Genomic DNA, 72,089 nt, shown 5'->3' with positions numbered 1-72,089 from the left:
TGATCTCTTTTCTAATTTTCTGTACAGGTTACTCTCGGAACCAAGGTGATGTAAAACTTTTTTTGATGTGTGTAGAATGAAATTAAGCAAAGTATGCAAGATTTTTATATTTATGTCTCCTACATCTGACATCATTCTCACTGCAAATATAGACTTGTTTAGGCGCTTAAGGAAATCTGTGGTATACCCTTCCCAACTGAATTTACTATCGAGTTGTAATCCTGGAAATTTAACACTGTCAACCTCTTCAATTTTGATGTCTTCATATGTTACACACATGCTTGAAGGAAATCTCTTACAGGTTCTGAACTGCGCAAAGTGGATCTTTTGAAAGTTTAATAAAGGTGAACTAGCTTTAAACCATTTATTAATGTTAGTGAAAATTTGTTTAGCAGCTGTTTAAAAATTTGTACTTGACTTGCTACTTATGGCAATGTTTGTATAATCTGCAAACAAAACAGATTTAGCATCTGGCAATGTAACAGATGAGACATCATTAATGTACACAAGATAAAGCAACGGACCCAGGATGGAAGCTTGAGGAACACCACATGTAATTAATTCCCTATCACATGAAGACTGACTGCTTACTGCACGGGTATTTCGCAACGATACCCTTTCTTTCCTGTTAGTTAAGACACAAACCATTTTACAGCATTGTCAGTGACATCATAATATTCTAATTTACGTAAGATCATGTTGTGTTCGCACAGTCGAAGGCTTTTGACAGGTCACAGAAAATGCCAGAAGCCTCTAATTTATTATCTAATGAATTAAGTACATTCTCACTGTAAGTGTAAATAGCTTTCTCTGTATCAGAACCCTTAAGAAACACATACTGTAGTTTGGACAATATATTATTTGCAATCAGATGCTTGAACACAACCATTTCAAATATTTTTGAGAAAGCCAACAAAAGTGAAATTGGTTGGTACTTTGATGGTATATCTTTTTCCCCCTTCTTGTAAAGAGGCTCAACTTCGGCATATTTTAGCCAGTCTGGAAATGTTCCGCTGATAAGAGATTGATTCACCAAATAACTTAAGATGCAATTCAACTCACATGAGCACTCTTTTATTAACTTCATTGATGTAGTATCATACCCACTATACTACTTACATTTTGAGGAATTAATGATGGATGCTACTTCGCCGGCCGGTGTTGCCGAGCGGTTCTAGGCGCTTCAGTCTGGAACCGCGCGACCGCTACAGTCGCAGGTTCGAATCCTGCCTCGGGAATGGGTGTGTGTGATGTCCTTAGGTTAGTTAGGTTTAAGTAGTTCTAAGTTCTATGGGTTCAAATGGCTCTGAGCACTATGGGACTCAACTGCTGAGGTCATTAGTCCCCTAGAACTTAGAACTAGTTAAACCTAACTAACCTAAGGACATCACAAACATCCATGCCCGAGGCAGGATTCGAACCTGCGACCGTAGCGGTCTTGCGGTTCCAGACTGCAGCGCCTTTAACCGCACGTAAGTTCTATGGGACTGATGACCTCAGATGTTAAGTCCCATAGTGCTCAGAGCCATTTGAACCATTTTTTTATGCTACTTCTTTGGGAGACGTGAGTGTCATTTCCATTTTTCTGAAGTTATTTTTAAAGACTGGTCTTAGATGCTCCATTGCAGTTCCCCGAACCTGATAACCCCAAGTTGTCAGTAATAGAAATGAAGTACTTGTTTAAGAGATTTACAACACTAAATGCACTTGTTACCACAGTCTCATTTATATTTAGAGCTGTTACCAAAGTCTCATTTATTTTTAGAGCTATCTGTTCCTCTTCCATTTTGGCCCCACCTGTCCCTGCCTTCACTATATCCCACACAGTTTTTATTTTGTTGTCTGATGTAATTATCTTTTTCTCATAATAAAGCTGCTTCAATTTCTGAATTAATTGCTTCAGTATTTTGCAGTATTCTTTGTAATGCATTACAATACTAACATTATAGCTGTTCCTCAATAGTAGATACGGTCTCCGTTTTGTCCCACATGAGATCTTCATTCCTTGTGTAATTCATGGTTTATTTTTTGACTTCTGTGTGATCTGAATTACCTTCAGGGGAAAACAATTTTGAAAAGTGGAAATAACTTAATAATGAATTTTTGTATTTTCCCTTTGAGTCAGAAGTATTGTAAACATCTATCCAGTTCACGTCTTTGAGCAGTTTAATGAATTTCTGAATTTTTGACTAATTTATTACCCTCCTGTGAACAGATTTAATAAATTTTCTATCCTGACAAGTTTCAACATTTAACACAAGATGCTGCATGTAATGACCAGATATCCATGTTATGAGGAAGCTACGGGCGAACAACAGGCTGCAGCACGCTGCGGTATGCCGTGGGCCGTGTTCTCGTCTGTTGGCGGAAGCTAGCCTAGCGCCACGCCGTGTCGCTGTACTCCGCCCGCGCCTGAGAAATGGTCGCGGAGTGTCGCGTTACCGCGCCTTCTCCCCGGCTTCGTAATTGGGCGCGTCTCGCGGCCCACGCGCCACCTTGTCCGCTGATATACGGCAGGCAGGCCTCCGCGAGATAAGCGCGACACGTTCTAAACGGCCCGCGCCTCTGTGGAAATATGATGCGCCGCTGACGCACGTTGCGCGACCCATAGGCCGCGTTCCGAACACTGAGGCGTTACTCACTCCCACGCCCACTGCCACTGAGCGACACGCCTCCTACGCGGCATTCTGGCACCTGCGCGCCCAAGAAGCACTCGCAAACAGTTACCCGCGACGCTAATAGTGAAATATTTGGAGCGGGTCTATCGTCCTCAGAAATGTCGAGGGTCGGGCTGGTCTCATCTACTTAACTTTCACAATTTATTTGGTGCAAGATATTTCACTATACCGAACACCTTCCGAACGGCATTTTAATGAAGACATATGCCCTTGTTTTAATCTCTTGAACACATCACTAGATTTCTTAATATCGTTTCTACCGTTGGCTGTTCACTTCCGCGGCGGGAAGGGAAGGCGCTTATGAAGCTAAAGGTCAGTACAGCTGCCGCTTATATTCGGTAGTCTACGCTCCTTATTTGAGACCAAAGTCCACCAGTTGAGAACTATTTGATGTATCACTTGTCACCACGAAATGCACTATTCTAGCAACATACACGGTCCAGTCCCATTAATGTGCCCTCCGCCTACGTTCGACATCAACGTGCAACAACCACTCGCAGACGGGAAGTGGTAGCACTAGCTGTGGAGGGTATAAAAAGCGTGTGGTGCGCGTACTGTAAGACCTTCGGTACACACACCATCAGATTATTTGACTTGTCGCTCTAGCGAAGTAGGCGAGTGTCGGCAATATGTCTCGTGGTCTTATCGTAGCGTGTTTATCTTCTGCCGTTAGGTCAGACGATAGAAATGCCACTTGCACGCTTAGAGTAGCAGATTGACGGTGACCAACTTTAAACAGAACTTGATTAATCTTCACACAGATGTAGTAAAATAATAACAAGCATAAAAATTACTTAACTTGATTCTGGATGCTGTTTACAATTGACAATCTGAAATTCCTTTGGTCTTGGTACGTTAATCTTATTCTCACATATCTCTGATACTTGAGAAAGTGTCTATTCATTTATCTTCATGGCTATGTACAGGAATATGGTAATCTTATTAGGTGCAGACTGAAACTTGACTATAGACTGGTACAGACTGGTGCAGACTGACTGATCGGAGGTCTGTACACTCGTTATAATACCTCGCGCGTTCAGGTATCACTGCGCGAGAGCGATCCACGAGGAGAAAAGGTTCTACGTTAGCAGCGACCTAATTGGCTGCGTTACGTATTAATACGCGGATCGGCGGAATCAGAATTTGGTCCGTCTCTAAGACAGCGTCATCTCGTAGTGCGGAGACGGACGAGCACTTCGCCTGCGCTGTTGTGCTTAGCCGGGCGCGCTCTATTGGGAAAGTTGTGTACGCGCTGACTACGCGGAACTATGTGCACAACAAAGCGTGTAGGGGGAATGTGGGAAACAATGTAGTGGTTTTCGTATTGCGAAGATGAAGCGATTTATCCGACGTACAAAAGGACATGATCATTGGCTTTCTGGCCAAGGGTGGAAGCATTTCCGAAACAGCTAAGTTTGTAAGCGATTCAAAGCCGTCGTGGCTAAAGTTTAGTGTGAGTGCCAAAATGGCACTACCCAAACCTAGCGCCGAGGCAACTGTGACGCACAACGGGCCATAGATGGCAGGGGTGACAACGGCTGCGGGGTTGTGTACGGGAGAATAAACGCGCAACTATCGAGAAACTGAATGCCTAGATGAACCAAGGGATTACCAGTAGTGTTTCCTCAGCGACGATTCCGCAAATGCTGCTCTGCATGGGCCTTACAGTAAGCGCCTGTTTCATGCACCCATGCTGATTGACGTTCATGAGCGACGAGGGCTGCAATCTGCACACAAATACCGCAGCTGGACGTCCACTGAGTGGTGACAGATGGCCTTTTCAGATTCTCCATAGGACAGACGGCCGCTGGCGTGTACAGCGTGAAACGTCTGGAAGCAAACACCTTCCAAGGGTCCAGGTCGAAGGGAGGAGAGTTATGATCTGTGGAATATTCCCTGGGTGATGCCGTCATTCTGGAAGGCACACTGGATCAATGCAAGCATGTATGTGTCCTTGGGGACCATGTCCACCCCTATATTCAGTTTGTTTGTTCTAAGAACAGTGGCCTCTCCAGCAGGACAGTACAACGTTTTACACAGCTTGCAATGTATGTGAGTTGTTCGAAGAGCACTAGGATGGATTTACTGTACTCCCCTGGCCACCAAACTCCCCGAACTTCCGAACTTATACCCAATTGAGAATGTCTGAGACCACTTCGATTGAGCTGTTTGCGCCATGCGTACTCGGCCGAGAAACCTTCCAAAGCTGACCACGTCACTGGAATCGTAATGGCTCCACATACCTGTCGATGCTTTCCAAAACCTCTCTGACTCTTATCCTGTAAGTCTCGCAATGATCCGCACTGCAAAAAGTAGTCATTCACGGTTTTTGACCTGTGGCCTCTTTAATATGACTGGACAGTGTATCATATGCAGGGTGATCCCATGACGACAGCAACAGTAGTGACACCATGTCGCCTTTCCAGTGGAGACCCAGTTATGCATACAGCACCATCATGGACCTATCCACGTGCGTTGGTAGTGAGTAAAACGAAAATTGCCGAAATTCATCCGTCAGCGTTATACGGCGTGATAGTATTCAGTGTCATTGGGTACACAACATCAATGCCAGGGGTTCACGTGGTCAGTAGCCTTTACGTTCCTGAGGAGTTAGGTCCTGTTTCTATCCAATTTTCATGTTGTTTTTTAACTTTGAACAAGACAACACTATTTCGATACAGACGGTGCTCGACTATCACCTTGACTGGGACGTTCTCCAGACCTCCCGCCTGCTACAGACATGTGGACTTAGGCTACCCAGAAACTGCCACGCCACCACCCACCAGCCAAAATGATCGATGAAGTTTAGCGCAGAGTTGAAACAATATGAATCGACGCACTCTATTTTTCAGTCATGCTCACTTTGCCTGGAAGCCCAGCTGGATTAGAACCATATTTGGTGACAAGATGTGGCAGCTCTGTGAACCAAATATTTATTACAACTCTCTCCCTCTGTCTCTGCCCCCCCCCCCCCCACTCTCTCTCGGTTCTCCCTCTCCCTCCATCTGAACAGGTCCCGGAAGGCCTAACGTTACCGACCGATCGTGGTATCGTCCAATAGTCGTCACTGGGTGTGCATATGGAGGGGCCTGCGGTCAGCACGCCTTTCTGTCAGCCACATCAGCTATCGTTCCCACAGCCACTAATTGTCAGTCATGTAGAGTCTCAACTGGCCTCAGAAGGGCTGAGAGCACCTCGCTTGCCAACGGCGCTCGGCGGACCCCGACGCTCACTCATCCAACTGCTATCCAAACCCGAGAGTGCTTAACTTCGGTGGTCGGACGGGAACGGGTGTTACAACTGCGGTAAGATCGCTGCTGAAATTTAGACCCAGCATACGCCTAAATAACCTGTAAATTTAATCACGCATCTTTCCTACTGTACAGGATGTGCCACATAACTAAAATGGTAACTGATTCTTCCATCTATTCTTGATAGAATGACTTACAAGCTGGTATACATAGAGACTGAGGTACAAACATAGAGTAAATGTCATCTTTGTCACTGTAGTGGTAACGTAAATGAAAATGTTAAATAATAAGTAATTGTAAATGGGACAAAACAGAGAAAAATTGACGCTAAACCTCGGAAGAAAAACAGTGTGTCCGTGCACGCGCACATATAGTGGAAGGTAGGAAGAACGTCCTGTCAACAGTGTGGTCATTAGAGACTGAGCACAAGCTCTGGTTACGAGAAAGTAGGGAACGATATCGTCCATGCTCTTTTGAGCCATTCCGGCATTTGCAGGTAGCGATCTAGGGAAATCACGAAATATCTAAATCGGACGGAATAAAATGGAAGGAATGAGGACATTATCAAAGAATTAGGCTCTTCAGAAGAGTGGACGTACATATAGTACAACAACTTAATAGCCGATATAATGATTGCAATAAAATAAAATTAACACAAGAGTGTTGAAGAATAGCTTGTAAAGTTATTACATACGAAAGGCGATGCAGAGTAAAAGAGAGAGCTGTAATTTTTTCTTGGGGTTTAACATAAATTATTTTCTGGTTTGTCCCCTTTATATTTAATTATTGTTAAATTTTAATGTTTTCAGTTATACTACTTCTAGTCTTTGTTTGTACCTCCCTCTCGTTGCGTAACACATTTTTGAATGTTGTTGCCGAATGGTCTGATGATGGCCATGTAAACCGAAAACCGGTTAACTTGAATAAATTAGTACTGAGAAATAGCCACAACACTGTACTTTTCATTTATAACTAAATACAATTTCTTTATTTCGTGTCCTTCTTGAGGCTGTAAGTTTAATGTCAACGCGTAGTTCCATGTCTACTAGACTACCAACTGACGCATGTCATTCACCAACACTCAATGTGCAACAAAAGAAGAAAGCTGGTCGCGGTGATTAGAGATAGAGCACTATCCCAATTGTTCAAGAAAGGATGAGAGAATAGAGCATATCCGAATAGATACTCAGCCTATTTCAGTCGAAATATTGGCAGCAAGCATTGGATAATGGTCATATGGATAGCATTCACTGATAAGAACTACGTCTTAAGCTGATTCAACTAACGTTATATAAAAAGTCATTGGACTCTATCTGAAGTAACAAATTTTTCTAAGGCACAGACCCCATGCCTGACTTCAGCTGTTTTTCTATTAATACACCATTTGATCGAAAGTGTCCGGACCCCCCCCCCCCCCCTCCCGCTCCCCCCATGTAATCGAGTGAGGTAGCTCAGTGGCTGGCACAGTGCACTAGCATTCGGGAGGACGACAATTCAAATCCGGATTTATGTTTACCGCGATTTCCCAAGTGGCTCCAGGCAGTGCCGGAATGGCCCCTTTCAAAAGGGCGCTGCCGATTTCGTTCCCCATGCTTTAGTAATTCGAGCTTTTGCTCCGTCTCTAACGACCCAGCTGTCCGTCGGACGTTAAACTCTAATCTTCATTCCTTCCTTGCCATCACCAAGTAATGCGGTTTTGATCGCTAGACGTCACGGGAGACGGACCCGACAGTGATAAAGAAGGCGGGGGTATGTGCTGCGGACAATAGCGATGCAGAAACAGATAAATGGGCGGTCAGTGTCTTCCAACGCTGACTAGTTGTTCAGTGTCATCTGAGTACCCAATACATCAGCAACATTACAGCCTTTATTGAGCTTTCCAAGTAGACCACTGGTGTTGTGACTGTGAAGTGGAAACACGAAAGAACAACCATAGCTAAACGGGGCAGACCTCATGTAATGAGACAAGGACCGACGAGCATTGCAGGGGTGACTGTAAAAACTCGCATGAAATTCGTAGAAGGAATCACTCGTGAGTTCCAAAGTGCTACCAGCAGTCCAGCTAGCCCAATGACTGTGCGCAGGAAGTTAACAAAAGAATGGGTGCAGCTGTCGAACAGCTCCTCATTAACCATACATTTCTTTATCTCATCTCAAGCTGCGCTCAAGATCGTATAAAGGGCGACGCCACTGGGCAGTGGATGACAGGAAACAAGTGATTTGGAGTGACGAATCACGTTATATCCTGTGACAATCCGAGGAAAGGGTTGTAATAGCACGATTCATCATTCTTAATCAGTCGTTTCCAGTCATCCACTGTGCAGTGGGGTGGCCAAACCCAAACCATTCGTTCTTCACTGATGACACTAGGTGACTGGTAAGAAAGTTACCGCCCATCATACGTAGTGCCATCAAGAAAGTACGGAGGAGGTGGTGTTACGCTACGGGGGCTATTTTTCGTGGTTAGGGTGCGCGCTGCGCACGTTAGTAGAACACTTCGGAGACGACGATTGTTTGTATGAGCATGATTATGCTCCCTCTCATAAGGAAGCATCTGTGATGCAATGACTTCTTGACAGTTGCATTCCTGAAATGGAGTTACCTGCTTAAAGTCTCCACCTGAACGCAGTGGAACGCCTCTGGGATGAGTTAGAAGGTCGACCTCGCTCCTGACACCAGCGTGCTACGTTGCTGCCTTTGGCTCTCGCGGAACCTATCATGACACCACAGACGTTGAGAGACCTGAGTGAAAGTGTCCCAACGAGGGTTCAAGTAGTCACAAAGGCAAAGGATGGGCACACCCCAAATTAGTCTCCACTAATGGAGCTCAGGATACTTCTGAGCAGATAGTACACAGTTTGTCACTGGCACTTCGTTGCAAACCAAAAAATTGACAGAATACGTGTAATTGGTATGAAAAATAGTTAAATTGTTTAATATTACCGCAGTTTTTCTGTAGCATAAACATGAACACATCTCTTTATTAATTAGGAATTACTTTTTATTTGGCTTAGATTACCTGTCCTTCTTCTCCTAAAGCAGGTAATACAGCCTTTACTCCGATGCCCTGCCAATTGTACGTCTTTGTGAAGCGACCAACATTAGTCTCCCATTATAATGGTGTTCAGGGCTCATGGTGCCGTCTCTCCGTCTTTTTGTTGTTCTGATGAAACATCTTATCTCGTTTGTCACTGACATCACCAAAGTTTTCAGGCGAAGAAAATGAGGGTGACTGTTCAAAAAGTGTGTCTCGTGGTCCACCAGGAAATTTAATTTCTTGAAATTTTCTAGTATTCTTGCTACAGCCGAGATATAATGTGGGCCCCTTTTGTTGACAAATAACTTTGTAACAATCTCCTTGATTGCTTCACAAGAGGATCTATCACTGCAACTCATTATTTCTTCAAAGTTGGACTTGAACATCATTTTTCGTATGTCAGATCAAACAATCATGCCGTCTTCCAGTTTATTTTCTGACAGACGTGGTAGCTTCTCGGAGAGACTAGCGCAACATTCACCTTATTTCTGTAAGATTTTCAACGATTTTTTTTCATTGGGTCTAACGTCCCGTGCAGTAATACAGTAATCATTTTTTTCAGATCCAGGAAGCTCTTGCGCAAAAAAGAAGAGCTAAATAACTTGTCGAAGTTGTTATGATATATACTGACAACATCACTGCAGTTCCAACATCATTTTGTCACTGATTGAAATGCTTAAACAATATGCTACGGTTCCAACACATTCTTCTGTCAGAATGGAGCGCCCCTTCACTTCAGAGACGATGGATAGATTTACGAGCCGACGAATCTGCAAATGCCAAAAGCCACATGTACTCATAAAATATTAACAAAATTTGCAAATGTGGACCTTTATTGTGTACAGGCACGAGGAAAATCTGGGCAACTGTTCTTCAACTAGTTCATTGTCATCTATTGATTACTCTTGCCTGGACTTGTTGTAATAATTGGCAGTACATTAAACGCAGTGAATTTCAAGAAATTCTTGTTTCAGAAGGATGGCGTGCCACTCCAGTTGCATGCTGAAGCTGATTCTTGTCTGAAAGCTGGCAGGCGACCGGTATGTGGTGTTAGTTTCAGTTAGAACTCCTAAATACGCTAGATTTGACTTTGGATATGTTTTGCGAATGACGACGTAATAAAGTTGTCACTTGTTTACTGGGTTTCGTAAATGATGCAGCAGAAGGTAAAGACAAAGTGCGAAGAACTGTCTCCTCCCACGGTGATCAGTCACGGCTGTGGTTCTAGAGGGAGGCGTGCGATGGGTTAAGGATCTAAGGGAACTGATGACAACTGATCGGTTTATGGTTTAACTGCATCGATATTTAGCCGGGTGCTGTGACCGAGCGTTTCTACGCACTTCAGTCCGGAACCGCGCTGCTACTACGGTCGCAGGTTCGAATCCTGCCTCAGGCATGGATGTGTGTGATGTCCTTAGGTTAGTTAGGTTTAGGTAGTTCTAAGTCTAGAGGACTGATGACCCCAGATGTTAAGTACCATAGTGCTTAGAGCCATCAGAACCACTTTTTTGCATCGATCTTTGCTTAAGTTCAGATGAAACGAGCGTCTTTAAAACTGAAAGTGGTTGGAAAATTCAGTAACATGTCAGGTATATTCATGACCAAGGTAGTGATGATTATGGAGAAAGCTCAATCTTTCCCACCTGTGAACCAATTTTCAGGAAGAGATAAAAATGGGTGATGCTGCATGTGTTGAAACGACCCACGAATATTTGGACACCATTACTGTTTCTTAAAACGGTGCCAGCACTGTCCTTTCCCCATAAAAGGTCTTCTCCTGCTAGCTACAACATTCAAACCTTGAGGAAGTCATCTCACCTGCATCAGACACAATGTTACATATTTTCTGAAGTTCGTTAGATAGGTTGTAAGTAGGCTGTTTAGGTTTTTTTATTGGTAACGCCACCTCTGTATGAAAATCACTTGCTGTGCTGTGTGCAGCCTGTGGCTGCTTTGCATTGTTGTAATACTCGCCATTGTAGTGTTAGGCAGCTGGCTGTGAACAGCGCATAGCGTGTGGCAGTTGGAGGTGAGCCGCCAGCAGTGGTGGATGTGGGGAGAGAGATGGCGGAGTTTTGAAACTTGTCATGAACTGCTATATTTATATATGATGATATCAAGGTAAATACATTGTTTGTTCTCTATTAATATCTTTCATTTGCTAACTATCCCTATCAGTAGTTAGTGCCTTCCATAGTTTGAATCTTTTATTTAGCTGGCAGTAGTGGTGCTCGCTTTATTGCAGTAGCTTGAGCAGCGAAGATTTTTGTGAGGTAAGTGATTTGTGAAAAGTACAGGTTAATGTTAGTCAGGGCCATTCTCTTGTAGATATTATTTAAAGTCAGATTGCGTTGCGCTAAAAAAATATTGTGTGTCAGTTTAAGCACAGTCGTGTAAAATTGTCAAAAAGGGGAGGTTTCATAAGGTGTTACAGAATTTGTGGGCGAAATGCATACATCTAAAACTTCAGTTTCGTCGATGACTGTATTCTGTACGCCACCTGAGAATGAGTGATAGAGACCACATTAGTACACCAGTACGATTTTCTCCCATTTCTGTTCTTTCTCATAATGGACTTCGGAAAAATTTGAATACGAATTTTTCCAGTATTACATTCGTCATTCATAGTAGTTAACTGAAAGTCTTCGAGTGAAACAGAAGTACTATCTGGCGTTCCGCAAGAAAATGTTACATGTCCTATGCTGCTCCTAATCCATAAAAACGATTTAGGAGACAATCTGAGCAGCCAACTTAAACTGTTTGCAGATGATGCTGTCGTTTACTATCGAAGTCATCAGAAGATCAAAAACAACTGAAAAATGATTTTGAGAAGATATCTGCAAGGTGCGGAAAGGAGCAAATGACATTAAGTAATAAACAGGTGTGAGGTCATCCACGTTAATGCTGAAAAGATTCCGTTAAATTAAATCTATTGGCTCTCAAACCATATAAATACCTAGAGATTACGCAGTATGTCGCAGTTGCTTTAGTATTGTGACAATGTGAAAATGAAAAATAAAAGTAATGAATTATTTTCGCAAAACCACTGTATGCATTCAAAATAATCTCCTCCTGAATCAATATACAGCTAAAACAGTTTAAAATGTTCTGAAACAAACACTATAGTCTTTTTTGGAATTGCATTTAGTACTACAATACAATTTTCTTGGATGTCCTCAGCTGCATTGTAATTTTGTACTCTCGTTTCCAACTTCAGTTTGGGAAACAAGAAGACGGCTGGGGCAAAATCTGGCGAATACGGCGGGTGAACGCCCACAAAATTTTCATTTTGTTGGCTGGGTCATTGTAGTGGAGGAGCGCAAGGAACCTGCCTCTCGGTATTCGGCTCGATTTCGTTGAACTCTTTCCCACATACGATGGAGGACTCAAGAAACTTGATGGTTCCTCGCTACTCCATCGCCTTTTTTCGACAAGTGTCAGACACGTGATGTTGCATTGGCCCTCAGGGCGCCTTCTCCATTACTGTTGTTTAATGTTCAAGGATCGTAACGCCACAACTCGCCACGAGATCGCATTGCAGTTTGGAATTTCACACAAGCAGTCCTAACGGATCTGGGACATACTGTGCATAATCAAGAAAAACTGAAAATGGGACGATCACGTACAAGACGTGGGAACAGTGAACTAAAGACTGCTTTTCGTTGGCTGGACACACAGAAGATACAATAGATCTATTAAAGAGGTTGTCTACACTACGGCTGTTCATCCTGTTCTGGAGTGTTGCTGCGCAGTATGGTACCTGTACCAGATAGGATTGACGGGGGAAATCGAAAAAGTTCAAAGAAGGCCGGCTTGTTTTCCATCATCGTGAAATACAGGAGAGAGTGTCGCGGATACGAAACGTTAGTTGGGGCGACAATTCACTGCGCTGCGGCGAGATCTTTTACCGAAATTTCAACTCCTTCTCTCTCGTCAGAATTCGGAAATGTTATGGTGACGTCCACCTAAATGGGGACAAATGATCATCATAATTAAATAAGAGAAATCACAGCTTTCACGGAAAAATTCAAGTGGTCATTTTTCCCGCGCGCTACTCGAGCGTTGATTCCGTATTTCTAGATTTCCGGAAAGCTTTTGACACCGTTCCTTACAAGCGACTTCTAATCAAGCTGCGGGCCTATGGGGTATCGTCTCAGTTGTGCGACTGGATTCGTGATTTCCTGTCAGGAAGGTCGCAGTTCGCAGTAATAGACGGCAAATCATCGAGTAAAACTGAAGTGATATCAGGTGTTCCCCAGGGAAGCGTCCTGGGACCTCTGCTGTTCCTGGCCTATATAAATGACCTGGGTGACAATCTGAGCAGTTCTCTTAGGTTTTTCGCAGATGATGCTGTAATATACCGTCTAGTAAGGTCATCCGAAGACCAGCATCAGTTGCAAAGCGATTTAGAAAAGATTTCTGTATGGTGTGGCAGGTGGCAGTTGACGCTAAATAACGAAAAGTGTGAGGTGATCCACATGAGTTCCAAAAGAAATCCGTTGGAATTCGATTACTCAATAAATAGTACAATTCTCAAGGCTGTCAATTCAACTAAGTACCTGGGTGTTAAAATTACGAACAACTTCAGTTGGAAGGACCACATAGATAATATTGTGGGGAAGGCGAGCCAAAGGTTGCGTTTCATTGGCAGGACACTTAGATGATGCAACAAGTCCACTAAAGAGACAGCTTACACAACACTCGTTCGTCCTCTGTTAGAATATTGCTGCGCGGTGTGGGATTGACGGAGGACATCGAAAGGGTGCAAAAAAGGGCAGCTCGTTTTGTATTATCACGTAATAGGGGAGAGAGTGTGGCAGATATGATACGCGAATTGGGATGGAAGTCATTAAAGCAAAGACGTCTTTCGTCGCGGCGAGATCTATTTACGAAATTTCAGTCACCAACCTTCTCTTCCGAATGCGAAAATATTTTGTTCAGCCCAACTTACATAGGTAGGAATGATCATCAAAATAAAATAAGAGAAATCAGAGCTCGAACAGAAAAGTTTAGGTGTTCGTTTTTCCCGCGCGCTGTTCGGGAGTGGAATGGTAGAGAGATAGTATGATTGTGGTTCGATGAACCCTCTGCCAAGCACTTAAATGTGAATTGCAGAGTAGTCATGTAGATGTAGATGTAGATGTAGATGTAGATGTAGAGTGGAACGGTAGGGGAATAGTCTGAATATTGTTCGATACATTTTCTGCCACGTACTTAAGTGTGAATTCCAGAGTAGTTCAAATGGCTTTGAGCACTATGGGACTCAACTTCTGAGGTCATTAGTCCCCTAGAACTTAGAACTAGTTAAACCTAACTAACCTAAGGACATCACAAACATCCATGCCCGAGGCAGGATTCGAACCTGCGACCGTAGCGGTCTTGCGGTTCCAGACTGCAGCGCCTTTAACCGCACGGCCACTTCGGCCGGCCCAGAGTAGTCATTAGATCCCAGAATGAGACGAGGTACTGCAAGAAGTAAAGCTGTGAGGACGGGGCGTGAGTCGTGCTTGGGTAGCTCAGTTGGTAGAGCACTTGCCCGCGAAAGGCAAAGGTCCCGAGTTCGAGTCTCGGTCGGGCACTCAGTTTTAATCTGCAATGAAGTTTCTAGTCATTAGATGTAGATGGTCGTTATGCAAGGAGACTCTTTTCGCAACATGGACAGAGGGAATTTCGTGAGCTCTCCGCGATGCACAATGTTTGTTTTGGAGTGCCTCCAACTGCATTTTGTTGAGCATCGCTGTGAGTCTCTCAGGCTGACGAAAGGAATACGTGAAGAATCGCTGGGCTATTTTCAATTTCTTCTCTGAGTTTCAGTTCCAAAGACTTCTAGTGTAGATCGCATCTGAGATAGCAAATTTCTCTAATTTTCTACGAACCACTACGATATCGTAGTTCCTTTGTACAGTGTCATAGTCAGACTGATGCTGAAATGTTCAAATTCGAAACAGTATAATCATTTGGGCGAAATGTACTATAATCTAGAATGTGGTCAAAGATACCGACATAGATTTCCCCATGAACTAAAATGAATACTGCGTCAAACTAAAAATTAAAGTAGACTAGCACAAGCCTCGCATGTTTTTTCAGTCACTACAGCACTGACACGGAACTTTTCTCCCATTGTGCCCAAAACCTTTGGGATAGGTTTACTCCTTAACCTTGCGTTAAGATGTGCTGTCAATAGTATTTGTTGCTTATTGTTGTACTTGTTGAAACCCGATTACAGTTTGTCATAGAACTATGTAGACTGTTCATTTTTCCCATCATCAGGTGTGTAAACTGCAATAATAGTCACCTTTTGTCTGTCTTCTTTGACAATTAAAACTAGAATTCTTTCATTAATGTAACTGTCCCTATAATGCTCTTTTACCATCTCTTATGTCTGTTAATGGCAACCCCTTTGCTTGTGCTCTCCTGTTTTCGTCTTCCGCTATATAACATCAAATATGCTCCTACATACTTGTTACCCTGTAGCTTTTCTCCCCAGACCTTTTTAAAAAATTTTGTCAACTTTTCTTCCTTGTTTGCAAAACCTGTGACATTCCATGTTGCTACCAAAATTGTGTTAGCAATCCATTTATTCTTAGTCTTTCTCTTCACCGGGTTCGTCATCGGTATATTTGACACTGATACGACGCTTTTTTGTGTACTAGAAGTAATTGGGAAAATGCACTTCGTCGCCATGCGAAGGTAGCGCAAATGTAGCAGCAGTGCTACCTTTCGGTTTTCAAACATGCTTGATTTTCTGATAATGGTATACTCCCCTAGGAAGGCTGCCTTCCCTACGCGTAAGAGTTCTCCCTACTCTGTACTCGTAACTGGAGGTGACAGGAAAAGGGATACTGGAAGGACAAGCTTAGTATTGGAGAAAGGGAGCAATAGGCCGTTGTAGGATACACTTGGTCTGGCTCGTCCCCTTCGGTCTGACCAGCTAGGGTGACCGTTTTGGCAGCTAAGCTACCGTCGGCATAGCTCTCCGCATTCAGAGCACATAAACATCCTCACACTCGCTACGTTAAGACATTTTCCCCTGAGGAGTTATGCAGAGAATAAGAGGCTTGCGTAGGAAGGACTAGTGTCAAGAGCATCTGTATTCAGACTGAAGATCTTAACAGTGAAGTGCATTAGCTGTGCTCCTTCCAACGGAGCCATTCGGACGTTCGACGTTAGAAAAATCCCGTTAAAAACTGAATACAGAGGTGGAACATTGATTCCAGACTCACTCTTTCCGAATGTTATACCTTATTCAATATGTCACCTCATTCTGTGCAGGGACCCATGTCTGGCATTTTGCCAAAGAGATTTTCAGCGAGATGTGTGTATCAAGTCTACTGTGGAAACATCAGGGAAAATTGAACCCTGTCCCTACTATGGTGGGGCTAAGAAGATAAAGAACTTAAAGTGATCATAAAACTCCAGAAGATGCTTTGGTAACCTTTGCACATTGTTGTCACTTGTTGCGAACTAGTACATCTCAGAAATTAAAAAAGTGATAATGACGTCGAATTCCAGGGGAGCAGGAGCACAAATCCTTTCACAAATCTCTTCTGATATTACAGAAGAATTTGATTGTAGCTCGGATATGTAGATCAGTGACGGAACAAACAGTCAAGAGACAACAGGACTCTGTTTTCAAGGCAGTGTTGCTGCCAAAATGCATCAAGTTTTAATCTGCCAGGAAGTTTCATATCTGCGCACACTCCGCTACAGAGTGAAAATCTCGTTCTGGAAACATCCCTCAGGCTGTGGCTAAGCCATGTCTCCGTGCTAGTTCTGCAAGGTTCGCAGAAGAGCGTCTGTAAAGTTTGGAGGGTAGGAGACGAGGTACTGGCAGAAGTAAAGCTGTGAGGTCGGAGCCTGAGTCGTGCTTGGGTAGCTCAGATGGTAGAGCACTTGCCTGTGGAAGGCAAAGGTCCCGAATTCGAGTGTCGGTCCAGCTCACAGTTTTAATCTGCCAGGAAGTGTAATATAAAATTTGTCTGAAAAGAGTCTAGATTACGTTATCACATAGAACGTAACCTGAAAGCAATTTAGACAATGCTATAATACAAATTTTGACAACTTTGAAACAAAGCAAACACTTCTGCAAAGTACTAATAATAATAATAAAGAAATTAAAATTTCCCGGTGGTGGACCAGAAAACCTAATTTTATTTCATGGTATTATGTTTATAGTTAGACTTACTTTACTTGGACATAACGTATATCATACAAACCATTTCACAGTATAACTCGTGGTCCCATCTGTGATGCTATTGTCATACAAAAACATACATCACTACGTCATCCAAAATATTGAATTCGAGATTGAAAATCTACTACATAACATAGTATTTAACCCACTTCCATCAAAATTATGCCATAAACCCATTCACTAATTCTTTCAACTAGCGACAACTAAACCTGCACATCTGATACGAGACCGATTCAGAGATTAGGTGAGCTTCATTTTCTTTAAACTTCAGATTTACCAAAATTTACTTACAACAAATCGGACGAGCAGCGTATATGACTATATATATTCTGTCCGTTTAATTCGAGGGCGGTTCAGAAAGTAATCGCCTTTCTAGCGTGGCGTCATTATTTGTGAGCGGAGAGCCGCCATTAACGCATTTGCATATTCTCTGATTCAGTAAGCGTCCAGCTGTGAAAATACGAACCTTTTTCTTTCTCGCATTCGCTTGTTACAACCTCAAAACATGGTTCAAATGGTTCAAATGGCTCTGAGCACTATGGGACTTAACATCTGTGGTCATCAGTCCCCTAGAACTTAGAACTACTTAAACCTAACTAACCTAAGGACATCACACACATCCATGCCCGAGGCAGGATTCGAACCTGCGACCGTAGCAGTCGCGCGGTTCCGGACTGAGCGCCTAGAACCGCTAGATCACCGCGGCCGGCCTCAAAACATGGATCACTAAATTCGAATTGTGAGCAGCAATATTTCTTTCGGCGCAAAACATACCAGCATCGGACATTCATCGTTAGTTGTGTAATTTATACGGTCCAAACTTTATAAGTGTATGTGTTAAGCAGCGATGGTTCCGATTTTTAAAACTGGTGGAACAGACGTTCATGATGAAGAGAGGAGTCTTCCGTTATGAGTAATGATCTTGTCAGGAAAACTGACGAAATTATTCGTAAAATAGAAGATTCACCGTATCTGAACATTACGATTAAATCCCACAAATTTCTCATATGGTTTCGTACGAGGTTGTCACCGATAACTTAGGCTACCGTTAAGTCCTGTCCTCCGTGGGTACCGAAGTAGCTCAGAGAGGTCCACAAAACCAAAAGAATGGGCTCTGTCTTAGACTTTAATCAATTCAAATGGGTCGTTTTTGATCGTCCCCCATATAGCCCAAACTTGACGCCAAGTAAATTACATCTCTTCAATCAAAAGAAGGGTGGCTTGTGACGGAGCATTTCGATGACAACGAAGAAACTTGAAGTGGCGTGAAATGTAGACTACACGCCCAGACGGCAGGATCTTATGAAGAAGGTTTTTGTTAATTAGTCAAACGCTATGACAAATTCCAAAATTTAAATGGTGACTGCGTTGAAAAATAGCAAAAAGCTGTACCTTCAGGATGTCTATAATAATTTTTTATCCCTCGTGTGTTTTTATTTACAGCCAAACGCCTTTCCGGAGCACTCTCGTACATGGTACGCTTTAGCAGCCATGTGGTCATTACTGGAACCATGTTTCAACCGTCCAGTATTTTTTGCGCTTCGAACTCGCAAGCCTTACCACTCAGTAAAACGGAAACTTCGCCAATAGTTTTCATTCTCTTTTACGGCTGGACGCCTAAGAACAGGCAGTCCCGACTCTGTGGACGATATAACTGCAAAATAAAGGCATATTTTGTGACGGTCGCGCTCGGTGATAAGTCTGATAAGTGCAGCTAAACGACAGACTCAAAACCTTTGACAGAGTGCGTTCTAAAAGTCGCTTGTGACATGTGGGGATAATGTTGTTGCCCGGATTATTGTGTATGAGGACAGTCAACGTGTGGAGATATGTAGCTACCAAAACTGTTTCCTCGCTGCGTCTTGAATGAAGAAACAAAAATGATTGCTATCTAATGTCCTATGCAGCGACACAAATATGGTACTATGTCTGGGACGCATGCCCCAGCAGCACAGTTTCCAGTTTTGTGAGGAAATTGGGCAGATGTTCTATAAGACGTATCACCCACTGTGTAGAGATTGTTTTATTTTATTTTCATCATGAAGATGGAGCCATTGTCCATACGCAAAGGAGCCAACGAACAGATGTATAGAGTATATTTTGCGTATGTTGATTTATTTGTTACGGTTTCCTATGTATCTGCAACGAGACAACGAAGAAAAATCACGGTACTGTTCAAGCAATACGTTTTGGACTGTGTGTTTCATACAAAAAATCATTATTGAGATATTCACTCTTTAACTCACTGTAAAGTCGTGTTGATCTCAGATAATAAATAAGAAGGCCAAACAGTCACGAGGATTAAACAGAAGAATGCGGACTCTTTTGGTTTACTTAGATTTTTAATTTTGTTATTTTTATTATTTTGCTAAGCAATATTAGAATTTCAGAAATAATTCACATATGTCTCCCTTACTTTATCTCTGAATCTCAACTGCTTCGCGGGAGTTTTAGGACGTGAGACGAGGTAACTTTAATACTTTTGCAACAGTCAGAGATATACGACAGCGCATGAGGCCGCTGCTATTTGGCTGATGTCATCAAAAGTTTCCCAGGCTACTGCATCTCTGCTAGTTCCGTCATAGCACATTCTTGTCCCCTGAGTCGTGGGCAAAGCAAGTTTCGTTCTTGAACAGAGTATGTGCTTAATTGTGGTGAGCTGTTAACTGATTTTTCAAGAAACTTGTTATGTTCTTTCACGTACGCAGTTGCAAATTCGATGTTCACTCAGAAGTGCTGTGTACCTTTAATTTTCATTTTCTTTTTCAGATTAAAATTTTCACTGTGTACAGTTTCTTCGAGTGTTGTACCTTAAGCGTGGAAGATGTGTCTTTCGATAAACTTCAGTGTTTCACTTATTTTCTCTTTTATAGTTACTAGATCGTGCTGCTGTATTCTGAACAGTTCTGCCACTCAGGAAAAAACGGTATGGTATTGAAGTTAAACCTTGTAACATTTTCTTGGTTCCCACAGCCATTACATTTTGAGGCTTAGCAATGTTAGCTGTAGGCACAAATGCACGAGAATGCTTTTAATTTTTATTGCTTAATAAATATCTGCAATAGACCATCAAAGCAATTACATTATACATCTGTTGTTAAACGCTATTATTTGTACTTATAAGCGATATTACTCGAATTTGTATAAAAATACAAAAAGCAAGCTGCCTTATCCTTGCCTACATATACAAGCGATTACAGTTATCAACTACTTGCGAATCTGGTAACGCCCTGCAACTACTAAATATGTATGGGAATTGGATATACGTCCTGATATCATTCACCCCCCTCTCTCTCTCCTTCTCCTCCTCCTCACCTCTCCCTTTGACTATATCCTCCTCCCCCCCCCCCCTGATCTCTGTCCATCATCTTCCTCCCCGCTCCCTGTACACCTCTTATCCCACACTCTCTGTATATCTCCTCCCTCCTCATCTCTCTGTCCACATCCTCCTTTCCCTTCTTTATATCCATTGCTCTCCCATTCACCGTCCTTGTCCTCCTCCCCCCGCTCTGTCATCTTATTTACACTACTGGCCATTAAAATTGCTACACCACGAAGATGACGTGCTACAGACGCGGAATTTAACCCACGGGAAGAAGATGCTGTGATAAGCAAATGATTAGCTGAAACTTCCTGGCAGATTAAAACTGTGTGCCCGACCGAGACTCGAACTCGGGACCTTTGCCTTTCGCGGGCAAGTGCTCTACCAACTGAGCTACCGAAGCACGACTCACGCCCGGCCCTCACAGTTTTACTTCTGCCAGTATCTCGTCTCCTACCTTCCAAACTTTACAGAAGCTCTCCTGCGAACCTTGCAGAACTAGCACTCCTGAAAGAAAGGATATTGCGGAGACACGGCTTAGCCACAGCCTGGGGGATGTTTCCAGAATCTCATTCTGTAAATGATTAGCTTTTCAGATGATCCACACAAGCCTAGCGCCGGTGGCGACACCTACAATGTGCTGACATGAGGAAAGTTTCCAAGTGATTTCTCATACACAAACAGCAGTTGACCGGAGTTGCCTGGTGAAAAGTTGTTGTGATGCCTCGTGTAAGGAGGGAAAATGCCTACCATCACGTTTCCGACTTTGATAAATGTCGGATTGTAGCCTATCGCGATTGCGGTTTGTCGTATCGCGACTTTGCTGCTCGCGTTGGTCGACATCCAATAACTGTTAGCAGAATATGGAATCGGTGGGTTCAGGAGGGTAATTCGGAACGCCGTGCTGGGTCCCAACGGCCTCGTATCACTAGCAGTCGAGATGACAGGCATCTTATCCGCATGGATGTAACGGATAGTGCAGCCACGTCTCGATCCCTGAGTCAATAGATGGGTACTTTTGTAAGACAACAACCATCTGCACGAACAGTTCGACGACGTTTGCAGCAGCATAGACTATGAGCTCGGAGACCATGGCTGCGGTTACCCTTAACGCTGCATCACAGACAGGAGCGCCTGCGACGGTGTACTCAACGACGAACCTGGGTGCACGAATGGCAAAACGTCATTTTATCAGATGAATCTAGGTTCTGTTTACAGCATCATGATGGTCGCATCCGTGTTTGGCGACACCGCGGTGAACGCACATTGGAAGCGTGTATTCGTCATCGCCATACTGGCGTATCACCCGGCGTGATGGTGTGGGGTGCCACTGGTTACACGTCGGTCACTTCTTGTTCGCATTGACAGCACTTTGAATAGTGGACGTTATATTTCAGATGTGTTACGACCGGTGCCTCTACCTTTCATTCGATCCCTGCGAAACCCTAAATTTCATCAGGATAAAGCACGACCGCATGTTGCACGTCCTGTACGGGCCTTTCTGGGTACAGAAAATGTTCGACTGCTGTCCTGAACAGCACATTCTCCAGATCTCTTACCAACAGAAAACGTCTGGTCATTGGTGGCCGAGCAACTGGCTCGTCACAATACGCCAGTCACTATTCTTGATGAACTGTGGTATCGTGTTGAAGCTGCATGGGCAGGTGTACCTGTACACGCCATTCAAGCTCTGTTTGACTCAATGGCTAGGCATATCAAGGCCGTTATTACGGCCAGAGGTGGTTGTTCTGGGTACTGATTTCTCAGGATCTATGCACCCAAATTGCGTGAAAATGTAATCACATCTCAGTTTTACTATTTGTCCAACGAATACCCGTTTATCATCTGCATTACTTCTTGGTGTAGCAATTTTAATGACCAGTAGTGTATTATAATTGCTAAAGGAACCTTCATTGGTAATAGAAGACAAAATGAGTAAGCACGCAGGAGAGCAGAAGATAATGATGTATCGAAACTATAAGTTGAATAAAGGAAATCATATTACGGTCTCTTGCTGGTCACGCCTTTCATTCCCAATACTTCGAAGCTGTGGTGTGTCACCTGAACAAAATACGTCAGATGACTAACGACTGAAAAATATAGTTTTGAAATTAATTAGTCCCGTAATTGACTTTTCTCTTACATGTTTTTTTTTTAAATTTTCAATTACATTTTATCGTTATATTGATTTTAAATGTCTACTTGCTTTAAAATGATTCGTCTGTGAATGAACAAGGAACTAAGTAAAAAAAAAAGTTTAAAAAAATGGTTTTTCGCTATTAATTAAAAAAGAAGTAAGTCGTTCACTCTAATGTATGTTGTAAAAAATAAAATTTAAACATCTAAATGAATTTTATTTTACGTAACACGGAAAACATGTAAGCTACAGCCTGGCACGTTTTTACTTGTCTTCGATAATTATAGAAACTGAAGGAATGAATTAAAATTTGTTCCACGCCAGGGCCTTAAACCCGAATCTCCTGTCTCCCGTCTCAAGGAAAATTTAAGTTCAAAAAATGGTTCAAATCGCTCTGAGCACTAAGCGACTTAACAGCTGAGGTCATCAGTCCCCTAGAACTTAAAAGTACTTAAACCTAAGTAACCTAAGGACATCACAAACATCCAAACGCGAGGCAGGATTCGAACATGCGACCGTAGCGGTCGCGCGGTTCCAATCGCCTGGATCTGCACGGCCACATCGTCCGGCGAAAATTTAAGTCCATCATTTCCTGGGCTGTCGACTGATCCTCTTTCACGGTATTTCTCCTCACATCGAACGATTTTAAGTTCTGATCCTGTGTGTCAGCTGCATGTGGCAGGACAGAAGTTTCGGTCATTGTAACCACAAACAACCGGAAAGTAAAAACGCAAACAAACATAGTAAACGACACACACACATACACAGAAAGAGACGGGAGACAGAGATATATGTAGCAGAGAGAGACGGAGCAGGAAGGAGGAAGTGAGCGAGAGCTGGTCTGGCAGGGCAGAGCGCAGGCTGCGCCGCAGACGCGCCAGCTGCAGACTTCCGCAGCGGATGTCGGTGGGCGCCAAAGAGCACATCGTGCCACTTGCCTGCTATCTGCCTATGTATGCACGCTGTGGAAATAAATGGCGCCGGCGTTCGCGGCTCAAAAACTGGCTGCAGGCGAGGACTCTGTCTCCCCGACTAGGGACGTTCACGTGGGTCCTGAAATATGAATTATAGTAGTTGCAACAAACCAGAGAGAAGTCATGAACTCAGCGACTACACGAGGTAACAAGGCAATAAAATACGAAAGGTGGGTATGTTATTACCACTACCCGTACTCATTAGTGGTGTTGTGTCAGCAGAATGATAGGTGGGTTGCACAGAAAGTGCCGCCGCTTCTTTTGTAAAGCTGGTCGCAGGTGATACTCCAATAACGAACAGTAATACTGTGCATTGACGGTCTGCCGTGGAGGAACTTAATGCTTTAGGATAACACCATCATAGTTGTTCGCGAGAATCAGCATAACTTTCGACATACTAGGGCTCTGACGCACTTTAGACTTCTGAGGTGACCCATAATGCTTTGCGAAAGATGCGGCGTCACTTTCTGCGCAATCCACTCATCATTTTGCACGACAATACGCGGGTGCATACAGCGCAAGCTGTGGCTGCTCTGTTCTTTCGGTGGCACTGGGAACTATTGTACCATCCACCATACTCCCCCGACTTAAGACCTCGTGACTTTGATTCCGAAGACGAAGGAATCACTCCGTGGCATTCGCTCCAGAACTGTTCCAGGGATTCGACAGGTAGAAGACAGCTCTATTCGCACCATCAACAGAACAGGCTCTGTTCTACGATCCTTTTTAGAAACCAAAATGACTTGTGTGTAAGTCGAATATCTTGAAACTCTTCGTTGCTCCAGCGACATACGATGAACTGCTACTTCACAGGGAGCAACTACTTCGCCAATAATAAACACTTTTAATTCACTTTCTATTCCATAAACGCATATCTCAGTATCTGTTATTTCGGAGTTCGTGCAACTAATGCCACTCCTACCTAAATGCACCTTCAATACTGCTATCTGTATCGTCGATACTCAAGCTATCTTATAGTGAGAGGTGGCATGAGCCCCCTCTCATATTTCTATCTTACGTTTCTCCTCTCTAGTTGCATGCGGTGGAGGGTTGCTTTTCCTTAACACGCGTACTTCCCACGCAGCGTCTCTCGTCACCCGGGTGGGCCGGTGACAGGCGGGCTCTGTGGAACGGGAGAGAGTTAAGCCGACGTGTGTGAGGCAGTCGAGTGAATGCTTTTCAGACGCCGACATTGTCAAGAGACACGCCCGCTGGGGTGTGAAGTAGCGGCTGGGCTAGAGGTTCCGTTACTTCAGAGAAACTTTGCGAAAACACTTTCTGGCGGGCTACCAGCGAGGCGTGGGAATGACTTGTGTACCCACGCAGTTGTGGCGGGAAAATTCCCGCACTTTCTGCAAAATCAGCACAGAAATTGGCGCCAAGAATCTCCATTGGTGGAATGGTAGTGCTCCGGCAATGGAGTGGAATTTCCGCCGGTTTTCGAGTTGCTGATTGGAACGTAACCACGGCCACTGTCGTGGGGGCGGGAATGTTCGGTGTTCGGCCTGTACGGGTGCTCTGGGTAGTCGGCAGTCGCCTTTCGGTCGAAGACGTCGGAGCAACCAGCCCTCGCCTGCGGTACGCCAGATCGTGTTCTGGGAGATAAGAAGACTGTTGGTAATGTACGTCCGCAGCACCGGCAGATAGGGATTTTCCTAGGTGATAATCAGAGCTCAGCAGAGCGCGCCTGTTCATCCTTTTCTAACTTTGTTCAGTTTCGAGTAGCAGCAATTACTATTGGGTTAGCTGTGTGTCTCTCTTGAGATTTGAGTGGAAAGGAATTGGCTCCACATACCACTTCGTCTTAAACCTCACGATCTAAGTTAGGGACAACTTCACCTTTACTGTGTTTGTATGAATCTCCAATTTTAGCCAATTTGATGTTTTATATTTCCTGTGTCTCTTTTACTATTCGGCGTTTAATCTTAATAAATCATATTGTTATTTTGGACAGAACTTTCTTTCTGTTAATCAATAGAGCAACCCTATCATTCCTCACTATGCTAATGAAACCTTTGTTTATTTAACTTATTTATCAAATTAAATTATTGCAGGTGCCAAACTCGCTTCTACTCCACTAGCAGGGTTGATTAGAGTCAGTTCGCGTATTTGTTTTATCCTTGTGCAACAGCAAAAGTCGGAGTTAGAATAGGGGGGGCTTAGAGCATGATTTACACATGTGGATTCTAGTAGAATTTAGTGATAAATACACTACTAGCCCCGGCACCTCGCAATAGCGATAACATTCATGCTTCTTGGAGGTCTATCCAGTTAATTTTCTTAATCATTAACCTCTGAACACGACCGTAATACGTTTTACGTATTTACGTGTTCCTTCTTCAACGTTGCTGAATAGGATCTAGCTACTTACCAGCCTCTGCTATTTGTGTCTGGACAGCATCAAGCCGCGACAACTGCAGCTAGTAAAAAAGATTTCCTGTCGGTCACTGACGGTTGCTTGATGGCTGCCAAAAGTTCAGCTTGAGACTACACGCCGCTTTCTTCTAAGTACTTTCGGAGGACAGACGCTGCTCTGGTACCATCTCCGCTGAGGGAGCGACGCATTCAATTTTTATCTTTGTTAAACAGTACGTCATGAATGCTGCGTTTCCAGAACCTACAGAAAAGTCACTAACGAACGTTACGTGAGGCTGGCTAACGGGTTTACAGATCGTTCTGTATATGGTCGTGGAATAAATGGCAGGAATCAATCTCTGCCACGTACCGTAAACGAGTATCTTAAGCCTTGTCATTGAAACTACCTTAGATGCCCAAATCCTTCTCCCCTTCCTGACACGAACTTCCATTTCTGAGATTTTATATTTATTCGCTGTACACCTTATTAATTTGCGGACAAGACGAGAATGGCATTAATTACGAGCTGCTGCACGGCCGTATCCACTAATGGGTCACGACTTTGATTCTAGGTCCAGTTCATTAAGGCTAATTTGCACGAAAGGGACAATATGTGCAGAATATGGCAGTTAAGGGATAACGTCGTTTTTCATTCCGGCGTTGGTAGTTGTAAGCAGCTATTGTGAAACTCATTCAAGGCTTTCGTAAGTCATATTGTAGATATCTAAGCTAGATAAAGGACCAAAAGTCGGCGTAAAACAGGTTTCTTCTATAAATTGTTTAGCAGATGAACTCAAAGAGATTGAACGCAGATGATCTCGCTGACTGCACAAATAATTATACCCACGAAAGGAAGTTTCGTCATTTATTGAATACTTGGGCTAGGTGGTGGCTCAACGTCTTTCGGAACATACAGAGTTCCATGAATATGCAGTAGCGGCTGATATGGTCTGCTAGTAGATTTTTGTTTTGGTCGCCTGTGCGAAATGATGGAATGATGGACGACATGACTAGAGAACAGTTTGATTCTCAGTAGCATTATACAAGCTACGCTATCGTCATCCACCTAACTGTACCCTTTCGGCAAGAACAACACCAAGGCAAATGTGCTCTTCAACTCGCTAATACCATTTCGCAAGTATGAATTCCAACGTAATCCAGGTAAGGTTTCCCATTCCTTGACCGTCCACGGTTTTCTACACATCCTCTAACGATTCTTCATTTGCTGTTAACAAAGGCCTTTAACGTAGACTCGCACCGTAGGAGTGCATCTAAATTTTTTCTCAATTAATTTTAAACTACCACATAAATGTGCGATGTATTCTGCCTAACATACTACAAGGACTCGTAACCGCCCGAAATGAGTTAATGCTGACACGCGGTTTTTATAGCACAGAATGGAATGCATACCAAAATGTTGTGAGTGTCGCACATGAATATGTCTGTGGAAATTATTTAAAGTTCCAACTCGAGCTAATCGTAGAAAACTAAAAGGTCCAGCATGCATGTGAAAGCTTAGGTTTTCCGACGTAGGTTTCACAACTGAAGTACTCATTGTCCACACAGCATAACTCTCCAAAACAAAGTACGAAATGCAGTGTGTGGTATCACCGCCAGACACCACACTTGCTAGGTGGTAGCCTTTAAATCGGCCGCGGTCCGCTAGTATACGTCGGACCCGCGTGTCGCCACTGTCAGTGATTGCAGACCGAGCGCCGCCACACGGCAGGTCTAGAGAGACGTCCTAGCACTCGCCCCAGTTGTACAACAGACTTTGCCAGAGATGGATCAATGACAAATACGCTCTCATTTGCCGAGACGATAGTTAGCATAGCCTTCAGCTACGTCATTTGCTACGACCTAGCAAGGCGCCATTACCAGTTTATATTGTAATTCATGGATCATCAAGAGCGATGTTCGCCAATTATGGATTAAAGTTAAGTATTCCAGAAGCTATGTACTATTTTTGGCTACTATAACTCCTTTAACTGTTCCAGACCTCACGCCACTCTGCGTGAGCTTAAACGCGTGCATTTCAGCCTCCTCTAGCAACACGGTGTTGGCTCTTCTGCCAACACATCACAGTGCAAGTACTTTTCCTGCAGGCCACTTCTAAGTCTGCAGTTTTGAGCCTTTACACGGATTAGAAATTCGAGCGACGTGGATTTAGTGTAGCTTTAGCCTCTGCCCTGGATCCAGTGGCTTGTACAGGTTATCGCAGGACGAATAATCAATATTAAGTGATACGAAAGGAAGCTTAAACGACCAGTAAAAATGAGCTCTAAAATGCGTACCTCAAGACCAATGAGCACTTTTTCATCTTCAATAATGTGAAACAAATACCGTCTACTGCAAGCTCTTTGCTTTAAATATTTTGAGAGGTAATAGTATGGACCAAAAGAAGAAAATAATGTCCAGTAAATATGGGCTCTAAAACATATACCTTAAGAGCTACGAGCAACTGTTTGTCTCCAGTACTGTGAAACACGTCTTTTTTAATGAAGAAGCGCTCATAGCTCTGATAGGTGTACATTTTAGAGCCCATGTTTACTAAATTTTTGCTTCCAATAATCGCTACTGTTATATCCCTGAATATGGACCATTCCTGATGGGATATCCTCTATACTCACAGCGATTGGACCGCATACAGAAAGCTTCTTGATTATCTCGGCTTGCACAGACCTCGTAATGTTAAACCATTCACATAATGAAGCATTAAATCTCTTCCCACTACCCCCCATTAGGGCAGCTACCGACTCCCTGAATATTTTTTAAAAGGAGATATCTTTCTTTCTCCACAGTACAAACCTCATCTTCATATCTTCAACTTTTTAGTCCTGTCTTCATCAGTTGTGTGTAACGTTACGGTATATTGATAATTTTTACTTGTGGACCATCTGACAGCAACTGAATGAAACACAATTTTAGTGCCATACGCGTTTCGCCTTTATTTTCTGCAAGGCATCATCAGTGGCCTGGAATATGTACATATGTTAGTTATTTAATTTACATTTTTGTCACTGTGCATATAGGCCATAAACAGTTCTGGTGGTTGGTATTTCATATTAAGTAGTAATGTTTTGAACTGTACTTACAGGTTGGGTGGTCAATTTCTTACATATTACGCTCCCGTTGCATTTTTGGTGTTGTTCTTCTTATGAATGCCAAATTGCGGTTTTTTTTCCCACATTCCACAGCACTATGAACTGAACGCTTGTTTCAATGTAGTGTTTTGGTTTCTATTGCCGACTGTCAAATGTTTTTGCCAAAGATCGAATGTTATTGCCAACTTTCGAGTGTAATTATTGAAGTATCTGTGATCTGTTCGTGTGTGCATTTGTGTGTGTGTGTGTGTGTGTGTGTGTGTGTGTGTGTCCAGATGGTGTGGGGAAGAGTGTTTTTGTTTTATGCTATCATTTTCTTTATTAAGTGTAGTGGGGAGCCTGTGCTGATGTGTGTTTGTTCATTTATCACATGTTTGTTTTCTGCTATGGCTTTATGTTTCTTTCAGTTGCTGTCAGACGGTCCACAAGTAAAAATTATGAATATACCGTAATCTTATCTTCATATCTATGAGACTGTGCCCGTAGGAATTTTTTTGGCAAAATTTTGTTTTTACGACTGAAGAGATCCTTAAATAATTCCTATGGTCGACTGAAGGAGCTCAGGCTGGGCACATGTTTCTCGTTATAACTAACTTACACAATCTCATGAATAACATTGACCCCGACGAAACCTTATACTAGACAATCTTCAGTGATACGACCAAAAGCGGAAACAAACAGCAACAGCTCAGAACCTACGACTCCACTGAGAACATGGCGCTAACGTAGAGTAAACTCCAAACACGGATTAGACTATAGGCCTTTTTGCGATTGGTCGACTGCTGCCTACCAGACAGTACGATCTATGAACGTGGGACATGTGATCAGCGACAGAGCTGAACACGGTGGTCTTCCCTCTCGATAGTGAAACGGGGCCGTCCAGAGCCCGATCTTCTTGCGACCATATATTCCCGATACCAAAGCTGTCAGCAATCGTCTACTGTGGCTACTTTCCTGCCAAATCTTTCTGCAATATCGCAGACGCAATATCCATCTTCTCGTAGCTCTATTAGAAGACCTCGATCAAACTCAGTGAGGTGTTGATAACTGCATATTTGTCGCCTTAAAGGCATTATTGACTAACATCAGCTCACCAAGTCCAATCTCAAAGGTAACTAAAACTCATGAGCGTTACAATGTGTACTTAAATGGATTTGCATTCTCATAGTGGTGCAACTAGCACCTTACATATGCGACAGATGTGAAATTTGAATAGAGAATATCTTTCAGATGCCTAACAATCTTTGTTTATGTCGCAAATTCCTTATAGGTGTGGAGACTTTTTTTCCGTCAGTGTACCGGGTGGTTATACACTACTGACCATTAAAATTGCTACATCACGAAGATGAAATGCTACAGACACGAAATTTAACCGACAAGAAGAAGATGCTGTGATATGCAAATGATTAGCTTTTCAGAGCGTTCACATAAGGTTGGCGCCGGTGGCGACACCTACAACGTGCTGACCTGAGGAAAGTTTCCAACCGATTTCTCATACACAAACAGCAGTTGACCGGCGTTGCCTGGTGAAACGTTGTTGTGCTGCCTCCTGTAAGGAGGAGAAATGCTTACCATCACGTTTCCGACTTTGATAAAGGTCGGATTGTAGCCTATCGCGTATCACTATACTACTGCTCGCGTTGGTCGAGATACAGTGACTGTTAGCAGAATATGGAATCAGTGGGTTCAGGAGGGTAATACGGAACGCCGTGCTGGATCCCAACGGCCTCGTATCACTAGCAGTCGCGATGACAGGCATCTTATCGGCATAGCTGTAACGGATCGTGCAGCCACGTCTCGATCCCTGAGTCAACAGATAGGGACGTTTGCAAGACAACAACCATCTGCACCAACAGTTCGACGACGTTTGCTGCAGCACGGACTATCAGCTCGGAGACCATGGCTGCGGTTACCCTTGACGCTGCATCACAGACAGGAGCGCCTGCGATGGTGTACTCAACGACGTACCTGAGTACACGAATGGCAAAACGTCATTTTTTCGGATGAATCCAGGTTCAATTTACAGCACCATGATGGTCACATCCGTGTTTGGCGACATCGCGGTGAACGCACATTGGAAGCATGTTACCGTCATCGCCATACTGGCGTATCACCCGGCGTGATGGTATGGGGTGCCATTGGTTACACGTCTCTGTCACCTCTTGTTCGCATTGACGGCACTTTGAACAGTGGACGTTACATTTCAGATGTGTTACGACCCGTGGCTCTACCCTTCATTCGATCCCTGCGAAACCCTAAATTTCAGCAGGATAATGCATGACCGCATGTACAGGTCCTGTACGCCCTTTGTGGATACAGAAAATGTTCGACTGCTGCCCTGGCCAGAATATTCTCTAGACCTCTCACCAGCTGAAAACGTCTGGTCAATGGTGGCCGAGCAACTGGCTTTTCATACTACTCTTGATGAACTGTGGTATCGTGTTGAAGCTGCATTGGCAGCTGTACCTGTACACGCCATCTAAGCTCTGTTTGACTCATTGCCCAGGCGTATCAACGCCGTTATTACGGCCAAAGGTGGTTGTTCGGGGTACTGATTTCTCATGATCTATGCACCCAAACTGCGTGAAATTGTAATCCCATGTCAGTTCTAGTATAATATATTTGTCCAATTAATACCCGTTTATCGTCTGCCTTTCTTCTTGGTGTAGCAATTTTAATATCCGGTAGTGTAATTAGGTGCGCTGATGATGGCAACGTGGTCGATTGCCGAAGTATTGTGTCCTACGCACACTCATACCAGGCTGTTCACCCGGGATTTATTTCGTCATAAAATACGCCTGGAGAAATTGAAGAATCACAAACTTTCCCTATTCAACACTTTATAACACGGAAACTAATGACCGTTCGAGGACCGACCTTGGTAGCATTAAAGTCAAGGATATTGGGAAGAGAAATAATGGAGAAATACTTTTAATGTGCTGCTGCGGTGCATCATACTATTACATACCGGTACCATTACTGCTACAAAAAGGGCTGAATATGGCGCCCATCAGTGTCCAGAAGAGTCTGAGAGGGCAGGATTGCATTCTGTACAGCAGAATGAAACATGTCAGTAAGTATGCTGGCTACCTCTCTTGATATGCTGCGCTTCGGATCAGCACATGTGTGATTGTTCCTCTGGTAAGCCCTGTCCTTGAGGTAGCCCAACAAGCAGAAGTCACAGTAGTGAGATGAGGTGATCGTGCCGGCCAAGCATTTGGAAACGATCGGCTGATAATTCGAACGTTTCCAAATGTGTTTCGGAGATGCAGGTGAAGCTCACGAGCGATGTGCGGTAGTATCCCATTTTACATGGAAACTGTTGAGTTCAATGCATCTTTCTTCTTTAGGACGGGTATGATATGCTGGCGAAGCAGATCTCATTAACGCTGGCCAGTCACATTACACGGCGTTGGCCCTTGAGCGCCAACCTGTTCAATAAAGAATGGGCCAATAATGAACGTAGCCGTGAAGCCACACCATACGGTGACATGTTCACCATCAAGAGGAACTTCATGCACAGTAACTGGAGGTAAAGATCCCCACGCTCGGCAATTCTGTGCGTTCACCTAACGAGGCAGAGAAAAATGCGCTTCGTCTGTCCATAGGCTGGTCCAGGGCCAGCCTTCATCAACTTCAATCCTTGCGAGAAAGTGGAGAGCGAAGTCAACACGTCGTTGTGAGCCCTGTGGTGCAAGCTGCTGTACGATATGGATCTCGTACGGACACAATTTGAGAATGGTTCGAAGCATCTTCCGTACAGTGGACCACGGGATGATCAACTGTCGTGACACAGCACGCGCAATACCTGACCAACGGGAATTGCGCGCAGCGTTGTCTGCCATAGCAACAGCGATTTTATCAATCACATATGGTGCAACCGGTCGTCGGCCTCTTCCTGGAGCAATGCCCAGTTCTCCAGTTGATTCGAACTTGTTCATCACGCTCCGCACAGCAGGTGGAGAAAGGGCATCCTTCCGTAATCCTTTCAGCCGGCGGTATTCTCGAAGCACAGGTGCAGCATTACTGTTGTTTTGCTAATAGAGCTTTACCATTGATGTACTGCTCCATTTGTTCAAGCTAAAGCTGACACGTCAACGAGTGCATTGTGACTGCTCAGGTGGGTGGGACTATGAATGACGATGACTGATCACGGCACCTGGTGGCCGTACCTAGAACTAGACGGTCGCGCTGTGACGCATGCAAATCATGTACCTTAGCCGGCCGAGGTGGCCGAGCGGTTCTCGGCGCTACAGTCTGGACCGCTACGGTCGCAGGTTCGAATCCTGCCTCGGGCATGGATGTGTGTGATGTCCTTAGGTTAGTTAGTTCTAAGTTCTAGGGGACTGATGACCTCAGGAGTTAAGTCCTATAGTGCTCACAAGGGAACCTCCCCATCGCACCCCCCTCAGATTTAGTTATTAGTTGGCACAGTGGCTAGGCCTTGGAAAACTGAACACAGATCAATCAAGAAAACAGGAAGAAGTTTGTGGAACTATGAAAAAATAAGCAAAATATACAAACTGCGTAGTCCATGCGCGAGATAGACAACATACATGACAATGTGAGCTCAGGGGCGCCGTGCTCCCGTGGTTAGCGTGAGCAGCTGCGGAACGAGAGGTCCTTGGTTCAAGTATTGCCTCGGGTGAAAAGTTTATTTTCTTTATTTTCGCAAAGTTATGATCGGTCCGTTCGTTCATTGACGTCTCTGTTCACTGTATTAAGTTTAATGTCTGTGTTTTGGGATCGCACCGCAAAACCGTGCGATTAGTAGACGAAAGGGCGTGCCTCTCCAATGGGAACCGAAAACATTTGATCGCAAGGTCATAGGTCAACCGATTCCTCCACAGGAAAACACGTCTGATATATTCTATACGACACTGGTGACGGCATGTGCGTCACATCACAGGAATATATTGTCGACCCTCCTAACTTGTGCACTTGGCGAATGGGTAAAACGATTATTCTACCTTGCCCGATTTAGGTTTTCTTGTGGATGTGATAATCACTCCCAAAAAATTGATGAAAACATAAGAGTGTGTCACATAAACTGCAACAAATGAATGCAACAGTTTCACAGTCGCACAGTTTTCCCTGTGCTCCGTCAAAACAAATGCTTTTAACGTTTTCAAATTTTTCTTTGTGTAGACCGTCAAATCCTGCATATGTCCAAGCAAATCTGAACATGTCGTGTAATTTTGCTGAGAGAAATTGATTATATAAAAAGTATAGCCTTTCCCTCGAGGGAACACGTGAACGAAGGACCTCTCGTTCCGCAGCTGCTCACGCTAACCACGGGACCACGGCGCTCCTCAGCTCAGATTCTCATTTATGTTGCCTATCTTGCGCATGGACTACTCAGTTTGTATATTTCGCTTATTTTTTTCATAGTTCCACACAACTTCTTCCTGTTTTCTCGATTGATCTGTGTTCAGTTTTTCAAGGCCTATCCACTGTGCCAACTTATAACTAAATCTGAGGGGGGTGCGATGGGGAGGTTCCCTTGTCAGAGCCATTTGCCAAATCATGTACCTTACACTCTGGACATAAATGCTACCAAGTTTGGTAGTTTCCTTGTTGTAACGTGTTAAATAGCTTAATTATAACCACCCGGTATATGAGCGTTTACGTTGCCGTTGATATTTTGTGGCGCGATGGCAGGTAGAGGGCCCGGCAGACGGATACGGAGAAGCAAGCCGGGGCAGGGCAGCCGGCGCCCGGCCTGGGCCACGGCGGCGCGCGGTGCCCGCGGTCCGGGTCGCGATTGGCGCGCGTCCAGCCGCGCCGCGCAGCCATTGGCCGCTCGGGTCGCGCCCCCGCCTGCCCTCACGTCACACCGCCACAGCCCAATATTACCCACACGCAAGCGGCCGCTCGCCTGCAAGAAACCGTGAGGCACAAGCCCTTCCGCGATATCTTCTCTGTCCGACACGCACCTTGTCGCTATCATTAACCATACTTCCCTGCTTCGCACAATTACCGTTCTGTATCTTTAACATCCATTACTTGTAGAGTCTTCGAATGTTATCCCAGGTCAAATGTAATACATTTCGAAAATGTGTTAACGTATCTCTGCAATGCCTGTGCGACGTGGTTACCGTCGCCGTTGGCGGCGCAATGTTCCTGTGTACAAGTCATTCAAAGCAATAGACATTAACCTTGGCCAATTCAATAAGCAGCAGCTTATTGGTGGCCCAAATGTCTCTCGTGGACTGAGAATGCAGTTGGCGTGTGATGTGTTACCTGTATTTGGAGGCAGCACATGGTTGACGTTGGCTGTTGTATGGGGGAACGATGCAGTCTATGGTGGCCTTGAAGCCTTCTCCTCCTGCAAGCGGCTTTCATGAAACTAATCAAAATTTGAAACTTATTGTCAATGTATAGTAGAATAAATGGACAATAAGTTTCCGAAGTCAATTGAGTTGGGGGCTCAGCACACCAATTGGAACTCACCACTTTGTTCCTCGAGGCAGTTTCAAAAATGCCACTGCCGTCGGGAAACATGATTGAAGCCTCCGCCAGCTTGTCTCTGTCCCGCAGTACATGTGTCAAGGAGCCGTTCCCCTGGAAGACGACGGATTCGCGCCCTCCCTTCGGCATGATGAAGATACATCAGACCGTGCAACGCTCTGCCACTGTGCCAACGTCCACTGCCGATGGTCACGTACCCATTTCAGTAGTAGTTGCCATCCTCGTAGTGTTAACACTGGAGTGTTCGCTGCACTGTGTGTGTTCAGACACACTTGTGCTCTGCCCAGCATTAAAGTCTGACGTCAGTTCCGCCACAGTTCACCACCTGTCCTGTTTTAACAGTCTGCCCACCCCGCGACGTCCGAAATCTGTAATGAGGGGTGGCCGCAGATTACTACGACGTCTGGATGTCGATTCACCTTCATTTCGCCACGCGTTCAGGACACTCGCCGCAGCACTCCTCAAACTTTCAACATATCATGCAGTTTCCGAAATGCTCGTGCCGAGCCTCCGAGACGTCACAATCGCTCCTCGGTAAAATATAGTCCGCGCGCCTTCCGCATTCCACGCACGGACAGCGGGCTCACCGACACTACAGGCAGCGTGCGTGTCTGACTAGCTACACACCTCACAAGATCTGTGATCATAATGTTCTGGCTGATCAGTGTATTTTGTACAGTCGTTTCTATAAACCCAATAATTGTTGTCTCAAGAACAAATTGAAGATATGGAGCAAAGTACTTGAAATTTTGCAAAAATTCTATATTACACTTACAGAATTATATTTAAAAAGTTATTAAAATTCTCCTATCTGATTTAAACAAAACTCTCATGACAGAAGCTTACTATATGCAAATAGATTAAATACAGAAATTTTTGTAGAAATCTCTTGAAAAGTTTCTGACAAAAAAGCATATGTATTATTTTGTTCTTTATAAACGTCCCCCCACTTGGTGCGACAAAATTGTCGCGCGGGAGGCGTCCAACCGTAACGCAAGCTTGTATCAGTGTTGAGCAGATCGCTATAAAAGAATTGGTCATTTGTGAAAAAAAATTACATTGACGCGTTTCGAGGGCAGCCCATCTGCCAATCAAAAGTACGAAGCCATTAAGTACAAGTGCAGTTCACAAAAGTCATTAAGAGTAAAGATACAGAAGGTAATACAAAAAATATCCAAAAATGGTCATACCAAATTGAACAGCCTTCATGCGATGACTATTTAATTTGGTATGATTATATTTTGGATATTTTTCATACGAAGCTTGGACCCACATGGGTCGTTCCTCACCATAAGTGCTCAACTGTCGACGTTACAAAACTTAACTACCAGTGACGTTACTTGCACCCACAGAAATAAATGAAAAACTCGGTAATAGTATTCAAAATATTACATAAACAGGAACAAAATCTAAACGGAAAATTAAATAAAACTCATATACCACAGTACATAATACATATAAGATTTAATTAGGGCCTGTAGGGAAGCGGAAGAAAGGATAACAATCGAAGGATAGAGGGGAAGGAACGAAAGAAGATTAGGGTGTAATGTCCGATAGACATCGACGTCATTAGAGACGGATCACAAGCTCAAATTGTGTCAAGGATGGGGAAGGAAATCGGCCGTTCCCTTTCAAAGAAACCATCCCGGCATTTGTCTGGAGCGATTTAGGTAAAGTACTGGATACGTAAATCTGGATGGTCAGACACGGATTTGAACCGTCGTCCTCCCGAATGCGAGTCCAGTTTGCTAACCATTGGTGCACTTCGTTCGGTGGGATAGAGTGGGGGAGGGGGAAGAGGGCAGCAGAATATTTGGAGAAATACAAACAGTTTACAGGAAAAGAACGTACTAATAAAAAGAAACACGCAAAACAATAAAATCGCCCAAAACGCTACATAACAACAACACAAGCAGGCCGATACACGAAGGAAAAAACCAGGGATGAGGAGAAGCATGTTTATTACATAAATGGTGCTAGTATCTACGCATCGGCATGCAATGTATATATTTGCAATTAACACTATACATCGTTACGTAAGGGAAGGAACAATACAGAAGTAATCTTGAGAGTAATTACAAATAGATAAACAAAGATCAACTAGTAATGCAAAACACTGTTATACAAATCCTTAATCTAAAATTATCACAGTCTGAGGGTACCTGTACAGACGGTATCTCCTGAGAAACGTCGTGCGAATTTTTTTCTGTAGTGTTTCAGCAGATGTTTGCAGTTTCGTTTTTGCGAAGTGTAGCTGGAGTCAGTCCAAACAAATACTGCTCGTGACGTCTTCATTCAATGGCCAGAGTCGACGGTAAACGTAGGTTTGTTTCGGATTACATAGAAAATGATTTTTAAATCGGAATTTTACGTCCCCATTCCGTAGACCGGTCGTAAATTGATTTAGTGCGATATTCGTTTTGTCGATTTGAATTAGCAGGGGTAGCTTCTTTGACTAGAAATCAAAACCCCTTAGTTCCCGGGATCGAACACCACCACTGCTTAAATCCTGAATAAAAATCATCAGCAATGGTGGCCGAAGACTTCCCCATAGGAGGTGACCAACGTTCTGCTAACAGCGTTGTCAAATAGGGCGGAGGAGCGGACAGGGTTCAGGGAACTCTCTTGCACTTGGGGTGGGGATTTGCTCCTAACTGGCGGAAGTATCAGTAGCGACAAACGGCATGAGGAAGCAGAAGACAAATGGAAACTTTTGTCTTAAAGGCACATAATGTACATCCACTGAATGTGTGGCCTATAACTGAAAAAGTGTCTTGATTGTCTCTCCGTTGGTAAAAGATTCCGTAATAGCCCCCCAATCGGATCTCCGGAAGGGGATTGCCAAGGGGTAGGTGATCATGGGAAAAAGACTGAATAAACAACGGAATCGTAACGTTCTACGAATCGGGGCGTGGAATGTCAGAAGTTTGAACATGGCAGGGAAACAAAAAAATCTGTAAAAGAGAAAGCTAACGCTCAGTATAGATACAGTGAGTGTCAGTGAAGCGAAACAAAAAGAAGACAAGGATTTCTGGACAGGTGAGTATAGGGTAACATCAACAGCAGCATAAAATGGTATAACGGGAATAGGATTCATTATTAGTGGAAAGGTAGGGCAAAGACGGTTTTACAGTGAACAGTCCAGTGATAGGGTTGCTCTCATCAGAATAAAGAAAAAATCAACACCGACGGCAGTTGTTCAGGTACAAATATCGACGTCGCAAGCAGAAGCAAGAAGAAGAAAGTATATGATGATACTGAAAGGGTTATTCAGTATGTAAATGAAAATCTAATAGTTATGGGAGATGAGAATGTTGTTATAGGGGTTGGGGTAGAAGAAAGGGTGATAAGAGAATATGGGTTTGGTAGTAGAATGAGAGAGGAGGAAGACTTTTAGAGTTCTGCAATAGATTTCAATTGGTAAGAGCGAATACTCTGTTCAAGAATCACAAGAGGAGGAGGTACACTTGGAAAAGGCCGGATGATACGAGAAGATTCCAATTAGATTACATTATGGTGAGGCGGAGATTCCGAAATCAGATACTGTATTGAAAGGCGTACCCAGGAGTGAATATAGACTCATATGAAGTTGAGTGATGACGAAGAGCTCGCTGAAGTTAAGGGGCTGGTCAGGGAGAATCAATGCATAAGAAAGTGGGATACAGAAGTATTAAGGAGTGAGGAGATGTATTTGAAGTTCTCTAAGGCTGTTATTAGTGCGTTAAGGAATAGCTCCGTAGGTAGTACAGTTGAAGAGGAATGGATATCTCTAAAAAGTACAATCACAGAAGTTGAAAAGGAAAACTTAGGTACAAGGAAGGTAAATGCGAAGAAACGTTCGCTGACAGAGGAAATTCTTCAGTTCATCGACGAAAGATGCAAGCACAAAAATGTTCCGGAAAATTCAGGAATGCAGAAATACAAATCACGTAGGAATGAAATAAACAGAAGTGCAGGGAAGCCAACGCGGAATGGCTACATGAAAAGGGTTAAGAAATCGAAAAAGAACTGATAGGTGGAAGGACTGACTGAGCATATAGAAATATCAAAACAACATTCGATGAAATTTAAAGTAAGGGCAGTAACAGTTAAGAGTGAAGTGGGAATTACACTGTTAAATGCAAATCAGGGAGCGATTAGGGCGAAAGAGTACATTGAAGGCCTCTATGAAGGGGAGGACTCAAGCGATGACGTGATACAAGAAGAAACAAGAGTCGATAGAGACGAGATGGGAGATTCAGCATTAGAATGAGAATTTAGAAGAGCTTTGGAAGACTTAATATCAAATAAGGGAGAAGGGTTAGATAATATTCCTTCCCAATTTCTATAATCATTGGGGGAAGTGATAACAAAACTATTCGCGTTGGTGAATAGAATTTATGAGATTGTTGATATAGCTTCAGACTTTAGGGAAAACGTCATCCTCACAATTCTCAAGGTTGCAAGAGCCGGCAAGTGCGAGAATTATTGCACAGTCAGCTCAACAGCTCAAGTTACTGACAAGATTAATATACAGAAGAATGGAACAGGAAAGTGAGGGTCTATTAGGTGACGATCAGTTTTGCTTTAAGAAAGGTAAAGGTATCGTTAATAATGCAAGCAAGGCGAATAAGAATCAAGACACGTTCATAGAATTTGTCGAGCTGGCAAAAGAGTTGCCCAATGGTGTGGGATTTTCGAAACCCAGAGACAAATAGGGGTAAGGTACAGGGAAAGAAAGGTAATATACAATATATACAAGAACCAAGAGGCAACAATAAGTGTGGAAGAGCAAGAACGAAGTGCACGGGTTATTAAGGGTGTAAGACAGGAATGTAGTGAGCGGACCCTTCTCCTGGAGGTTCGAGTCCTCCCTCGGCTCTGTGTGTGTGTTGGTCTTAGCATATGTTAGTTTAAGTTACTTTAAGTAGTTTGTAAGTGTAGGAGCCGATGGCCTCAGCAGTTGGTCCCTTAGGAATTCACACACATTTCATTTCAGGGATGTAGTCTTTCCCCCCTCTGCTCAGTATATACATAAACCTAAAACTAAAGTCGGCCCGAACATGCTTCGAAAAGCCCAACTCTACTGACCAACCACCGTGTCATCCTCAGCTTACTGACATCAATCGAGGCGAATATGGAGAGTCATGTGGTCAGCACACCCCTATCCCGTCCGTTGTCGATTTTCGTGACCGCAGCCGTTACTTCTCATTCAAGTAACTCCTCAATTTGCCTCACAAGGACTGGGTACACACCGCTTGCCAAAAGCGCTCTGCAGACCAAGTGCTATCCAATCCTAACAGCTCTTAAGTTCGGCGATCTGACGGGAACCGGTTTTACCACTGCGGTAAAGACGTTAGCTCAATATATACATCGAAAAAGCAACTAATAAAAACGATTGGAATTAAAATTAAATGTGAAAGGATATCAGTGATAAGATTCGTTGATGACATTGCTATTCTCATTGAAAGTGAAGAAGAATTATAACACCTGCTGAATGGAATAAACAGTCAAATGGGTACAGAACGTGGATTAAGTTGAAGAAAGACGAATGTGATGAAAAGTAGCAGAAATGAGAACAGTGAGAAACTTAACATCTTAATTGGTGATCATGAATTAGATGAAGTTAAGAAATTCTGCTACCTAGGCAGCAAAGTAATCTGTGACGATCGGAAGAAGGAGGAGGTAAAAAGCAGCTAGCACTAGCAAAAAAGGGCATTTCTGGCCAAGAGAAGTAAACGAGAGTCAAACATAGTCCTTAGTTTGAGGAAAAAATTTCTGGGAATGTACGTTTGGAGCACAGAATTGTATGTAAGTAAAACATGGACTGTGGGAAAACCAGAAAGGAAGAGAATCGAAGCAATTGTTAAGTGCTGTTACAGAGGAACGTTGAAAATTAGATGGACTGCTAAGGGTAAGGAATGAGGAGGTTCTCCGCATAATCATAGTGATCTGACAGTCCGTTTACAACAGGATGGCGACGCGTTTCTTTAACCCCCGCCTGTTGCCAACTGGATTTGGCTCTGAGCACTATGGGACTTAACATCTGTGGTCATCAGTCCCCTAGAACTTAGAACTAATTAAACCTAACCAACCTAAGGACATCACACACATCCATGCCCGAGGCAGGATTCGAACCTGCGACCGGAGCAGTCACGCGGTTCTGGACTGAGCGCCAAGAACCGCTAGACCACCGCGGCCGGCAACCAACTGGATTTGGGAGAGTCATGATCCGTTGAATTATAAGTGGCTAATAGCACCAATAGATCGCTTTTACTGTCAGATTCCTTCAGGACATTCACATTAGTAAATCACAGACCAATGATCCCTTCTTTATGACTGACAGACAACACATTAAATCATCAGGATTTCATGGTTACACAGTGGATATCTACATACTGTAACAATCACAAGTATTACGTTTCCCACATTAACTCAGAAGCACGTCCATAATCACTACAGAATTTCCTTATTTCTGCATTTTTATATTAAAATCCCTTATTATGAATGTGGCGACTCCTTTATGTATACTGGATCTGCATGAATACGCTGCTAATTTTTAAGCATTTACGTTAGGATTTTCTATCACTGTTGCTTTATGATTTACAGAGAGATAAACGACATTAGTTTCCATTCACTAAAAGCCTTCAAACGAATTAGCAGCTCACTTACTTCATTTTCTAACCGCCCCCCCCACCCCCTAACTAATATTCTGATGAAGCAAACTGATTTACCTTTACTTCTATCATTATAAGATGACCGTTTTTGACAGTCGTATGTAGCATGTATAACGTCTCCTCAGAAATTCTACCGTTAATTTTTTTCGTATATTATTCACCTAAGTAACTCCGCAAACAGGTCAGACCGCAGCACTTGTGTAACTTACTCCACATTCTAACAATTTGCCAAGTATTACAAACGGGCAAACCCCTCATACTTAGTACGTCCCTGATAAGCAAGGGTGCTTCTCGTTCACCAGTCGATGCTTATGGAGCTGCATCCGCTTGCTGCAGTTGTACGTTGTTGTTTTCGTGTTGTGGAACATGTTCATGAACTGTCTTTTCAGACTTCCCCGTGACAATGGTGGATGGCCTTCCCAGTGCTTTATTATTCGAAAAATGAGATGTACAGCAGCACAGTACAACGGACTGTCACTCATATGCTGACGTTATAAGCGTGTTTTCGCTGCAGAGATGGGTAAGATTTAACCTAATTGAATTGATGACTGACCAGAAAATAGCGTTCATTTCTTGTACAAAATGGCCGTGGTTCGGCGTACAATAAGTAGTACAACAAAAATGTTCTATGCAGGGGTTTAACGACTTTAGTACAGGAGACACTTACTGACAGGTCATTGCTGAAACTATGAATTCAGTTATTTTAAAAATTTACTGAGATTTATTTGAAGTTACCTCTATAAGGTACAATACATACGTAGAATTGTGGACAGTTGGGAATGTGAGTCTCACGGGAAGCGTGCAAGCGATAAGTCCTTGCAGTCGTGCTCTTCACTTGTGTCCTCGGTGGCTCAGATGGATAGAGCATCTGCCATGTAAGCAGGAGATCCCGGGTTCGAGTCCCGGTCGGGGCACACATTTTCAGCTGTCCACATCGAGGTATAACAACAACACCTGTCAGCAGCTGAGGTTGTTTGGTTAGTCATCATTTATTCAAAAGAGCAATGGTTGTCGAATACGCGAAGAACCGCCAGGGAACGTACTTTGAGCCTTCATTCTGCTGACACGCCAATAATCTATTGGACGTTAATCATCTGCTAAGCGGCTGCACAGGCATGGCCCAGCCTCTGAAACAACAGAGACTGAGAGCTATTGGGGAACCGGTTTCTGAACGTTCTAACAAAGTGAAATAGTGCTACTTAACGGTACTTAACGAGAGTATGGAGGGAGTCCATAACAATGAGGCGGATTAAGAGAAAGCTGCTTGGATCAAAGATGCTGTCGTTCTTTTACTTATCTCCCCCACCCCCCTCTTCCTGTATTCGTGGTCTATTTAGTGGTTGGATCCATGCATGAAATGTGATTTCTTATGATCTGAAGTCAGAAGTCATAGCTTCTCCATTGGTTGTTTGCAAACAGGAAATTCCCTATATGTGGAAATAGCTGGATATTATAAGGTGCATTTTGTTCATAGAGTGAACATTCCAACTGTTCATACTTCAAGGCCCTCAGTTCCATGTCGCCTTTTTGGAGAGGTGCATTGCTCTAGTGGAAGATGAATTCCATACGTAATTACATCTTCACGCAATATGTCCCAAATATCTGTATGTCATTCGCTAATCGTTTCCTCCGTTCCGTTACAAAATAACAAAGGCATTTGTGTATCCAACTCAGCACTAGCCATAATCACTGATTTTGCATTTGTTGGTGCTGGAGCACGGCTTCCACCCACTGCTGTCACTGGTTCTCTTTTTGGCAGCATGAGCCCGTATTCCCAGCTCAACTACAAATATTGGCAGAAAATCTACTAGGTTGCAAAAATTGCTCAAATATTCAGTATAGTTTTGGCACTTGATTGGTGATTAATTCGCGCGAAATTTGTCTTGCACAAGGACTTCTCACAGTTATTTCTTCATGTAAGATATACGACACTTTTGATATGTCTGAGCTATGATCTGTTTGTCATTTGCGGATCTGTGGTTGAAAGTTTGGAGCGTCCTTCATGTCGTTTCTAGCCAAGAGGCGTACGCTCACCTTGAGTCATCTGTTCACCTATTTCTCTCTCGTTTCGAAAGTAATAGGCTGCTTGAAAACCACCGTCTTTGGATGAAATTTCATTTTTGCTAAATAGTCCACAATAAAGTTCCATTTTCAACGGAAACAAACACATGAATAAATCAAGAAACAATGAAACAGTTCTGCAGATTAAGGTGACTTGGGCCAACGTTCATGCGTAAAATATGCGACTGTAACAAACCAAAGTTTTTCTGATATCGTCGTCACCTTTGAGATAGGCTGACATATTTTCAGCTCCACTTTGTTGCGAGGTATGTTCGAAAAGTAACGGCAGTTTTACAGCGTCAGTTGTTGTATTAGTCCGATTGACGCTTTTTTTCGTTGTTTTTTGTAAACGTGTTTGGAAAGTGTATGTACAGTGTTAACCATATCGAATATTTAGTAAGTTTTCAGCTATCAAAAACATTTCATATGCTATGGTAATACCGATGAGTGGTTGGATCAAAGGATTTGTATTAAATTACTCTATAAGAACGAAATAAAGTCCAACAAAGCTGTTGAAATAAATATTGATTTTGGTGTGACTTTTAAGGGGAAAACAAAAGATAACGAGTGATTTAAGCCTTTCGAATAAGGCAGTGAAGATGACGAGTGCCCCAGACACTCCATCACATAAACAACTGATGAAATATTGAAAAAATGTGCGGTGGCCGAATCACAACCAGAGATGTCGGTGATGATGCTGGCATTTCGAATGGCTCATCCCAAGAAAGGTTTTCGGATGTTTTGGTTGTGAAACTGTGACAGCTGAATTGTTGGATTGCGAACAAAAACAGCGACGAATGCAGTTTCCTCAGGAGTTGCTATGTGAAATCAACAATGATGAACTACTGAAACGCGTCATAACAGGTGAGATATGGGTTCGGAACGAAGCCTCTCTCGTCCTAATGGGAGTATTCTGGATAGCCAAGACCAAAACAACTTGATAAGTGCGATCAAATGTGAAGATTACGCTCATTGTGTTACTCGATTTTAACGGTATTGTGTAACATGAGCTCTTGCGACAAGGTTGAACCATTCATAAGAAGTACTGCTTAAAAGTTCAACGACGTCTGCCTGAAGCAATCCGAAAAATGCGCGGATTTGTGGCAAAATGCTACATGGCCTTTTCCACACGGCAATGATCCTGCTCACAGTTTGTTGCTTGTTCGTGAATTTTTGCCCAAGAACAGTATTGTAATAATGCTCCAATCATCATATTCGGCAGAAATTGGCCCATTTGACTCATTTCTGTTCGAAATAATACATGAACCGTTAAAGGCTGTAGCTTTAGAAGAAGAATTGAGATTAAAAACGCACCGCAGAGAGAGCCGAAAGCTATCCAAAAGACTGAGTTCCAGAGGTACTTCGTAGGTTGCAATAAATTACTGGCATAAATGTGTAATATCTAGTGGGGAGTGAGTCGAAGAAGATACCTGTGACATACACGAATAAATATAATTATTACCAAGATATAAAAGTTCCCTTATTTTTTAATACATCTCATATATCTAGACGGTGAAAACTGCATTTTATTTAAGTTGCATATAGTTTCAGTGTTAAGAGAGCGTATCTTTTAAGTTTGGACTGATATTATGAAAAACACAAATGGCCTGAAAGAGTCCTGTGGTCGTGCCTATAGTGAGGCAGTGTTCAGGCGGCATCAGCAGCCTGTTTTCTGGTTCGTGGTGGCCACGCATACCTTTCTTACATTATAGTCAACAAGCTCCCCAAAGGTCGCTTCAAAATCACCCAAACCTCACACCCACGGTCTTCTGTACTGTCCGCAGCTCGTGGTCTCGCGGTAGCGTTCTCGCTTCCCGAGCACGGGGTCCCGGGTTCGATTCCCGGCGGGGTCAGGGATTTTCTCTGCCTCGTGATGACTGGGTGTTGTGTGCTGTCCTTAGGTTAGTTAGGTTTAAGTAGTTCTAAGTTCTAGGGGACTGATGACCATAGCTGTTAAGTCCCATAGTGCTCAGAGCCATTTGCACCATCTTCTGTACTGTCAAAAATGACTCTGAGCACTATGGGCCTTAACGTCTGAGGTCATCAGTCCCCTAGAAGTTAGAACTACTTAAACCTAACTAACCTAAGGACATCACACACATCCATGCCCGAGGCAGAATTCGAACCTGCGACCGTAGCAGCCACGCGGTTCCAGACTGATGCGCCTAGAACCGCACGGCCACACCGGCCGGCCCCTGAAATAAAATTGACTGCACAACAACAGTCTTTCGACTGATTTCTCCGCGTTTCCGTCTCTCGCTATCGAATGTTAATCTCCGTACCACTCCACAACCACTTAATCCAACACAATCTGCTTCTACATCTACATGACTACAGCCCAGTTCAAACTTACATGCTTCATAGAAGGTTCATCGAACCGGTTACAAACTATTTCTCTACCATTCCATTGTCGAATAGCACGTGAAAAAAGAACATTTAAATCTTACCGTCAAACTCTGATATTCCTTATTGTATTACAATGGCTATTTCTACTTATGTAGGTGAGAGTCAACAAAATATTTTCATATTCGGAGGAGAGCTGTTGAAAGAAATTTAGTGGAGAGATTTCAACTCAACGAAAAACGTCTTTAGTTTAATGGTTGACACCCCAGTTCGCGTATCATATCCGTAACACTCTCATCCCTATTTTGCGATAAAACAAAACGTACTGCCCTTCTTTGAACTTTTCTGTCTGGTAAGAATGCCATACAGCGCACCTATAGTTCAGGAGAGGACAGACAAGCGTTTTGTAGGCAGTCTCTTTAGTACAATTGTGGCATCTTCTAAGTGTTTTGTAAATAAAACGCAGTCTTTGATTCACCTTCCCCTCAACATTTTGTATGTGATGGTCCCATGTTAAGTCATAATTGTAAATTTGTGTGATTTATTATGTGACCTAAATTTAACGGATTACTTTTAGTACTCATGTGGAGGACCACGTACTTTATATTCTTTACAGTCAACTGCCACTTTTTGCACCATACAGATATCTCTTCTAAATGATTTTGCCTTCGGTTTTGATATTCTGATTAATGCACTATTAATCACGTGATTTTGATGAGACGATGATTTACAGCTTGTAAATATTGTTAAAAAATCTTGGTTGCACACAGCTGTATTAGTCAGTTTATTACACAACCAGTTCCAGTCAATAAGAGATCATCTTAAGATGTATTGCCGGCCGATGTGGCCGAGCGGCTCTAGGTGCTTCAGTCTGATACCGCGAGACCGCTACGGTTGCAGGTTCGAATCCTGCCTCGGGCATGGATGTGTATGATGTCCTTAGATTAGTTAGGTTTAACTAGTTCTAAGTTCTAGGGGACTGATGACTTCAGATGTTAAGTCCCATAGTGCTCAGAGTCATTTTTTAATATGTATTGTGAACTTGTAATCGTATGTGTGACAACTCATAACCACTATCGACCATCATGGCATAAGTTAAAATCTCCAATCAATTATAAACAGGAAAAATTGCGTCCACTAATTTTGTAGCGAAGCTCTTGTCCTTACGCATCGTGCTACTCTCCTTTCTGTTTCTTTTCATCATTTTCGTTTTAACTTTGTTTATTTTGAAGCTATATTCTGTGCTTTCTACTCCGCTCATTTCTCAGTTGGTCTTGTGGGAAGAATTAGGTTTTCCTTATATCCGGCCAGGAAGGCTGCGTTAACGGCAAATCTTGCACTGGTAGCTGAAACCCATGAATTTCTATTTAACAACCGAAGTTTTCTTTCACTTCATTCATCGTTTCTTTACAGTAGATGTTTAACAACAGTGATATGCAAATGATCATTTGGCTATATTGGCCTGAGGCTATAAGGCCACGCGAGCGGTGGAATCGAACCTGGGACCACGTGATCAGCGGGCAGTGACGCTAACCACTACACCAAGAGCAGTGAATTAACAATAGTGGTGAAAAGGTACAGTCCTTTCTTCAGCTCTTATTATCATGATTGTTGTTGTTGTTGTTGTGGTCTTCAGTCCTGAGACTGGTTTGATGCAGCTCTCCATGCTACTCTATACTGTGCAAGCCTCTTCATCTCCCAGTACCTACTGCAGCCTGCATCCTTACATGATCCTTACAGCCTTACATGATTGTATCATTCTTAATTTTACACAAGGTGTAATGTACAATGTATAACTAAGTTCCCTCTACAGACTTTGGAGAGTTCTAGTCGGGACAAAGATGGTTAAGTTTAGCATTGAAGCTCGTTCCGGAAAAGTACCGTTTTTCCGTTACAAACAAAATATCACAATACACATTCTCTCTGACTCCTGCTGCTTGTCGTCCGGGTCCACTTACAAGCAGGGCTCGATGTGACTACCACCAGAGTCGCCTGCTGGGGTGGCCGAGCGGTTCTAGGCGCTTCAGTCTGGAACCGCGCGACCGCTACGGTCGCAGGTAGTGTGTGATGTCCTTAGGTTAGTTAGGTTTAAGTCGATCTAAGTCTAGGGAACTGATGACCTAAGATGTTAAGTCCCATAGTGATCAGAGCCATTTGAACCACCAGCGTCAACACAGATACGGTACCTTCTGCCACGTTGTGGTACACAAGATCTTCAGTCCCTGGTCCTCCAGCATCCGCCGCTGCCATAACCCGATCCAGTAGGTCTTCCAAGGGTGCTACAGGGGTCTCCCAAATCAAGGATTTGTTGTGACGCCACAAGGTTATAAGGTTAGCAGGTTCAGGTCGGGAGAAAGTGCAGGCCAAGCAATCTGGCCACTACGACCTATCCATTGTTACCCAGATCGTTGCTGCAGATGGTTCCAGATCGCAAATTAAAAATTAAATGATGCGCCATCACGCTGGAACCATACGTTTTGATGTACGTGCAGTGAGATAGGACACCAGGTGATCGGTGAATGATGTACATAATACGCTAGTCAGTGGCGTCGAAAAAGCGTGTGTTGTGATTTTTGCGTGTGGTGGGAAAACAATCCGTTTCGTGACATGATTTCATATGCTAAGCTTAGCCGTCTAGTTTTCCACAGCAAGTCCTCGGTGTCTCCTGTACGTTGGTGACTATCCTCGCACAACATTACAACACCTACATCAATTGAAGTGTGTCTCTTGTCCTGAAAGCTTCGCTGTGATTCTGAAGATATCTGTGGCAAGTGACTGCTGACTTGAAATGGTTCTCCATAAAAGCAGGTCACAGCTGTTGCACAAGTTGTCACTAGTAAGAAATATCCGTCCAGTGCGCTTTTAATTAGTTTCCATTTCCGTTCGTTACAAACGGACTACTTCAGAAAAGAAGGAAGGAAGATTACGGTTTTAGTCTCCTCAACGACAAGATTCTTAGAGATGGAGGAGATAGTCGGAATGAGGGAGGAAACCAGCAGTGTCCATATAAAAGAAATCCTCATTTGCTTGAAACGAGTTTTGCGGAACTGTAAGGTGTCAGGCAAATCCAACACCTTCCATGAAAACCATGACATGATAAGCAAATCCAGTAGTATGTCACATAGCTCCGAATAAATCATGACCTTAAATTAACCAAAGTAATACGAGTAACGAGTGAGCAAATGGAATACTACAGACTAACACAAGAATGCCTATATGCATGTCATACCTTCCCACCGTGAGACAGACGCAGTTCCGAGGGGAGAAACGAGAAGCCGAGAGCAGAACCGTGTTAAGCTAGAAGGCTCTACGATAAGGGACGGACACCCACGTCGCCACTTAACCGCTAGGACCACCCCCCAGCCCATGTTAAAAGCTAGAGCCCTCCAGAAGAACAGTATAGATCTTACGATAAGACTAAAAGGGCCACCCCAGTCGCAAGTTTTAGCGTGAGACTTTTTCGCGTCTCTATTACGTCAGCACCACCCCCCAGCCCATGATAAAAGATAGAGCCCTCCACAAGAACAGTATAGATCTTACGACAACTCTAAAAGGACCATACCAGCTGCAAGTTTTAGCGTGAGACTTTATCGCGTCTCTGTTACGTTGCAAACTTTAAAAACATTGCCCCACCACGAAAAGTATAACGTTTCTCATTGGATAAACAGAATTTTTGTAGGCGGAGCTTAAGGTTAACATTGAGACCCTGATTGGTCAGATGAAAACACAGCCAGATAGTTTTTTTAAACCAACTTCGGTAAATTGTAGTAAGGAGAAGTTAGGAGAGAGTTGCTTCCGAGACGGCGAGATGTGAGGAGTTGCACCGCCTTGACGCTGCCTAAACACCGACAAGGTAATGAACGCATGCGATGTCGCATTTTTGAGCGCATAAGGCTTCACTCAGAACTGCAGAAGTCTCATCTGTTACATCCCCGATTTGCGTAATACTAGTATCGATCGTCAATTAAAGCTCATGGTATTCACATTTGCTATGCAAGTTAAAATCTGAAACGCGATTATTTTTCTGTTATATAGTTATTGAGAAGCCACATCAGCCACTGTAATTTACAACAAGTTAGATAAGTAATTAAAGATAATTGAGGGTCGCTGTAGACAATTTTGATAGTTTTCTCTTTTGTGAAACTTAATTTAAACCTAGATTATAGATGTGATATGGCATAGGTCATCCTTCGATCCATTGTAGAACTTGGAAACCCATTCAGGGAATATTCGTTCACATTTTTGTTGAACGCAGTTGATTTTTACCATCCTGTATTAAAACATTTCCTTTTATCAATAGTGCAATTTATAAACAATGTTTTGTGAGTAGAATAAAATTTCCAATGGTAAACTTAACTGCTTTTTCGACGTTATTTTACCAGCTAACTAAAACTAGGAAATCCTTGAACCCCTTCCACTAAATTTAGTTAGTATTAAGATTCTTTTACAGGGAGTGCAGTGGAGCTGAAGCTGAAATCATTAAGTATTTGGTTATATCATCGCTAGTCTCACTGAACTCTTCTGAACTCTACATGTCATGTGTGGTCTGACGTCTCCTTACCAGCAACAGGTCCCAGGTTCAAACTAGTCAGTTCCCTAAAAAAACCACGCTCAGAGCGTCGTTGCGTGAAAGTGGTAGGGAGACACGATATAGAACAACAGACACCACGCAGAATGTTAGAGAACTACAGATAACCTGAACTCTATGGCCGCACTGGGATTTTAACAGCCTTCCGTCAATATGCGAGGGTTATTCGGAAAGTAAGAAACGACCGGTCGCGAAATGGAAAATACAGTGAAAATCTGATGTAGCTTTGCACAGATGCGTTGGGCACAGTGGTAAATACACCTGTAGATCGCATCATGTCGCTCTTTTCAGTTCTGAGCTCACAGAACGTAAAGATGGCTAGAAATTAGCGTCTCCCGCCAAGTATGAGGGCCTGGCGAAAGATTTCGCCTGAACCTATGCAATCCACGTAATATAACTGTCCTGCGGTTCGTTCTACAGGACAATTCTCGGCCGCACTCTGCAGGGGCAACGAAGATGCTCCTGCCGCGTTTTCGATGGGATGTGTTTGATCACACACAATGCAGCCCGTAATTGGCTACCCCTGAGGTTCATCTCTGCTCAAATGAACCGCTGGCTATGAAGACAATATTTTGACATAGACAACGAGCTGCAGTCCAGAGTAGAAAACTTTCGAAAAGCACTGGTCTTCTATAACGAGGAAATTGAAAAGTTGGTACGATGCTAAAAAGTTGGTACGATGCTACGACAGATGTCTAAGTGTGAGCGGCGACTGTGCAGAGAAGTAGCTGGAAGGTGTAGTTAACCGTAGCAAATAAAACAATCTTCACTGTGGTTTCCATTTCGTGACCTATCGTTCCTTACTTTCCGAATAGCCCTCGTACGAGTCCTCTGTTGTTACCGCTGTGCCACAACGCTCAGTGGGATACTGCGACTTATCGTGTAGTGCCAGCTGCAAAGAGTGACGGCCGCGTTCCTCATTTCTCGTACCGACGCTCTCATGTATCATTCCAAGAGCAGCCATCCTTTGGCGACGATGAAGGTCCAGTTTCTGCAAAATCCTCGATGTTAGGCCAACTTTTGGAAGGGAGAGCGTCAGGCAGATTTTTCATGAGCGCTAGCCGCCTGGTACGCGACACTACTTGTGTGGCCGCCGTGCAGTGGCTGTTGATTTAGTGGCCAGAGTGAGTGACGGTAGCCGTACGACGCGCGCGGTACTTGAGAGTCGCGACGCGCAGCTCCTGACAGCCCACGTGACCTTGGTCGCTAACGAACTGCGGCTTCTGGACGTACGTTTCCGCAGGCTGGCCGCCTTATACGGGCTGGGGGAGGCGTTCCTGGCATTCTCTCAGCGTCTGCCAGTTGAGTGGTGTCTGCTCGCCAGCAGGCCGGCATTCCCGTACCGAGAGTATCTCAGCGTTCCAGGCCCGTCACATCCATACTTAGAATAATTGGCGCATTGCTGTCGCTTGTAAGATGCGTGTACGTGTTTGTGTGACATCGAGGAAGAAAAACGAGTGCTGATAAGGACGGGTAGAAGCGGAATACAGACATTGCAAACGCGACTTAAGTGTGCCGGGATGAGGTCATACATTCTCAAACTGACTTCGATTTGAGAACGCTTGACCTAAGCATAGTTTTCAATATAGTGTTGCAGCCTCATTTTATAGTACTCGTTTCGCAAAGTACGTTAGCATGCACATGGTTCAAAATGGCTCTGAGCACTATGGGACTTAACTTCTGAGGTCATCAGTGCCCTGGAACTTAGAACTACTTAAACCTAACTAACCTAAGGACATCACACACATCCATGCCCGAGGCAGGATTCGAACCTGCGACCGTAGCGGTGACGCGGTTCCAGACTGTAGCGCCAGAACCGCTCGGCCACCCCGGCCGGCAGCATGCACACGATTTTTTTTTTTTTTTTTTTTTTTTTTGGAGGGGTAGTGGATGAACCCCTCCATAGGATATATTGCGAATCATAAGTAATTGTAGAAAGATCAGCCACGTTAATATAGGAGCAAAAGGTGCATTCTTATATACCAGTGAATGAAAATATTACTGTAAACTGCAGTAGCATCCACGGTTAGGTCCCAGAATTAGGCCGTCCACACACGGAGCAACTCAAATGAAACCAGTTGCCATCGCGAATTGGTAATCTTTCGAGTGCCAATAACTTCCCATGAAATTAATTAGTTTCCGCAGAGAGCATGACTGCAGACTGACTTACTGTATACCACATGCAACGTGTTGCCAACCAACTACGAGCGACTCGGCGTTCGGGTTCCAAGTGGTACGAGCGGCGTCGTGTCCTCGAACACAGATCTAAACTGATTTAAATAATCTGAAGATGAACTTCCTTTGTACGGGGAGTTGGGAAATATCCCGTATTAGACAACTACAAGCTCCCACGCAATTGCAGGAGGGAATTGATAGAGAGAGTGTGGTGGTAAATGGAAAAAGGATTTCATATGACGTGTATGTACAGTATTGTACATCTCTTGTTTAAAATAACTTACCGGTACGTCAATGGAAGCAGATGAACAAAAAAAAGTATATCATACCGGGAGTATTCTTTGCTGCAACTAGTAAATTGTGTCGACCTGCAAAATTACACTCTCGAGTGGAAACGAACAGTAAAAACGGCGAGAAAATGACACAAATCTCAGATAATGTAAACACAGCATTGTTGATAAGAAAATGATTTGACGAGCAAATTTCATCATCACCACACCTCCGAGTATTTAAATATCAACAGCTTTGGATTCTCAAAATAAAAGTGACGGTCTTATAACGGAAGATACCAGCTGCGCCAAATCACTGTAGCAGTTTTTAGTCGTTCCATGAAAAGCTATGAATTTCGAATCTCTCCATCACAGTTCCTTGTCTGCTACATACAGATTGTGGTTTATGTTGCTTTGGATGTACGGATGAATCCAGAATTTTCTTCGTTTTCTCAGTCAGGTGTAATAATAATAGAGGATGACATCTTCCTCTGAGTTTGAATCTGTTCTCGATATGGCGATTATAACCAAAAGATGCTCAGGTGCGACAAACAATACTCCCTCTCCTTCACGCTCGCACACGGCATTTCAGAGTTGCGCCGTGTGTGGAACTGCGTTGCCAGTTAGTCGGCAACTAGTTGCCGATTTAGATTGCTTGGCAGTTAAGTTCCTTTTCAATCGCTCTGTGTGCGTACGGCCTTAGCCTCGCTTACTGAAGGTAATGCTAATGCCCGTGTAGAAGAGAAAACAAAAATCTGGCTGAAACCATGAATGAGCAGCAATGAAATCCTAAATTCAGATCGAAAACTATGTACATCGCTAAAAAATTTGTAACCCCCAGGAGACATAACGCTAATACCGCGTAACACTGCATCCATCCTTGATAACAATTGTAATTTGACAATGGAGTTCTCGAGTTTCTTCAGGTATTTCAAAGCCAGGTGCAGCGTCTGATTGATGATTAGATCCCGTAGACCTCCTAGGTGCGGAAGTTTATTGTTACGTTTCATCCGTTGTTGTTAATCCAGACATACTCTACAGGGAGTCTCAAACCTTTTGTGTCAAATTGAAACAGGTGATGTGAGTCCACAACCGACTATATTGAGATAGGAGACCAATGGTCGGAAATGTACATTTATTGTGTTATGAACATACACAGCCTACACCGCATAACAACAACGTAGCTCATAGTAATTGTTCAAAGCGACGACCGACAGTCCCAAAGCATGTACGCCAACGGCGTAAGCAGTTCTTCCACACTCTCGGAAAGATCCCCGGTGTCTGTTGCACACTGGAATAGGCAGCGGCTGATAAACAGCGTACGTCCCTCACCATCAAACACCCATGACCACCAAACAGTCATACTTTACACTATTTCCCTCTTAAGACGTGTGTCCTGTGACCGCATGCGTCACACTAGCACATGTTGTCCATTGCATCAGACTGCTTATGATGTGTCCATGAGTTGCTGTGTACAGTGCACGACGCATAGTCAAAGACGGAACGCTACTCCACGAGAGGTGGCAGATATCAATTAATGTACTGTGCTGCAGAGTGTAGTGCCCGTAAAGTAGCACGAATGTACAGGAGAACGCTTTCCCAGTAGGTGTCATCATAAGTTAAAGAAGTTCATCTCCGCACATGCCGACTTAAGGGAGAGACGGGCTTGTTCACGCTACAGAGAGCCGGTCAAGGTTTCCGCCAAAGACGTGTCCGAACACCAGACTTTGAGGAGACGGTGTTGAATCGTGTGACCGACCACCCAGCAATAGGCACCCGTGAAATGCATACGTCGAAGGTTGCGATATGGAGAGTACTGGTGTATCAGATATCACACCAATATCATAAAGAACGTGTGCAAGCACTTGGACCAACAGATTTTGAGCCACGCATTCACTTCTGTCCAAAGATTATCCATTGCAGCCGAAGTAGCATCCAATGTAAAGTCTTCCGCCAAACAATAACTGGAAAACACAGTTATACCACGTATTCTTCGTGGTTTTAGTTTTCTACCTCACAAATATTTCTCGCCTAATCACACGACTAAATTCAACACAGTATGATTGAAATAAAAATGGTTGTTAGTTTCACAGTCTTGTTTATTTTTCCTTCCTATGCAGATCCTGTAGCGAGTTCCCACGCTGTGCTTGCGCGCAGAGCAGCAGCTTCTGACACGGTGATTCACACCCGCTCCGTTCCAATTACTGGCTCACGCGCGCCCGCAGGTTCCGGCTTACGTAAGCATACAGCTGTTCAGCAGGCTCGTTCCTGAAAACGTGAACAGAACCAGCCATGTTCCCTTCCTTGCACTAGCCATACCGCCTTACTTACTATTCAGTGTATAAATGACACTTACTTGTAAGTTCGTAGTCCATTTCACGTTTGAGTTTTGCTAACAAGCCTGAAATGATTTGACAGAAATTTTAAAATACCCACAGTAGATCTCTCGTTTCCGGGAGAATGGTTTAGCTATGACGTCGGGAGAGCTGCAAGGGATAATATTTACTAAAATAAATCTCAAGAACGAGAAAGATCCCTCCCCTACTGTAATTCAACATTTGCTAATCACATTCGTTATCTACAGCCCTTCACCTACGGATGAAATTGACAAAATTGGCAACGCGCGGTTACAATCATCGTTCTATGTCCAGATTCGTATTAAAACTGTGGAAAGACCTGAACAGACACGAGTAATAGTTTTATCTTGATCAGAAATTTCGCTACGTTGCAAAATGCTTGCTTAAATCTCTTGATATGTTTCGAAAGTGATTGTTTCCCATTTATTATTCAGAGTAGTACCGCGTCACAATCACTCAGAATACTAGATGACTTTATAGATGGCTGGGTACGCTCTAAAACAGAATAAACGTTAAGATTAACGTTCGTCCATGTCTAGCTCGTTAGAGATGGAGTACCAGTTCAGCTGGAGCGGGATCGGGGAACAATGCGGTGTATTTTGGAAAGAATCAGTCTTGTGTTCCTTTTCGATTGGTATCAGTGAAGAAATCGGCGAATCACTATGGTCGGATTGGGTAGTGAACACCGTCCTAGCGGGGTAACTAAGATAATTGGCGCCTGGAGCAAACTCTCAATTTGCGTTCCCATCTTCCCTCGTTTGCCTTGCCAACCTTTCACCGTTTTTGTTTAATTCTCTCCTCACCTTTTGTCTTATTCACTACTGTTATTTTGCTACATTTGAATGCACCAATAAAGTAAATGGTAATGAACACGCCATTAATACTTGAGTTCCTCAAATCTCTACCTGCTATTTTCGAAATGACTTCCAATTCCAAACTCCGAGACACTAAAATTATAAGTTCTTATGGAACTGCAGTGCATCAATGCTTTATAATTATGAGCAGCCGGTCGGTGTGGCCGTGCGGTTCTAGGCGCTTCAGTCTGGAACCGCGTGGCCGCTACGGTCGCAGGTTCTAATCCTGCCTCGGGCATCGATGTGTGTGATGTCCTTAGGTTAGTTAGGTTTAAGTAATTCTACGTTCTAGGGGACTGATGACCACAGATGTTAAGTCCCATAGTGCTCAGAGCCATTTGAACCATAATTATGAGTAATTAAATATTGCTAAGATTCGGATCTTACAAACTGTTACTTAGTTGTATGTACCTTAGATAAACTAACGCTACGATAGATGTATTGCGTATGTGTGAGTTTCTGAGCGATGAAGGCGGTGTAGTACATTGAGAAGACGAAAAGACGAGCGCAAAGAAAGAGAGGCAGGCAGAACAGTACACACGCGGATGTCATATCAAATACTTAGGTAAACTCACAAAGCACTCGAAAATGGAAATACATTCCTGAAACTGCATCGTACTATGCGTAAGAAAATGTAACTGGTTGCAATACTTCGTTATTTAAATCAAAATGGAATATTCTCTTTTTTCGTGTACATCCGGTTGGTCTTATCTATTATCTACCCATTCATGAATCAAGAGACCAAACGAGATAGTGTTGATAGCACTTTTAAGATCTCTTTTCATGAAGTAAGATTGGGGTTCGACGTTCCGTCGACGAGTAGATCATTAGAGTGGTGCACAGGCGCGATTTGGGGAAAGACAGGAGAGTAAATCAGATGTGGCCTTTTCAAAGGAGTCGTCTCAGCATTCGTGTTAAGAGATGTAAAAATTATGGGTAACATAAATCTGAGTGGCCGGATGGGAATTGGAAGCGCAGTCCTTCCGGTCTTACCAACGAGCCTCCTCGCTCAGTGACGTAAGGTTTACACTGACTCACTTATGTGTTTATGTTAGATTCTTTCAAACTGATTTGTGGGCATATTACTCTGAGCCCAACGTTCCTACCCTCAAGATCAATAGAAACAGACACGCCTGCCTATATACCAATACTCCTTTCCCTCTCAAGAAGGCAATGACGCGTCGTAACCAGGGACTGCAGCAGAAGCAGAAAACGTTGGGTAGCCGTGATGATCCGTGTCCTTTCACCAGCAACTTACGGATGTTTGTCGCAGGTAAGATCAAAGCGTGGACATTTTGCATGACCTGCTGTGCTGGCCACACCACTTAAGAATTGATTGGATTGATTTGGGGGAAGAGACCAAACAGCGAGGTCATCGGTCTCATCGGATTAGGGAAGGATGAGGAAGGAAGTCGGCCGTGCCCTGTCAAAGGAACAATCCCAGCATTTGCCTGAAGCGATTTAGGGAAGTCACGAAAAAGCTAAAGCAGGATGGCCGGACGTAGGATTGAACCGTCGTCCTCCCGAATGCGTGTCCAGTGTGCTAACCACAGCGCCACCTGGCTCGGTACCCCTTAAGGACTTTTATTCATTTTCTTAATGATCTATAGCTGTCCTATTACCTACATAGATTCAGATTAGGGCTATTGATAAAATATCGATATATAGGTGTTTTTACAAAAAATTTCGATGAATGTCAGCAATATTTCCTTTCCCGATACGTCGATATATCGATATCGAAATGGCAATATCGGGTTCCGATATTTTTATTTTATACTATATTTTTGCCAGTTTTCGGTAAATAATTGAAACTGCTCTTTTGAAACTGTAGTAGAACTTAATTTTACTTTCAATGTGTGGAGGATTCTTAGTACGTTTTGAGCTTTCATCACGTCCAGTCTTTCTCTTTGACTGTGTGAAAGCAGTATAGGTGGCACAAAGAAGAACTCCGATTGCACTGGGGTGTTTCGGTGTGAATAAATAACAAGATTTCCGATGTGAATAAATAGCACACCATTTGCGTTAAAAAAATTTTCTCACATCGGCATTCTTCAAAACCAGTTGCTGAAAATTATGAACAAAAATCTAAATGACAAGATTGGTCTTTGCCATGGGCAGAGACGTGTGAGGGGAAATGCTGACGTAATCGGCGCTCGGCGCTAATATCAGAAACTGCAACGTTTAACTTCACCACGCAATTTTGACACTGGAACTACTGGGTCTCTGGCGTTTGCAGAAATGAAAAAAAGAGAGAAGTCGACATGAAGTGTTCCAGGCAAATTCGATAAGTGACGAAACCGAACGACAGACGCATCGGACACCTTTCATTGTGCCACTTACATGCAGTTATCATTTGTTAGCAAAGTGGTTATCGCCAAGCATTAACGGACATCGTTTTCCTTTCAATCCTTGCTCTAAGGGGATAAGCAGGTTGCTAGCTTATTAATGTACAGGATATCTAATAATAAGTCAATATTTAAATATACAGCTCTAAAACCGGCAGTATATTTTTTTTACGTCAATATTTTTCCGTCGATGTATCAGTACTTTTTCGATATGTCGGAGGCCGATAATGATACTTTTTAAATATTGAAATATCTGAATCCCGATATTTTTAAAAATATCAACAGTCCCTCTTCAGATGGGCTGCTGTATGCTGTTGCGAAAACGCAAGAGGGTTTGTTGGCAATGAGAAAGGCTCCCCTAGGTGGGAACTGACGCATCTCGTTAGGCAGAAACTGAGGCGAACCACACACCACCATCGGGAAAAGGTGCTACATCAGTGCAAAATATTCTGTCATTATATTAATAATTTTAAGTGTAAAACACGTGCACCGCCATGAAGTATGCAAAGAACAACTCCTTCGTCTTAGTTCACCAATTTAGCACTAACTGATATTTATTAGAGTTTATTTGCAGCTGACTTAAAAAAACAAAAGAGAAATTAGAGTAATGACGATGAGTTATGTACAGACACCAGGCTGCACGATGTTTCAGACCACAATCTCTCAGTAACGTCGGTCTGAAGGCGCTTCAAAATGGGCCATCAAAGGAACTGAACGTGTCTTTATGTACAATTTTCACAGCCAGGAAGTTGATTATTCAGTAGCTTTGATCATATTGAGGACTCTGTAATGCGCTACTACTGCGAACTGTTAAGCACATTTTGGAGTTCTTAAGCTAATAAAAGCAGATGGCATCCCAAAGTATCGATCTTCCGTTACAGTAGGTCTGAACCACTGACATATAATGGTAAACATTCCTGTCTTGTAACATTCGAAGATACAGTGGCCTGAAACGAAATAACGATCGACGACATCATTTGTGAAAGACGCCAGATTAGTGGTAGCCCTGTGCCGCTGGTTGCAAGTGGTTAAGTTGGATAGTTGACATTTAATCACAAGGGACGCCAGTCACCTCCTGCAAGATATATAGGTGGGGATATTACTTTCTCTTTCCTTGACGTCTCGGAAATAAACTTTAGGATGACCTCTGTGGCTACATTAGTGATCTCATGTGTGTGAAAGCAAGTACCTCCAGCAACTTACGAAGAAGTGTGGCACAATCACGTTCAGCTGTAGGGCGACACCAAGTTGAAAATGTGTGGAATTGAACCATGTCTTCGACGGCAAAATTTCTTCTTTATTTTACGACGACTCGATCTATAAGATCATCACCAGTCGTGTCTAAAAAAGACAAAATGGATGAGAAAACTGTTCAATAAGAGAATTATGATAGCATATAAAAGTATTGGTAATAGCTTAACGTATATGACGTCAGCAGCAACTATCAGGGAACATTGATATTTTGTTATACTGGTAAACAAAACATAACATCGCCAGAGGTGTAAAAAAATAATGAAACTATGATAAAATACAATAGAACAGTAATTAAGGTCACTGTCAACAAAATGGGCTTCCAACTAGTGCGCAAGCAACTGTAGAGATTTGGCCGCTTGTAACATTCACTGACAATTGAGATATTTAAACTGCTGTTTGAAGCGCCGCCGTGCCCAAGGGTAACATTACAGGGCGCCACACTTTTACATCATGATGACCACCGAGCACTAATTGTCCCAAAAACTGCCTGTCTCTTCATGTCTCAACTATTTTTTGCTTATCGGACTTGGTTCTGGTTACAGTATAAAGCTCGATTCAATATTATTACGTAAGCGTGGTTAATGCAAAAGTTATTGGCGATATAAATGTGCGTTCTACACAGCGGAACATAATTAAAGGATTATTTTTTTGAAACCTTGTAATTGCCTCTCACTGCGAGGGATAAGTCTGAAAATTGGCTCAAAGGCGTCTACAAACTTCCTCTGTAATGACGTAAGAGCACGTGGCGCCCTGCGACGCCACCCTCTGGCACAGCGGCGCTTCGACCAGCAAGGTATCGACACACGTGAAAGAAAGGCCACAGTTCACAAGTTAAAGTGAGTTGTAAAGTGGGTTAGTGACGTCTCATTGGCTCCCAGTTTCATCAGAATTCTGGTCAACGCCACGGTGGACGCGTCACGCGATGAAAAGGTCGTTACGGCCCGTCTTACCCCAACTGCACCCCTTCCTTAGACGCCTCTGCGACAGAGATTAGAAGCGCGACGCACAGCGTTTAAATCATGCGGTTTTCTTATGATTGGCGGAGGGAAACATTCTAGGTAATCTACACGAATGGGCTTCAGGGAATGACACAAAGGTCCGTGAAATCTTCTCGGGTGATCAGCCGAGTAAAGGCGTCGTCTTCTCGCAACGTTTCGAAGGGTTTCGTACCCATCATCTTCGCTTGAAGATGATGGGTACGAAACCCTTCGAAACGTTGCGAGAAGACGACGACTTTACTCGGCTGTTCACCCGAGAAGATTTCACGAATGGAATACGCCGAGAAAGTCTCAAATCACATTTGACACAAAGGTCGTCAATGAAACCATCCTTTCCCTGGTGTGTTTATTCCCACATATTTCGCGGTCAAAAACAACAGTTCGCAGTGCGATGAGCAACAGAAAGTGTTCTTGACAACTTTTAGCATTTGTGACACTGACGTTTCAACCCTTCTCTGTGGAAATTGTGGGGCTGCAACCCCATTCAAGGTGTCTCACTCCTTTGGAGTGCACGGCGGCGAATTTAACACCATTCAGCTGTCTAGTTTCCAAACTTATTTTATTTGGTTACCTGCAGACAAAATAATTTTTAAAACTAGACAGCTGAAAGGTGTTAAATTTGACATCCTGTGTCGAACAGCCGAGTCCCGCAACCATCTCTAAAAAGATGGACATACAAAGCCCTTAGCGTTGCAGTGAGAAAGTAGCTTTTGCTCTTGTGTACAGGTTAGAACCATTAATGACGGTTCAGAATCATTCGACGAGATTTGAACGTGATCCAAAGCATCAATTGATACTAATTCTATTTCAGACCTCCTATTGACGCCCTCTTGTGGTCTGATTTCGCGTGATTAAAACTGCTGAGGGTCACTCTAAGCCCCTGCCCCACCCCCCTCAAGTTCGGCAACACCATCGGTGACACCCACGCAACTTTGCTGAGCACATTAAAGATGTACCTGTCAGAAACTTCGGTCCCAGTTCCGCATGGCGGCTGTCTTGGCACTTGAAGGTACGCAAACTGCGCAAAAGAGTTGTCGAAGGGGTTGTCTGACACTCGGGCGTTAAGGGTAACTGTAATCGGCGTTTAGTGACTGAGTGCTGTACCTGCCAAAGTTTTTGTAGATTCACGATATAATTTGAATTACGATAAGATAACAGTTTATAATTCAGGTTTTATCAGCAGATGATAATAATTTTATGTTTCGCCTGAGATGATGCTGCGAGTACATTTATGAACCTTGATGCTCAGACGACCAAAAGTGGTTACGTAAATGAAGAATTTTACCAGCAGCTCAGGGAGGTAATATGAAGGTTTTCGTACTCTTAGTTTTCGTGACAATCCTCTTCAGTGACTGTCTAGAGCACTCAGCACGCACTTTCGTCCGCTTTGTGACTTGTGGGTGATATCTTTCCGCTTTCCCTGTATGCGCCATAAATCTTCGATGCGGTGCCTCTTGAAACACCAAACACTTTGGCTACCTTACTAAGGAAAGCACCCACTAAACAAGCACAAACAATTTTCCCACGTTATAATTTAGCTCCGACATAATCCACTCACAACTACACAGAGCACTCCTCTGATCACGATTGAGACCTGCACCATGTTGAGGATATTGTACAGGTAGCGCTCGTGGTCAAATACAACAGCACAACCTGCACGCTTGGCTAGTTATGTTCAATCACACACTTCTCGCGGTCTTTACATGTTTTTGTACAGCCTCTGTAGCTACGTCCCTGTTAATATCTTTATAAGCATGTGTGACTGTGATCTCTGGACCACAGAACGAGGCCGAGTTTCTGGACTGTACAGGTGTTCAATGATTGTTCTTGCCAAACACTGAATTGGCGAATGGTTTTCTGCACCATGGATCTTCTATCCGATGCCACAGTCCACAATACTTGTTGGTGACTCCGGTCAGTTGGACGTTGTTAACCAAGGAAATTGACTGGCTAGACTGATTGCCCCAAGTCGACTGCCCACGATACATTCATAGCACGTGAAAAGCCCCCTATCTGCACTATATAGAAGATGGAGCGCGCGTTGTGATAGGCACCAATGATCTCACCGTGAACAGATGCGCAAATATTGCACATTTTGTCCATTCTGTTCTCGACTGCCAGGGAATAAATCTTCCAGAGCCATAGCTTACTTCTGTGTTCATTTATGTGTTCATTTATTTTGCCATAAACAGCTTCTAGACTGTAACCTCATTCTCAAATACTCATTATTGCGTTACCATGATGATCATCAGCCACTGCTAACGAGAATATAGTCTCCAGACTGGTTACAACAGAATGAATAAACAAGGAAGACAGCTGTAGCTACTGAACACAGCATCACCAATGGGGAAGAAACTTTTTACCATAGGATGGACCTGATAAGCTAGGGACTGCAACTTGAGACAATATTTCACACGCATCGCTTACGTTTTATGCTGTTTTACGTTTTTAAAATAGGAAAGGTGGTAGTCGCCACTGATGTGCAATTGTTCAATTGGAAATTGGAAATTTGTAGTAAGGTCTTATGGGACCAAACTGCTGAGGTCATCGGTCCCTAAGCTTACACAGGGAGGACTCGAACCTCCGACGGGGGGGAGCGTGCGGACAGTGATAAGACGCCCCAGACCGCGCGGCTACCCCGCGCGGCAATGGGACTACGGTCTAGTGGTTCACATCAGAATCTCTCCTTCACTGTGCCGGGAACGTTCGAGGGCCTAGCAAATCCAAAGAATTGGATTTTCATTATCATGTTGAAAATCATTCCGATTATATACATGGTGATTATAATTAAACTTTCAAAAAGCTGTAGAAATAATACTACTGGTCAGAATGACGTCAGATTGCAACGGAATATTATCGGATAAGGGGGAAGACGTATGACAGAAGAAAAACAATAGTGTGAAAATTGATCAGTAGATGGTGCTGTATGTGTCAGAGTACGTAAATGAAAACACCTGTCACCCACACGATCCATTGAAGTTGGTATAAACACGGCTTTTCCTCCTTTCACGTCTGCGACGTTTGCCAGAACTGTCGCAATGCACGATCGCGCTCTGGTTGTAAAGCTGTATTACAAGAATGATGACTGTGCAAACATCTCTCTGCAGAAGTTCCGGACACTGAAGGGTATGAAAAAAAAAAGGCGTTGGTCCGATGACTGCCGTGGGTGTGGAGGGAATGATTCGGAAACTCGAAAAGACGGGTTCTTTTGGTGTGCAACCTGGTAGGAGGAGGAAACGAATTGACTCGACGTCAGTGAAAGCAGTGGTCACAGCAATGCAGGAGCGGACGAGCGGTGGTGTGCAAACGTTGTAGTGCATGGAGAATTGCCCGAACATGGGACTTCGGACGGCGCGTAAAATCCTACGAAACAACCTTCTTTGCTATCCGTTGAAAATTACCTATGTACACGAGTTGCTTCACGTTGACTTGCCAGCAAGAGAGACCTATGCTATAGAATTTCTTCCTCGCAAGAAAGTGGACAACGATTGGCCGTAGAAGATTTTGTGGACAGACGATATCCACTTGCATCTGACAGGATAAGTAAATACACAAAATTGTCAAATTTGGGCAACGGAAAATCCACAACCAACTCAACCAGTACCACTTCATCCTGAAAGGATCACTGTGTGGTGTGGGTTTACGGCATCATTTATCATAGTGCCATATTTTTTTGAAGATACAAGTGCTTCTGGACCTGTTACCAGTACCGTCACTGGTAAGCGCTGTGAGTGTCTTTTGCGCAACCATCTCATTCCAGCTCTCCAACACCGTGGATGTGTGGATGGAATAATTTTTGTGTTAGATGGCGCACCTCCGCACATTGCAAATCCAGTTAAGCAGCTGCTGAAGCGCCATTTCGGAAATTCTAGAATTATCAGCCACCATTTCCCTACAGCCTGGCCATCCCGGTCACCTGATCGTAATCAGCGCGTGACGTCTTGCTGTGGGGCTAACTGAAATATATGTTCAGTGTTCCGATTGCAAAATTTAGCTGCATTGAAGGCACTCATTGCGCAACACATTCTGAACATGACTCCAGAAAGACTTCGATCAGCTGTGTAACATGCTGTTTCTCGATATCAACTTGTTGCAGAAAAGGGTGGAAAGCATATTGAACATGTTTTGCGCCAGTCACACGGAAATTAGTAATTCGATTTGATTCTGAATTATGCTTTTCATGCGATTTTTGCCCTCAGTAAAATTAAAAACCGATGTGATTAATGCTTTTTATGCGGTTGTTGGCCTTAGGACAATTAAAAACCGTTTTTTCCCATCCGGTGTGATATAACCTTGCCGTGATGCATGAGCTTACGTAACTAACAGTAGCACACCTGTACACCCATGGACACTGAGTAGAACAGTTTATTTAACGTCAAGCTTACACCTTAGTCATTGTTGTACGATTCATTTGTCTATTAAATTATGATGCTTACAGCGCCATCTGTTTCCACATTTTGCAACTATTTAGTATTCTTCTGCCATACATTCTCCCCCTGCTCGGATAATATTCCGTTGCAATTTGACGTCATTCTGACCAGTGGTGATATTTCCACAGTGGTTTGAAAGATTAATTATAATCACCCTGTACATCTTGTGTGTTTAGCGTTTTCCATTTTAGTGTCCATCGTTTACAGAAAATGGAATACTTGAAGAATTTACAAAATGTTTTACAATTATCTCTTCATAAGTCTTACCAAACAACTGTTCGCCATAATAACTACAAGCGACTGGTAATACTGGCATCAAAATAAATAAAGTTGATAGTAGTGAATGATTTAACATAACATTAATCAGTATAGCGGCTCTTTCATTTAATACAATTGAATCGGTAACTCCCAGTTATATGAAACGATGCGTGCAGATATAAAGATCAGTTACCTCAGTAAACGTAACTTGAAAACAAAAGTGGACTCGACCCCTTTCCAACTCATCCATTCAATTAATTTCCAGTTAACTGTGTTACAACAAAAATTTGTGGTTGAAATATAACTTAACTTTTCTAGTCGTTATACTGTTTTACTTATTACTGTGAACGTCTTCGTAATAAATGTAGAAGTTCTAATGTAATTCTTGATGTTACAAAACAAAGAAGTCCATTTCCACAAATAACGAAAAGGATAAAAATTTTTCGTTGTCTTTTTTACAGAAGCTTTTCTATGGAGGATAAGTTAATATCATTAATTAATGCTTCAAATACACCGTGTCACCGAAGTCATCTCCTCTGTATGTCGGCAGAGCGTCCTCATCCTTTAGTAACTTACACAATACTCCGCTTCTTGATAACCATCAGTGTGCTGTTTGTTGCCGTAAATTGTATTACAAGATGCAAGACGGTTTCCCGACAAGAATGGAAAATACCACAAATATTCTATTCACAGTGGAAGTAGGGGGAATCTAAATTAATACAGCTCATTCTGTTGAGGTTACGTGCTAACGGCTTACGAATTTTCCTAAATAGGGAAAAGCAGTTTGTTGCGGGCTCAAGGATAATGTTTACTAACAGTCAGAGAGGAACAGTCCTTGAATCTAGACGCCAGTACCATTCCTCCGGATTCCATCGCTCAAAATAACGCCGCCTGCGCCAACCACTGTGATGAAGATGAATTGCTGCTGGCATGGCGAACTAAGCAGTCACGAGGCGTCACGCACAGTGAAGAAATAGCGGGGATTCGAGTGTGGCAGCTTTTGAAATTCCACATCTCTACAATCTCTTTTCTCCCTGCCGCAGAAATATCTACGAAACATTTTTCAGCGTAGACATAAGAAGGGAGAAAGATTAGTGTTTTTGTGTCCTGACGACAAGGAATCTATCGGACAAGGAGCACAGACTCGGACAGGGTTGTGATGAGACAAAAAAGCCACAGCGTTTCCATTGGGACCATGCAACATATCCTCTTAAGAGATCCGCAGAAAAAACCCTGCGAACTTAAATCTAGAAGGTAAGCCCGAAATTTAAATTTCGCTGCTTCTGAATGTGAGTCCAGTTGTGATATCATATGGGTTATTTCGTGTAGTAATGATAGTGCAACTGTCGAGTATGACGATTTCTATATGCACATAATACTATTTAACGTAAATACTATACGTAATAATATAGAGTATCCGCCGTCCTGGAACCGCGCGACCGCTACGGTCGCAGGTTCGAATCCTGCCTCGGGCATGGATGTGTGTGCTGTCCTTAGGTTAGTTAGGTTTAAGTAGTTCTAAGTTCTAGGGGCTGATGACTTCAGATGTTAAGTCCAATAGTGCTCAGAGCCATTTGAGCCATAATCCGCCGTCAACCCAGACTTAGGGTATTATGCAGAATTAATCAAATATTAACTAAGTTGAAGACGAAAGTTAATTACCAGAGATGCTTTTCCCCAGTCCTTTTTTTGAACAAGAATCAAGATCGGTATGAAAAGCATGGATGACAATTAGAGATTAATGTAGACTACGACGGGGTCACCATAGACGTAGCATTTATTTTGGATAATAATATGAAAATAAGTCAGACGTGTCACTTGTGAAATTAGGATGGCTAGGGGGGATTTTTAGTCGATACTTCTCAATTCAATTACCAGTCCATTGGTATCAGTGGCGAAATTTGTGACTGGATTGAGGATATTTTTATAGGGAGCACGCAGCACGTTTCCCAGCTTGAGAGTCATCGACAGACGTAGAAGTAATTTCACACAATATTAGTAGCAACCTCAAACTTTTCACAGATTATTTAGTTCTCTCTGTCTCTCTCTCTCTCTCTCTCTCTCTCTCTCTCTCTCTCTCTCTCTCTCTCTCTCTTTTATCAGTCTTCTGAATATTTTGCCAATGGAGAGGTCATCATGACAGTTTTTCAATTATGGGCCACATGGCCTGTGGATATCCTAATTTCGTGTCATCAGTCTTCTGACTGGTTTGATGCGGCTCGCCACGAATTCCCCTCTTGTGCCAAACTTTTCATTTCACAGTAGGACTTGCAACCAACGTCCTCAATTATCTGCTGGACGTATTCCAGTCTCTATCTTCCTCTACAGTTTTTACATTCTACAGCTCAGTCTAGAACCATGGAAGTTATTTCCTGATGTGTTAATACGTTTCTTATCATCCTATTCCTTCTTCTTGTCAGTATTTTCCATATATTCCGTTCCTCGCTGGTTCTGCAGAGAACCTCCCTCTTCCTTACCTTACCAGTTCACTTAATTTTCAACATTAGCCTGTAGCACCACATCTTCAAAATGGTTCAAATGGCTCTAAGCACTATGGGACTTAACATCTGAGGTCATCAGTCCCCTAGACTTAGAACTACTTAAACTTAACTAACCTAAGGACATCACACACACCCATGCCCGCGGAGGGATTCGAACCTGCGACCGTAGCAGCAGCGCGGTTCCGGACTAAGGCGCCTAGTACCGCTCGGTCACCGCGGTCGGCAGCACCACATCTCAAATGCTTCGAGTCCTTTCTGTTCTGGCTTTCCCACAGTTCACGTCTCACTAACATACAATACTGTGCACCCAACGTAAATCTCAGAAATTTATTCCTCAAGGCCCTTGTATGATACTAGTAGATATCTCTTGGCCAGGAATGCCCTTTTTCCGGTGTTAGTCTGCTCTTTACGTCCTCCTTCCTCCGTCCGTCATACGTTATTTTGCTGCCTAGATAGCAGACTTGCTTAACTTTACGTACTACGTGAACATCAGTCGTGATTTTAAGTTTCTCTTTATTCTCATTTTTGCTACTTCTCCTTACTTTCTTTTTCCTTCAATTTGCTCTCAATCCATATTCTGTACACACTAGACTGTTCATGCCATTCAACAGATCCTATAATTTAATTCTCCTTCATTTTCACTTAGGCTAACGATATCAACAGCAAATCTTAGCACTGACATCCTTTCTGCTTGAATTTTAATTCCAGTACTGAAACTTTATTTCCATCATTGCTTCTTCGACGAACAGATTGAACATTAGGTGCCAAAGACTGCATGTCTGTCCTACACCGTTTTCAATCCGAGCATTTGGTCCTAGCCTTCCTCTCTTATTGTCCCATTCTGATTCTTGTACTTATATATTACCCGTCTTTCCCTATAGTTTACCCCTATTTCTCTCCGAATTTCGAACATCTTGGACGATTTTTCACTGTCGAAAACTTTTTCTAAATCTACAAATGCCGTGAAAGTGTCTTGATTTTTCTTCATTCTTACTTTCATTATCAACCGCTACGTCAGAACCGCCTTTGTAGTGCCTTTACCTCTCCTAAAACCAAACTGTTCGTCATCCATCACATCCTCAATTTTCTTTTCTATTCTTCTGTATTTGTTCTTGTCAGCAACTTGGATGCATGACTTGTTAAGCTGATTGTGGAACATTTCTCGCGCATGTCGGTTCTGCAGTCTTGGGAATTGTGTGGTTGATGTTTTTCTGAAAGTCTGATGGTATACCATCAGTCTCATATATTCTGCACACCGTCGTTTTGTTGCTACTTCCCCCAACGATTTTAGGAATTCCGGTGGAATGTTCTCTCTCCTTTCTTCATTATTAGATCTTAAGTCTCCCAAATCTCTTCTAAATTCTGACTCTAATGCTAACTCTTCTAAACAACTTATGTTTCTTCTTCCATTGTGTCATTAGACATGTCCTCCCACTCACAGAGCTCTGCGATCTGCTCTTTCCACCTATCCGTTCTCTCCTCTGCGTTTCATACTGGAATTCCGAATGGACTCTTAATGTTACCGTCCTTGCTTTTAATTTTACCGAAGGTTCTTTTAAATATTTTAAATGCTGAGTCATTCCTGCCGACTATCATTTCTTTTTAGCTTTAATCACATTTTTCATCCAGCCATTTCGCCTTAGCTTCCCGGCCCTTCCTTTCTATTTCATTCCTAAGTGACTTCTATCTCTCTGTTTGTGAATTTCCCTGAACGTTTTTCTGCTTCCTTCTCTCGCTGGTCATCTGAAGTATTTCTTCCTTTACCTATGGGTTCTTCGCAGTTACCTTCCGTGTAACAATGTTTTTCTTTACAATGTTGTGATTGCCCTTTTAAGAGATGACTATTCTTCTTCAACTGAACTGCCAACTGAGATATTCGTTATCACATTGTATAAAACCGCAGAGAACTTCAAGCGCATCTCTTCAATCCCACTTCTTTGCGCAATGGTTCTTCCTGACTTCCTGACTAGTCTCTTAACCTTCAGCCTACTATTCATCATTACTAAATTGTGATCTGAGTTTACATCTTCTGCTGGGTACCACATACAACCCAGTATCTGATTTCGGAATCTCTACCTGACCATGGTGTAATCTACCTGAAAACTTCCCCGCTGAAATTTATTACAGAGCTCAATTAGCCTCTCTCCTCTTTCATTCCTGCTTAAGCCCATATTCCCCCATTGCCCTTTCCATACTCCTTCCTCTACAACCGCCCTTCCTCTTCAACCACATTCCCATCTACCATGACTATTACATTTCCATCTCCCTTTACGTACTGAATTACCACTTCAGTATCCTCATAACCAGTATCCTCATAGCCAGTCCTACTCCCGTCATACCATTTTCTGCTGCTGTTGATATTATCCTATTTTCGACTGAGCAGAAATCCATATCTTCTTCCCATTTCACTTCAATGACCACCACTGCGTTTAGATTGAGCCGTGGCATTTGTGTTTTCAAACTTCTGCCTTTCTACGCCCCGCCACACAGAACATTACCCTTTCGTTGGTTATTCGATCTCTGTCTCATGGTCACATCCCCACGGCAGTCCCCTCCCGGTGAGCCGAATGGGGGCTGATCCGGTGTCTTTTTCCAATGGAGAGAGTGTCATGATACTTTCTCAGTTACGGGCCATATTTCTTGGGGATACAAATTACGTACCTGTAATGCAGTTGGTTCCATTGCCTTCTACATCTTCATCCCGTTGATCATGGCTGAAGTCATCAAATGATAAGGTTCCAGTTCGATGGATGTAGCAAGATGAGCATTAAACCGCTTACTTTCAACCCGGTAAGTGAGAAGACTCAATCCTATTTAGAAGCATCCAGTACTGATAGTCTGATCTGACTCCGTCACAGTCATCCTCAGGGGTCTTGTAAGAAATCACAAGCTGCGACATGGTCGCGAATTGACCAGTGACCCGAAATAGAATAAATTTCCTTTACTTCGCGTCTATGGTCACAAACTGTCATCACACTAGCGATTTCGGTGTATAATGACCATCTTCAGATCTGTTTTGTCTGACGACAAAACAATTTGCGACCACAGACTTGAAGTGTCCAACGACTATGAAGGAGTGATTTACTGCTGTATGTAATGTGATTACCCCAGATATCTTGACAGCAGTGAGCTCATCAGTGATGCAGTGTGTACAATATCGTGATTCAAATTATTGTCGCTTTGAACACATTATCAACACAGATATGACGGCACATTATTATGTCTTCAGTGATTTTTATTCACAAACTTCGGTTTCATTTGTTTCATACATTGTTTTGCTGTACGGTAAATATCAGTGCGCAAATGACCCAGCATGCGTAAAACCAACTGAAGAAATAATTTGATTTTCATTTAAAATGGTAAATTTCAATCTACAAATTCTAACAAAACATTCATAGCGAGCATCACATGTTCTCACTAAATTGTATTTGTCGAATATTGTGGGAGGAAAAACAAGTAAGCTGTCTGATCTTAATG

Source organism: Schistocerca nitens, chromosome 7 (assembly GCF_023898315.1).
Source record: "Schistocerca nitens isolate TAMUIC-IGC-003100 chromosome 7, iqSchNite1.1, whole genome shotgun sequence".
Taxonomy (NCBI): Eukaryota; Metazoa; Arthropoda; class Insecta; order Orthoptera; family Acrididae; genus Schistocerca; species Schistocerca nitens.
The sequence above is the reverse complement of the archived record's forward strand: the minus strand, read 5'-3'. Positions refer to the sequence as shown.